Source organism: Populus trichocarpa, chromosome 14, assembly GCF_000002775.5.
Source record: "Populus trichocarpa isolate Nisqually-1 chromosome 14, P.trichocarpa_v4.1, whole genome shotgun sequence".
Lineage (NCBI taxonomy): Eukaryota > Viridiplantae > Streptophyta > Magnoliopsida > Malpighiales > Salicaceae > Populus > Populus trichocarpa.
Window position 1 is genome coordinate 8235714 of NC_037298.2, and position 67588 is coordinate 8303301.

Consider the following 67588-nt stretch of genomic DNA (forward strand, 5'->3'; position numbering starts at 1 on the left):
ACTTTGATATGCACATAAATAGCAAGTGACGTGTTACTTGTCGTGATTAGAAATTGCTAAAAGGCAAGCTGTAATGTTTTAGATAAAGAAAAAAAATGCATTTTCAATTATATTTTGACCCTACAAACCAAAAAAACACCTAAACACATTTTATAAAACATATTCATGATCTCAAACAACTAAAAAATTAACCTGAAAATCCACAATTAACTTGAAATCAAAACTATTTTTATTTTATTTGAGTCCTCCTTAATAACTGGGGGTCTTTGGTTGTTGGAGACTTAGGTCTAGTTTGTTATTGTGATCGAACTGTGTTTTTGAAAAAAAAATTACCTTCAAATTAATTTTTGGGATGTTAATTTTTAGATTGTTTTGATGTATTAATATCAAAAATAAATTTAAAAAATAATCTCTATGCATTATTTTAATGCATTTTCAAATAAAAATAATTTAAAAATAATTTTTATTACACTCTCAAATATACCCTTATCAGTCAGGTTTTTCTTTCTTCTTTGTATTTTTTTAGTTTATTTGATTTTGTTCCTTCAACGCTAGTTACACGCTCTAATTTTATGAAAAACTTTGTTAAAAAATTTAACCATTAAATAAACCTAAGTATAATAATCCCTGTCACTAGCTGTAATAGTCTCGTACTTGGCAAGGACCCCCTCCTTTTTTTTTTGTATGTATAAAAAAAGCTCTCGTGTTACGGCCTACGGGTCAACTAGACTGGAAGCACATTTTCAAATTTATTAGATTGAGGATACAAAGCATGTTCTTCTTGAAAATCATCATAACTCTACTGAGTACTGACTCCAAGGTTTATGGCGAATTCCTCCTATGCTCTCTCTCTCTCTCTCCCCTGTTAACATTTAAGATAGGAATTGGAGGGCTGTCCCATGAAACTTAATTGAAAGATTATGACGATGGAAGTAAAATATAATTTTAATTCCATTCTATAATAGATTTCTAAACAATCAAGGGACGGCTCAACATTGGATCCAATTTTTCTTGCCTTTTGTTTTTTTTTTTTTTGGTATTGATCTTTAAAAACGAAAAAGCTTTTATATCTGGAAAATGAAGGCGTCCACTTGCTAGGTGCGACCTGACATCAAGGCAAGCCACGTGGAGACAGGCGATGAATCATGGTGACGTGGCACGAGAATTGGGGTAGGCGCCAAGCTTGTAGGAACTGTCCTCCACCAGGAGGGATTGGGGGCCTGATGCTGCGGGGTCCAAGGGAAGGAGCCTTTAAGACAAACCCATCTGGCTGCTATGCATATTCATGTGCATTCATTAATCAATGTGAGTGAAGTAAAAAGCAAAGCGAAGCCCCTAAAGAAAAGCATTATTCCCGTGCCTTGCGAGAGAAGAGTCACCTTCTCCTCCTTACAAGTACGCTTCAGCAGCACCACTAATTCCTCCGCTCCTCGCTCTTCAAATAATTGCCAACAAACACCTGCCATCTTTCTAATCCCCTTCAGTTAGTGCGATCCCATTTGCAAACAAGACATATTATTCATTTTTAATTTTTGATAAATTAAAACCATCTAAAAATATAAAATATTTAATTTTTATAAAATATAATTTGAACTGGGTTTCCAAACCACCACGGTGAACTATTTATAATTTTTTCAAATAAAATATAATTCTATTTTTTTTTGTTTTTATGCGACGAAAGTGATTTAAGTAATTCAAGATATTTCGAAGGTGTAAAACCAAAAACAATAATGTTTGGTGGCGAGAAAAATGTAAGTGGCTTCCTCATATTCAATTAAACATGGCTGAAAATCATCATAAATATTGATGGATTGATGTCGCGGAGAGGGGAATTGCCTAATAAGTGCAGCAACGAACTAGTGCTCTGATCATTATTTTTGCATTACAAAAACAAGAAACGAACCAAATACAGAGTATTGAGAGTGCTAATATGAACATAGAGGACAGAGTGAAATAAAGATTGGAAGAGCCAGGATGCTCCGGCATGGTCGATCTTGCCGATTGCTCTGTAACTACTGCAAGTGACGACATTCTCAGGCATTAGTTAAAAGAATCCGTTGGTAAGTCTGCAATACGGTACCGCTGTAGAAACTGTGAAGTGGTACCTATTTGGTCCATTTTTGGTAGGTATATAATAAATTCATTGAACGAAAAAAAACAATAAAAAAAGAGCTCTCCCTGAGGTTTCTTCAGGACAAGAGGGCAAATGGGTACATCGAAGGAGAACAAAAATAAATAACTGTAGAGATTTTACACCATCTTTACTTGCTTACCTTTTGGGGCAATTTGCTGGCTTCTTATCCTTTCTTTCAACCCCCTGTAGTCGAACCCGAGGACGGAGGACCCGTGATGGGTGACCGTCTATACCCTGTAACAATAATGAACATCACCGTTTACACCCAGTTGACAATTTTTCTTTATAGGATTATGGTGTGAATTATAATTTTACACAGTAATTTTTTAAAAAATATATTAAAATATTTTTATTTTTAATATGATACATCAAAATTATATAAAATCACTATTGGATATTAATTTAATATTTTAATTAAACTAAACACAATCTTAAAACACATTCAAATATAACAACAAACACAATATTTAATAACGATTGTTTTCAAAATTATTTTTTTTTGTTTATAAGCAGAAATATATCGAAAATATTTTTTTAAAAAATATTTTTGTATTATTATATTAAAATGATTTAAAAATAAAAAAATAATTAAAAAAAATAAAAGATAAAATAATTTTGAATAAAAAAAACTGTTAAAGCAAGAGAGGAAGAAGGTGTGGTACGCTGTGATCTCTTTCTATATTGAATTTAAATAAATTCAATGTTTATAATTTTATTAAAAATTAAATCTATGATTTCTTTGATAATATTAAAAAAACAAGTACTATTTAAGCTAAAAATCCATTGAAGTGACATTAATGGTTGACAAATTTTAGATTAAAAATTCGTTATAAAATTGCTTTGTTTTTTTTAAAATATATAGGGTAATGCATATAGTGTTATAGGCCACATAGCCATAATGAAGAGAGAGAGAATCTCTTGGTGGGGTGCCAGCTATGAAGTTGAAGGATCAAAGCTTTCTCTGAGGTCAAAGCTGGCAAAATATTTTTTTCTTTTCCTTGAAGGCCAGGCCAGGGCCTCTCCCTCTCCCTCTCTCTCTCTCTCTCCCTCTCTCTCGTAGCTATAAACCAGCCGAGCTTCTCTATCTTATTTTACAATACGCTTGAAACACAAAAAAGATTTTAAATCCAAAGATCAACCCTCCCTCTCCCTCTCCACTTTGTTCCCATTTTCCCTCTCTCTATTTCATTCCCTTGCTATATATATCTCTTCTCCTTTTTATTTCACAACCAAAAAAAATATATGTGCTTTGAGAGAGAGAGAGAGAGCCTGACTTAGAAAGAGAGAGGGAGTTGTTGATGGTTGATTCTTCTTCTTCAACTAGAAAAACAACAAAAATGACCACCTCTACTTCTCCTTGTCTTAGTGGGAATGAAAAGAAGCACTGGTGGCTTAGCAACCGAAAGGTAATGGTTAAAATCCTGACTCTTGATCAAGAGGATCTCTGTTTGACTTTGTAATTGGCTTTACATTTCATTTATTACGCTTTATTTGATCTCTTTCTCAAATGGGTTCTTCTCATTTGAGGTCTTTTTCCCCCTTCATCATATATATTCCTCATGTGAAAGTTAATGTTGTAATGCGTGTACTTTGGTGTGATAATACAGATTGTGGACAAGTACATTAAGGATGCAAGAAACCTGATTGCAAGCCAAGAAATGAGCGAGATTGCGTCCGCTCTTAACCTTCTAGACGCGGCACTTGCACTCTCTCCTCGCTTTGAAGTGGCTCTAGAGCTCAAAGCACGATCTTTGCTTTATCTTAGGCGATTCAAGGACGTGGCTGATATGCTTCAGGACTACATTCCTAGCCTTAAAATGGCAAACGACGATTCGGGCTCAATTTCTGCTTCTGATAGCTCTTCCCAACAGCTTTCAAGAGAGCGAGTTAACTTGTTGCCTTCTGAGAAAACTGATCCAAGTTTCAAGTGTTTTTCTGTTTCCGACCTGAAGAAGAAAGTGATGGCCGGGCTCTGTAAAAACTGCGATAAAGAAGGGCAATGGAGGTAAATTCCTCGGTTTCTGTTTCGTTTTTAACATTCTAGTGTCCGGTTTAACTCTCAATGACGTTATTTATTGTCTAGATCGGTGAATATGTTTCTATTTGGTTTGAGTAAATGCACAGGCTTCCCTATCTTTTTTTTTCTTCTAGGACACGGAGGTGGTAGCCATAATTGAATTTGTTTTAACTTTTAACCTCCTTAACAAAGGTGTTTTCTTTTTCTCGGAACTTGACTGATTCTCCCAAAGGAAATGTTATCTTTTGTCATAAAGGCTAATCTAATGAATAGCACACGGCTTGCCATGTTTTAACATGATTTGGCCATCTTTTGAGGTCAAAAGTAGAAAAAAAACCACGATGGCTAGCTGTGCATTTGCCTAAATCATTATAGTATTTTATCCTATTCTATTTTATTAGGTTGTAATCGATTGCAATTAATTAGTATTTTCTTTTATAATTGCCTGATTAAAAAACCGGAGTTGAATTATAACTCGAGGTCTTGATTAGTTTGGTAAAACACTCCAAAATCTACCAGTCAAACAGGTTAATAACTTGAAAATGAAAAAAAATTACTAACTCGATCATTATCCAATATTGTTACAGGTACTTGGTTTTAGGTCAGGCTTGTTGCCATCTAGGTCTAATGGAGGATGCCATGGTGCTACTCCAGACCGGAAAACGCCTGACAACTGCTGCATTCCGCCGTGAAAGCATTTCCTGGTCAGAGGACAGCTTCTCTTTCTCCAACTTCCCAGTCTCTAGTGATATATCCACATCGACAGCCCCACCTACCCCACCGAGAAATTTAACCGAATCCGAAAGCATCCCACAACTCCTTGCCCACATCAAGCTCCTTCTTCGCCGCCGCACAGCCGCTTTGGCAGCCCTGAACGCTGGCCTTTACTCTGAGGCCATCCGCCACTTCACCAAGATCGTGGAAGGCCGACGTGGGGCTCCACAGGGATTCCTTGCTGAATGCTATATGCATAGAGCTTTTGCATATAAAGCATCAGGAAGAATTGCAGAGTCCATTGCTGATTGCAACAAGACTTTAGCTTTAGACCCCACCTGCATTCAGGCACTTGATACAAGAGCTTTTCTTCTAGAAACAATACGCTGCTTGCCTGATTGTTTACATGATCTGGAGCACTTGAAACTATTGTATAATTCAATCCTGCGGGACAGGAAGCTACCAGGTCCTGCTTGGAAGCGGCATAATGTTGGGTACAGGGAGATTCCAGGTAAACTTTGTGCATTGTCTACCAAGATTCAAGAATTGAAGCAGAGAGTTGCTTCTGGGGAGACTGGAAATGTTGATTATTATGCTTTGATTGGATTGAGGCGTGGGTGTTCGAGATCCGAATTAGAGAGAGCTCATTTATTATTGAGTTTGAGGCACAAGCCTGACAAATCTATAAATTTTATTGAGAGGTGCGAGTTTGCAGATGATAGGGATCTTGATTCAGTAAAAGACCGTGCAAAAATGTCTGCCTTGTTGCTCTATAGATTGCTTCAAAAGGGTTATTCTAACGTGATGTCAACAATCATGGATGAAGAGGTTGGAGAGAAGCAAAGAAAGAAAGCTGCAGCTGCTTTGCAAGCAGCTCAAGCAGCAGCAATTCAAGCACAGCAAACAACACAAAATGCCAAAATGCAATCGAACCCATCTGCAGTGGAGATTTCTGGTTCTGATAGGATCAATTGGAATGACAATAAAGTGTCATCTGCATCTGCAGGGAGCACCGCTGCACCTGTCTTTCAAGGGGTGTTTTGCCGCGACCTTGCTGCAGTCGGGAATTTGCTATCACAAGGTGGGTTTAGCCGTCCAATCCCAATGAAATATGAGGCATTGAGCTGCTAAATAATTGGTTGCTATAAACAAGTTTCTTGAGATGTTACCGGTAGTGGAAATCTCTGGTTCGTTTTGTACAAACAGACATAAATTTAGGCTGCCGGAAAATTTTGCCCCCCTTGTATTATTTCTTAATTTCGCTTCTACTACTACTACTACTTGTACAGAATTTCCAGTACCGAATTTTCTATTTATGGATCTATATGCTTTACTGCTTAGGTTAAGTTTGGAATTGCATTAGTACTGGTGTTTTCTCATTCACTCTTGTTTCAACTCTTTTGGATGCGGATAAGATGGGTTTTGGTGCCCACGTGTAGCCTTGGATGCTGAGAAGCTGGCTTTGGCTTCTCTCTGGTGTCTGATCTGTTGCATTTAATTTTCCCTTGTTAGTTTATCCATAAACTGACACATCTGACATTGCACTAGATTTCATTAACTTGCTAATGCCACATAAGGTTTTCCTTTATCCATTGGGTTGGTGAAAAAAAACCCTGTAACCAAGGAGTGTGTGCTATAATCCTATTGGTTTTGGAGCACCCTTTGTGAGTTTTATGGCATTGAATGAATCCTATTATAAAGTCATGGCCCTATCCTGATGGTGTAAACTGCAGCAGAAAAGGGACCATGTCAAGTATCTCCCAACGGAAAAGGGGTTGTCAGGTTTTTTTCAGGGCTGGCTGATGCAACAAAAGAGAGGGGTCATCAACACTCAAGGTAAGAAAAATAAGTTGGCTTGGAAAGGATATGTCAATTCAACGTACACTGTGCATAATTCCTGCTTTGGGCTCTGGTTTCCACACATTTGTATCAAAAGTGTCCAAACAATGACCGGCTGAAGCGAGATGTGGAGCGATGATGGTGATTCGCCTTTTATGTCTCTGCGAGGTGTGGACTTTTAAGATGGTTGCTGTCAGTTAAATTTAGGGCATGGTTGGCTAATCTCTTTTCAATTATGAAAAATATCAAATTAATAATTTTTATGTTTCAATTATATGATATAAATAAACCTTGGATCATGTCAAGAGTAACTTGTTGATTTGTTGAAATGGTTTGAGATTAATGTTACATGAAAAGGTGGCATCATTATGTTCGGATTCCGATTTCATCCAAAGAAATACAGTAATTTCTCGCCATACCAGCACAATAATTTTTTTTTTACTAAACTAGCAGATGGGGGTAGAAAACTCCCAAGGAAATACTGGGTTAAAACATTTCTCGTAGCTGTTACTGCCATTCAAGTACTTGCTACTACTATAGGTTGTTTTTACTGTGGGAAATATTTAAGATTAAGAAAACAGATTAGCAATATTATTATTTGAACTGACAACTAAATAATCAAATATCTTTCTAATCTCGTTCATACCTAAGATGAGTGAAGTTTACGATTAAGAAAGACTGTCTGCTCTAAATTTGAACGACGATTACCCTAAATTATTGACGAAAAAATATTTCTAATTAGCTTCATATATAGTGCATGCATGGTCTTTCCATGCAAATCATGACCAAGAAAAAGAGAGGAATAAAATTAAACATGATGTTAGCTGGATGACCATATTAATTTAATGTCTGCCTTGTTAACCATGAACACAAATGGCAGAAGTCGGCACATTATATCTGTGATATTCCCTCTGTTCACTTTTAAGCAGAAGAAAAAAAGAGCTCCCAAACCTACCAAAGCACTCAAATAGTCAAAAGTGCTCTCTCTGTCTTTCCTTGCAAGTGATCTGAGAGCTTCTTTTATCCTTATAAATTGGCTTTTCCCCTTCGTCCTTCCACGCTACTCAACAACTTTAATCTTTCCACCCTTACAACCCCTCGTCCAAAATGATCGCTATGATTTCGAGCACTGCAATATGTAATTAATTAGTCAAAATCCGCGATTTAAATCCAGCACTACTGGCTAATATTTCTCTCTCACTCATTAACTCTTAATGAAGTCTCAATTATTTCATGCATGGTATTGCATGGGATGTGTAGAACTTGCTCTGAACCTACAGTAGTACTACTATGATGTATCCGATGAATTTTATGGCACTGCTTCTTCTATCTGTAATTAAAATGGATGATAGCAAAAAGGGTGTGATTATTCAGTATCAGTACAGCTCCTTCGCGTGCCTTACACATAAACAACTGCTCGTTAATTATAAATTAGAGACAATGCCATGGATACAAATTGTGGCTAGAACGTACTATGAAGGTAGCTAGGGCAGCCTAGGCAGGGAAATGGCCATCAATTGGCAGTTTTTTTAAAAAATTTGAATTTATAATTCTTTCTAAACCATTAAAGTATACAATCTAACAATATCTAAAAATCATCACATCTCTTCGACAAGCCTGGAGAGCACTCGCAGACAGGATTGTACCACCCTAACTCATTCAACTTAAAAACATGTATGTAACATCTATGTAGAGGTCAGCATTAAAATTACATGCGCTTGAGCTTGTAGATGAGCCTAGAATGCTCATGGATGAGCCTATCTTCCTAACTTCATGTTCCCATTTAGTATAAGTGATCTCATCTTTCACTAAGGCTGTTCATAGACGCTCGACCTCCTAATCTCCTTAAGCTTAGCACGACATGAATCAAGCGTATTGATAGTCAGGACATGTGCTATCTCATTGACATCTTTACAAGATACAAATATTGCTCCCCGAGCCTGTTGTAATAAAAAATAAATCTAACAAATTTTCACTAGCACTCATCATTTATAATAAAGCAATCATCATTTAATAAGTATTATATATTAAGAAATATTGAGTAGCATTCTATTCTACCTCGAGAGGCTTGTAATTCATTAAAAAAAAGAAACTTTTGGTAAACCATGCTGTTTTTTTTTTAATTAAAAAATCCTTGTAATTCTCGGATGCTCCTCTGACATGTTCTCTGCAATATTCAATTTTTGTTTCTATTATGCAAAATATACTCCTTTCAAACATTATTTATTTTCTTATGGCGAAAGAAAGGGGTTCTGCACGAATCCTCACAGGCCGCCCATTCGATCATTTTTTTAATGTATTTTAATGATTAAATAATTAAAGTCGTCAGAGACCGTGGTGCGTCTCTCTAGTCTCTAGCATGAGATGTTTTTTTAAACCCTAACCCCCCTCAAGCTGTACACATTAGTACAAATTAAATTCATGATATTCTGTATAAAGACTACAGCACCCTCTGATGTCGGGTGTATCTGGGGGCAGAGGAGGGGAATGTCTTGAGGGTAAAAGGGAGAGTATGAAGAGTGAGTGGGTTGAATATGGGATTAGCCTGGAAAAAGAAGGGCTTAGTTAGAATAAACACGTGATGTTTGAATGTTGGGAACATTGGAAAGAGGAGAGGTCGTGGCCAGATATGATGATGTCAGGGGCACCATGTGATGCTATCATGTGCAATGATCTCCCCTCTTTTCTTTTTCTTTTTTTCCCTGTCAGAATGGGAAAACAAGGCTTCTTTGTTTATAGATATTTAATTAGAGTGTTGCTTTTTAAATTTGAATTTTTATTTTATTTTAAATTAAACTTTTTATTAATTTTTGAATTGTTTTAATGCTTTAAAAGTAAAAATATTTTAATATATTTTCAAGCAAAAAACAATTTATATTATATTCTTGAATATAAAAACTACAAAATTTATATTAAAATTGAATGGATTTGTCTCCAGTCAGGCTCTCTGACTCGTGTATATATATATAACTTTTACTTGTAATTTTTTTGTTTTGTTTGATTGAAATATTTGGTAATATATTTTATTATATTAAATAAATCTTAAAGTCTCAATAACTTTATTTTTTTTTGATTTTTTATAATAATCTTATTTTCATTGGATTTAAAGAAAATAGTCCTCAAACTTTTTTTTTTTTTAAGTTATCTAAACGAGCGCTAACTAGTGATAGCCATGATATGGGCTTCATAAAACAAGCAAAGTACCCACATTTTATGAATATGCGTTCATGTAGCAACTTTTTTATTTTTATTTTTAATATGGATGTTTGGGCCAACTTGCATGTACCTTGACTGATTCAACGAGCCTTGAAGTTAATGATCATATAAGCTTCCAATACCTATCATATATAATAACTTTTTCAATACATAGGACGGCGGCACGATGCATGAAATAATAGATTATTTTACTTTACAGTGTTATTTAAAATTATGTTAATAATAACTTTTTAAAATGATTTTTACTTTAAAGTAAAAATATTTTTTTTATTTTTTAAAATTTATTTTTTATATTAACATATTAAAATGATATAAAAACACTAAAAAATTAATTTAAAACATAAAAAATTATTTTAAAAAAATGCTTTTTAACCGGACTGTGAAGAAATATTAATTTTTCTAGTTATATTAATTTAGTAACGTTTTTCTTTTCTTTCCATTATTATTTTTAGTGTGGTATTAAATGTCTGATCATCTGCAACAAATTCTAGTCTAATCATGATTTCAGGTTATAGAATCAATCAACTACCATACAACACATTGTGTAATGAAACTAGCGTTTGACCTCCACTACAAAAACACCTTTATTATCGATAGAGTGTGTTTGAAGCCAAGTATAAAACTTTTGTTTGATTTTATTTTTTTAATACTATTTTTCTCTTTGTAGCGTGGGGTTCCAAAAATTAGCAAAGCTTGAAGCCACAGCAAAGGTTTATGGCTAAATATTACTCTGCTTTTCAAAGGACATGTCCCCAATTATGCGCAGACGATAACTGCTTGAAGGCCCAAATCCCAATCCCCCCCCGCTGTCAAGGTGCAGTGTCTTCTAATTCTCGGTTTTACCTTTTCCCACTTTTTTAAGAAGAATTTTGCAAGGGATTTAACTCTCCAAGCATTATAGCATAATAGGCCCGGCAAACTTCCCTAGATGGGCCAGATATGTGGCTAAATTTAGATTACAGTAAGACCCAAGCCCATCAAAATAATGCTTGAGAGTTGATTCGTGGAGTTCAAAGATTGACATGGAAAAGAACTTGAACAAAAAAGGGGGCAGAGCTTGAAACAGACCTCCTGTCATGGTGAAATCGAGAAAGAAGAACGTGCAACCCTCAAGTTCATGTACGAAGACTGTCACTTGGCAGTTCAACAAGATGAGAAAAACTCAGAAATCAAAATGCACATCAATTGAAAGAGAAGATACAAGATCATGGTGATGCGTCCATCAATAGCGAATGATGCGTATCTCCGCGCAGCTTGTAATGTCCTGCCCCACTCCTATACCAATTACAGGATCAATCTTGTAGAAGATATCCTGATCACCAACAGGATTACTCATGAAATTTCTAAACGAATATAAAATAAAACATGTCTTGCGACCTACAAAGAATCAATTTCTGAATAAATACATCATGTCTTGAACAGAAGTTCGATATGTCCTATAATCACCTTGCCATTCTAAGAAGGTTGTTATACAAATCTACTACATAGACATGAGAATAATATAGTAAATTCTACACGTTTGGTCGCAGCAAACTATGTTAAATGCAGACATCTTCTATGTTAAAAAACAATTGGCCTTTAGTGAAGTGCCTTTTTCATCCTTTTCTTCCTAGGGCTGGTTCTCTTACTGCTTCCGCTACACTTCGGACAAAACCAATCCTCCTCTGGTATGCTTTCAAGTGGAGGATCGCAGCAGTCTATATGCATCCCAACCCCACATCCAACAGAACCACTTTCATCGCTGCATATCAGCATAACTTCCCCTCTTTCTCTAGAACCACAAACTTCACAGGCTATATCATCACCACTATCACAATCCTCAACAATCTCTTCCGCCTTGCTCAAAAGGTTGGAAAATGACTTCTCTGCCCAGTCATTGGTATTGTACAGTACATGTCTCTCAAGAGAGTACCCAGGCTTGCAGACATACTCCACCAGGTAATCAGCAACAATGCAGGGTATCTTATGTCTTAAGAACTCTTGAACCCACATGTCTACACGTGTTATGCCAGGGCTGACAATAGCATAGTCAACTCCAGATGTAAGAAAGCGGGTGTAAGGAGGAGAGGTTGCTAAGATGGTACCATCCCCCGCCTTCACTACTCGTTTCAGAGTATCCTGTTTGTTGAGCAGGAAGATGCAAACCGTGTCAAATCATGGATATTAGATGATTGATCAATTAAAAATTATAAACAGCCGATCAGTATCGTTCAGGGAAATCCAAGACCCTAAGAAAGAAAGCTTATGCAGCATGTGTTGGAAAAAGAGCAGTTAAACATATCTAAGAAGAAAACATACCAAAGGTGGTGTAATGCATTCTCCATAAATGATAATATGCATTCCATAGAAGGCTCCATGACCTGTTCTCTCCCTTAACAGCCGCCACTTCCTTGGAGCTTCTAAATTAATTGTTCCATCTTCGCTAAGGCTATTCTTGTGCCATTCATAAGATTCCTCTGCCAAGAACCTCCCTGCCTGACTACAAGCATTTAGATAATCCGACCTAAGAATCCACCTGCATTAAATGGATATCTATCAGTTTGGACAGATGGCTCATAGAATTATAGATAGTCCATAACAAAACTCATTCAGCGACTTTTCATCTTAACAGGAAAAAAAATATATGCATATATAAAAAAATTTCTCAGAAGAAAAAAGAGGAATTACATAGTTTAGCACCAGCAAAATGAAAAATGGATCGCATTGCGATGTCAGAAATAAGAATCTTGATAGAGGTTTTCTTAAATATTAGTTTCAAAACTCAAACTTCAGACATTAAGCACAATGAACTGCACCTTCCAGATGCTGCAGCAGCAAAAAACTTCTCTGTCCTGCGAATTGGGTCTGGAGCTATGAAGTGTGTTGCCTGATATGACCATTGATGAGAATCTCTGCAGAATTTTCCTTTCAAACGCCTAATAACTTGCTGATGCTCCTTTCTTTGCATCCTATTCCCACTCAATATAAACCATAGCGGTTCAGTTTTCAGTTGCTTTGTAACTTCTCTTCCTGGTGTAGAACCAGGATTACTTTTACTAACCTTTTGATTAAACTTCGTTGGTGTTTTACTTGCATTAGCAGCTGTTTCCCCAACATGCTTATCATCTAGACTTGCATATTGATCTCCATCAACAGCAGGCTTATTCTCCTTTTCAGCTTCCACGGGGTTCTTGGACTTTTTCCTAGATACAATTTTACTTTTAGCTTGACCTGCAGGACATGGCTCAGTGCTTTCCTTTTCTGCAGCATTCTCCTCAATGTTCTTTCCATTAAGATTCTCTTCCTCGTCCAGAACTTTCTTAGACTCAGCTTTTTTAACAACCGAGGTAACAGTCTTGGTCTTCGTCTTACCAGAAGGCTGTTTCTTGCCTCTGCTTCCTTTTCCTTTTACAAAACCTTCTTTCAAGGCTGATCCGTCTCTCTCTTGTATTTCAATTGCATTATTTCCTTCTGCTGGACCATCACTCATGTTAGCTGCAGAATTATCTGCTTCCAATTTCATTCCTGTCTTATTATCTGCTTTATTTGACAAATCAATCACATCAATCTGCTCGTCATTGTGCAAAATTTCACATTCATCTTCCTCCTCTGGAGCCTCAGTTTCATCATCCGCGAAACCAATCTTATCCACAGCATTATCTCCCAACTTATCCCCCAATTTTGTGGCACGTTCTGTCTCCATCACTTGTGCTTCTGCAGCATTGACAGTTGCAGGGGATATCTCTAGCTCAGTGGCATCAGTGGAACTCCTGTTCTCCACTCTCCCTTTTCCCTTAGCCATACCAACTGTAGGATCATTTTGAGCATCAGTTACATTTAAGTATATGGAACCTTTCTGGCTCACATTACTTGTCAGTTTTGGTCTAGAACCCAAAGTCTTCTTGGCAATCATCTTCTTCCTAGCTGGCTTGGTAATGGAGTTATCATTTCCTGCCTGAGGCACGTTCAAATTAGAAAGCATGTCAGATTTATCTGTCTCTAATCCCTTATTATGTGTAAACGGACCCCCTCCATCCTGTTGCCAATTTTGTGGTTCCCCTGCTTCTGCAATCACCTGTTCAGATCTTTCGACAACAAAACCTCCACTGTCATGCCCGCTGACCAAGATGTCCTTTGTCAAGTCCCTGAAGGATGGTTGTGGTGTATTCTTATTTGTGTTCTCATTTTCTCCAGTTTTCAAGATCATATTTTCAAGGAAAGCATGATCTTCTGTGAACGGGTTCCTTCTAAATTTTGATGACTTGGCTGTTGAAAAATTGGTATGTGGGTTCTGCTGAGCATTCATACCAATCATATCATGCACAGAGTGGCCATCATTGCTGAGGGGAGAGCGGTTATTAATCCTAGACGGACCATCCACCAAAGGTGTTGGTTCTAAACCTTGACTTGTGTAAGTAGCTGATGGACTCCCTGTGACATATGCCTGGGCATCATGATTCATCTTCTGTGATTTAGAGCTAGAACACGAAACATCTGTCTTTTGCTTCTTACTTCCTGGTGCTTCTTCATAAAGTAATTCAATTCCTTTTCGAGGAATTTCAGCACAAGAAGGGCTTGTTGTGTCCTTTGCATATTCTGCTTTGGCAGAAGACATATTGATGGATTCACCTAAGAGAACTTTAGGAGAGCCTCTGATATTTCCCGAGTTCCCAGAGAAGATTGATGATGGGGATATTTGTGGAGTTCTCCTTGTGTAACTTGTAGTGCTATATTTCGCATCAGAGTGAGAAGGCCTTTCAACACTTCTAGAAATAAACTCCAAGTCTTTACTCGTTCTTGTAGAAAGAGGAGTTCTCCCTTGTGTACCAGGTAAGTCATTGGAAGTGGCACCTTTGAAGCCACCAACATCCAGATGGCCAGGCACCTCAGAAACGCAAATATTATCAAAGCCTGAAGCATGATCATCTCTGCTCCTTTTGCCAGGAGTTACTAAGATATCTTTAGCATTGACAACGCTTGATAGACCTTCAGGCTCACTCAAATTATGTGATATTTTCTGCACTTCCCCAGTTTTGGGCATTTCACAAGCCTTAAACGTTCCAGCTTTTAAATTCTGAGGACTCTTATCCGCATTTTCATAACTTGGTTGCTTCACACTGGTGCCTTGAGCTTCATCCTCAGAGTCTTTTGCCTCAGCTTCCAGCATTTCCAACTCATAGCCACTATTCAAATAGAGCAATAGTTAAGCAGGATGTACACTAGATCCAAGTGTTTGTATATGAAACGATAGTTAAGCGAACAATCAAAGATTAGAAAACCTCAGCTTCCTAATGAATGCATCATATATCTATTTCTTGCTTTCTTTGGGAAACGGAAAGGTAATAGATCTATTTGTTTCTACTAATGCAATTCATTGAGATGCTTATTTTGTGCAAACATATAATGAGTGAAAGATCTCAACCGATGAACAGCCAGCCATTCAATATTGAAAACAATATAGTCACAAGGTACAAGCATTGATATGTGATAAGCAACTCCAAACTCAACATCTTGGGACGTAGGGAGCACACAAAGCTCAAGTAACAGTGTCCATAAAATGAAACAAAGAATCATGCCATCACTTTCTACTCACAATTCTGAAGTTAAGAAATATCTGATCAAAGAAACAAAGTACCTCAGACAATCTCAATGCGTCATTCATGTCACTCCTTAATAGAATTCAAACTCCATAAGATGGGCTCAAACAATACAAGGTTTCTTCTCTCTCGATATGCAGTTATGCACCAGTTATTGTTAAGGAGTAAATAGTGATGTTGAATTTATCACGTCGAATGCTACTAACCCAACAAGTTAGAATGTCTCACCTCTTGCTATAATTGTCTTCTGGAAGAAGCTCCCAATTTCTTAAGCTGCAGAAGGATATTCATTCCATATGTGAGATACTTATCTATTTCAAAGTGTAAAGAACAAAAAAACCAGCTCAGAGGTCTATCCTTGAGAAAACATATATATATATATATAAATAACACTCACCTTTCTTCCAACCAACGATGATTAACAAGCTTTATCTTCTTCATTTTATTGGCAAGCAGATACTTCTCACCTAGACAAAGTGAGAGCATCTAATTAAAAATCTAGTCTAGCTAGGCACTCGCACTATACCAGAACAAGGTTTGAAAAGCTCCATAGGAGCAAAAGATAAAATAACAGCAAGTAGTAGTAAGATTATGTTCTCCACACAAATGCAAGCACACAACTATTGAAGAGAGAAATTCCATAAAGCTAAGTTTAACCAAAATTTCGTTGGCAAAATATTTTCATTTTGACAGTTTAATGATTTTGCCATCTAATGTACCTTTGTAGAGGTAATATCTTTCGTCTGCTATAGGAAGATGATAATGTGCACATCTGGCTAGTCCATGATGACTGCATATTCAACTCACCTAAGCCTCAGTCCAAAACTATTGTGCCTTTAAAACATACGTCCAACAACCAGCAGCTAAAACATGCTATATGCTATGCAATGAGTGCAGCAAGCTTGTCATGCTTGGTTTGCTTTCGGTATTAAACAAAAGCAGATTAAAACAAGTAAAAGAGGAACTGCTTATACACGTGCAACAAGAACCGTAGTCCAAGTTCATTCATAATGGTGTTCACTGTGTGAAGATCAAAAACCACACCTTCAAATTTGTAGCAGATGAGATGAGTAACTTTGTTAGCCACCAGTGGCTTAGAAAACTGTGCCCCCATCAGACCAACCATAGTCTGAGAACAAAAAACAGAAAACCCGTAAAGATTTCATTTCATTCCCAAATGCTCATGAAAGCTAACAAAATGAGCTCAACCATAGTCTGAGAACGAAAAACAGAAAACCCGTAAAGATTTCATTTCATTCCCAAATGCTCATGAAAGCTAACAAAATGAGAAACGCATACCATAATGTCATCTCGATCTTGGCGTTGGTACCCAGTCAAGCACATAATTAAATTCTTGGCACCCGGAATTCCATTCAAATCTCTAAGCGGTCGATACATAATCTATTGTACAAAAAGTTAATCATTAATATCACAGGTGAAAAAAAAAAGTAATAAGAAAATCGAAGACATACAGCTTTAATTTTGGGGGCCTTGATTAAAAACAAAATTATAGAAAAAAAAAAACTCACAGAAGTGGCATCAACAGGCATCCCAATATCAAAACTATGATCAACCCATAATCCTGTCACAACTGTCTTTCCATCATTTCTTGCACCAACACATACAGGATCATCCTACGACACATTTAAACAAAATAAAAATAAATAAAGAAATACATTTTTTTAAAAAATGAAATAAAAAAAAGAGTGAAAATTTTCTTGGCTAGATAAAAATTCTAGTAACTAATTTAGCAGTTAAAAAAAATTCGAAAATAACAATTATTAAGGACTCACATAAACTATTTTATCGACAATGACGTGAGTGCAATTCTCGCTATACTGAACAGCATCGATGCCGCCGCCGCCAACAAGCTTTGATTTAACCTGCACCACATTTCAAATATTAAAATTTACTCTCTTCTATTTTCCACTTAATCAATTAAAAGAAGTAACCATAATTTCAGAGAGAGAGAGAGAGAGAGAGAGGAAGAACCTTGGATTTGTTGACGGGATCAAAACCAACGAGAACGAAACGAACTCCGAGAAACGTTTTGGAAGGGGAATCGGTTTCCAGCATTGAATCGAGTTGAATTCAATTCGATTCGATTTTTATTTAATAAAATTAGGGGAAATGAAGATTTTATTATATAAGGAGAGAGGAAAGAAGAGTGTGGTCTTATAAGACTAGGAAGTGACTCTCAAGTCAAAAGAGAAGAGAGGAAGATAGAGATAAAGATAGAGACAGGTTTCTGCACTGTGCGAATTGTAGGCAAAGCTTGTGGAGGAAGAAGAGTGGAGAAATATTATCAAGTGGGGGGCTGTTTTAGGGAGGGAATTTTAGATTTCATTTTTTTGTTTAATTCTGGTGCCCTGGCGGGAGCGGGGGAATTTGTGGGAGCCTCCACGTGAGAGAACACGTGTTCCATCGCCCTGAGCCCCTGGCCGAGATTGGACCGTCTAGAGTATGGGGTAACTGGTTTTATCAATTTTATTAAAAGAAATCTTAAAATATATAGATAGAAGGGTGGTGGTAATTCCATTGTAATTTGGATATAAACCAGTGCCCGGTGTCCGTGACTCGGTCATGTCAAATTAATTTTAACGTTAAAAAAGAGAGTAGATGAGCGTTGTTAAGTATTCTTTTTTAATTATGAGAGATTTTAAATATAAATTGTAAACTTGACTCCTATATTTAATAAAATTATTTGATAATTATATACACTAATATATATTAAAAATAGCCATTGATGATTATAAAAAACTAAAATCAGTAAATTAAGAAATAAATATAAATAAATATAATATAATCATGTTATTATTAACCAAAAAAATAAAAGGTGTCGGTAAATAATTATAGTCACATTCATTATATACTTTTTACTATAATAATTTTTTTTTAGTTTTTATTAAATTCACCTAACAATAACCCAATTTTTATTTTATTTTTTAATTTCATTGTTTGATATTAGATTATTTTATAAATAGTATTTTGTGATATTTTTTTGTTGGGTTATATATTAATATCGTGGGTTTAGTTTTTTTATTCTTCTTGATTTAACTTTCAACATTAGATTTGTTGAAAGTGAGGTTTTATATTTTTTTATATTTTCTTTCTATGAATTTATCTTGATCTCACTATCCAAGTCAAGGTTTACCAAATTAACCCAGGTTGAATTGAATTGTTTTTTATGTTATTTTTAATTGATTTTTTTTATATTTCATCATTTAAATCTAGATTGTTGGAAATTAGATTTTGTAATTTTTTTTATTTACTTCCTATAAGGTTGTTTAAATCTTATGATCCAAGTTGCGGGTTGGCATGTCTACTCAAGTTGATTATGTTTTTTTTTTTTGTCTTTCTTTTTTTAAAAAAAATTAAGCTTTGTAAATGCTTTTAATCTTTTTTTTACATGGTTATTACAATCTCATAACCTGGTTCATGTTTTTGACAGATTGACCCGACTTGACTTGATTCATTTAACAAGATCTTTTTTTATATAGATATCAATTATCCGAGTATTGTTTATTATTTAATGTAAAATGAAATAATATTTATATATATTATAAATATTATGTGTATATTATATTGAAAATAATATATATATATATATATATATATATATATATATATATATATCAAATTTCAGATAAAATTTAATAACATCTATACCACACTCAATATCCAATGACCATCGAATAAACTACCTATAAAAAAAACCCATTCATACGATTCGAATGGATATATATTTGGTTAGTAATAAATTGCCATCCCTAGTGTATGATAAATAGGTGGACCTATACAAACTGTTTACCTGATAAAAACTCCTCATTCTTATCGTCTCTCCTTTTCTCCTTTCTGGCTCCACACTTGGTCAGCAGCTGGTGTCTCAGACCCAAAAATCTCTCCCTATTAATCTTGTTTTTCTCGGGAGGGTTTCTTTTAAGATCTTTGAAAATCCCATTCTGTTGAGGTATATTTTCTTCATTAAATAATAATTAATAAATTTAATATTGTGTTATCCTAGTTTGATATTTGGGGTTTATGTGTAGTGTTTGATTGAGGCTGTTCTAAGTTTAAAATAAATTTAATTAGCCTGATTCATATTTCTGCGAATGGATAGATGGGTCACTCTTTTCTACCTCAACTATTGTTGCTCAGGTTCGATCTTTGTTTTCTAATTTTTCTAATAGGGTTGCAATGCAATATTGTTTTAAGCCTTGCTTCTTAAAAAGCCCTTTAAGTGTTCGATCATATGCTTAAACCAGTTCACGAGGGGAGATTCTGCAGCTGGAGGTGAAGTTTGCTTATTTTCACTGGTTCTACAAGTTTTTAAAGCAATCACTAAGATTTCACTATTCAAAAATGGAACAAAAAAAAGGCCACTACAACTGGGTTTTGAGCATTGCAAGCTGGTTCCCAGTGAAATTGTTGTCGATGTGTTTTATTCTTAAAGCGAGTGATACTAGCGGTTGTCCCAATCACTGCCACTAGCATTCCTCTTTCAACAATGTTAAATTAGGTTATGTTATGTTAGACGGCGACATGTCTCTCGTGTGCCTATGCCTTATTGTTTTTGCATATTTGCAGCATAAATCTGATTGGTCATTGAAGATAAACTGTGAGACATTTGATAGGAAATTACTTGGAATAGAAGATGAACAACTCCTCTACAGGATCCTCATCGAAATCGAAAGCTGGGTCTTCTTCACAGCCTTCGGAAACTTCATTTAAGCGAAAGCGGGGGATGTTTCAGAAAGACTGTAAGCGAGTGAAATGACTTCCTTTATGCAAGTTTTCTCATGGATTTTTTGTTAATTTTCTACTTTTTTTTCTCTCACAGTGCAGCACATGATGTATGGTTTTGGCGATGATCCAAATGTAAGTGTTGCTATCTTATCACCATGATATAGTTTTCATTGATGGAATGAGGTTTTCTCCAGGTAACAACAGAGCGATAACTGTTTGGTATTGTTATGCATTTTGCTAAAATTGTTTAGTGATGATCTACTGGCTATATAACTTGCAATGCACTCTCCTGAATCTAACGTGAAAAGTTTGTAAAAGTACTTTCCATCCTCTCTCAAATTACCATATGGTAGCGCACAACATTTTGGAAGAAAAGTGTTTTAAACCAACCTGGACCTTTGAAGGCAATATACTCAAACGTATGAGTTGCAGCATAATCAATCTGTCACCTTAAAGGAGTGGGGGATCTGGTTAAAATAACTTTCTTAGAGGCCTTTTCTAATTGCTTGATAGGCTCATGAATCCATTGCATTAAATAGTAATAACTTAAAATTACCATTTTCAAGAGATTGTTTATTATGAGCAGACCTTTTGCGTACTTGCTGCAAGTAGATAGCAGTCTCATCAATAATAGTGGGATAACTGCTGAGGAACTCTCTTGTCATTGATATCAAACATCTCTGAGTAAAAATCAGTTAGTTTGGTCTGCAATTGAATATACTTACATATCTTCTGCTGCCTAAGCAGCCTCTCCCAGAGACAGTGGCACTTGTGGAGGATATTGTTGTGGAATATGTTACGGATATGGTAAGCATCTGTTTAGGTTAGTAATTTTGTCCCCCTTTAGCAAGATGCTATCGTAATATCATGTCCATATGCAACTTCTTTTTTTGCAGGCACATAAAGCCCAAGAAATCGGATCAAAGAGGGGAAAGCTTTCAGTTGAGGATTTTTTGTTTCTAATTCGCAAGGTACTTTCAGCAAAGAATTTTGCACCTGTCATGTTTTAGGAAAGTCTGTGAATCATATTTTTCATTGTTCTTTTGCCTGTCAAGAGTTAACTGGGCGCAAGTTGTTAACTGGTGCACACCAAGAGTTACCTAGTTCCATGTCACCAAAATAAAAAGGGGAAACCATGCTATATATATATATATATATGTATATAGCAGGATGGGCAATGGCGGAGGAGAACACCTCCCATAATTAAACCCTGCAGGACTTAGTGGATTTTAACTGTTATAACACATCTATATAATAGCACAACATACTGGTGATTTATCACTGCTTGTATGTAGTAGAATTTGAACTCTGCTATTCCTATTAACACCTGGCTTTCAAGAGCAACTTTATTGATCTCTCGGACAGCCATCTCTACCATGCTTTTCCTGCCTTATATGTCCTACAAACTTCATATGCAGTCATAATAGTTCTAGCTTTAATATGTTTGTACTTAGACCAAACCAAATCTTTGACCTGCAGGATCCTCCGAAGCTCAACCGTTGTACGGAGTTGCTGTCTATGCAAGAGGAGCTAAAGCAAGCAAGGAAGGCTTTTGAGGTAGATGAAGAGAAGCTAGCGTCAACGGAGTGACATGGGATAGGAATAGTTGACGGGTAGCTGTTTGTAGATAGTGGAACTGGATAAATCAATCTGAGTTTAAAAAGTTTCTCCGAGCAAAGGTGGTGCAGACCCATTTGAAAGGATGGAATCCATCATTTCATGTTGTAACCATTGTCAAAGCATATGCGGGAAGGATTGCTGCAAACTTCAGGAATGCCTTCCCAAGTTTTAATAGTTGACACACGGAAGTGGACTTTGAGTTGTAAATTAGCCTTACGGCCGCATTCTTAATTATGGATCAAGAATCTTAACTATTGATCCATGCAGATGGTTATGCAAGTGCGTAGAACTGTGCTCCGCCCAGTTACTTAGGACAGAAAAACAGCATCTTGGATGCTCTAGAGTTTTAGTTTGTTCATTTCCCAGCGTATATGAATCTCCTTGAGTCTAGTATTCTTGGTTGGCATAGCCCATTATATTATCTTATATATGCGTTGAAGATTGAATGTCATTTGGTTGATTTATATATGCCCACTTTAAAATCAAATTCACAATATATTCAGCAACAAGTAACTCCACGGGTTAAGAACTAGATGGTGGTAGCGTCAATCTTCTCCAATTCATTTGTGTGAATCACCAACACGCGTACAGGGCTACAGGCAAATGAAGTGGTTGCCGAAGAGTAGCTAAAACAGCGCCTGCTAATTTCATTTCCTAAGGCACTTCTCATATGCATGGTGAAAAAGGTCCACTGTTTCAGTGTTTTGTATGAGGCTGCTCAACAAGGGGTGCGAAGTTCGAAGAACCCGCAGGGGAATAAATGGCTTTCTGGTTTTCCATATATAATGCCTTGTTAGTATGTTACAATTTCGACCCTAGCCAAGATCGCCATGGCCTTCAACTTCTGGCATGTCATAAATATATTCCTGTTCTCGGTGCTAGAATTCTTGCAAGGCGGTGAGAGCATAACAAGAACGAGAGCTTTGCCTTCATGCACTAGTCAGAAACTACGTCCTAAACTTTAAATATCACTCGTTCCTTTCCACACGGAAAAAACTAAAAAAGGGACTGTTAAATCCTCTGCATTAATTATTACCCATTCCTTGCTCATTCTGGCTACGATTTGATTCGGAAAAATGCTCACTCCCTGTTGTTTTCTTTCTCTGGGCACAGAAAAAAAGTCATCTACGCTTCCATAAATCCATTTCGAGCCTTAAATTCATTTTAATTCGTATTTCAACGTCTAAAATTCAAAGATTATTTTATACTCGATTAATTTTTTGTTCATAATAACATTATTTGACAGAATCAAGGCTTAGGAAATACACGATTCAACTCCGGTCATAAACCAACTCCTAGGCCTCGTTTATTTATTGTAAAATAAATTTTTTTTTAAATGATCGAGTTAGAAATTTTTTTTCATTGTTTGTCTATGTTATAGAAAATAAATTGAAAAATAACTTATTGATACTTATGTTTTTTCAAGTTTATTAAAAGATAGGGATGAAATCTTATAGATAAAAAAAATTAGAGGATAAAAATAAAAAAAAATCTAATTTTATAAATTATTTCAAATATAATAAAGAATAATTAAAATAATAAAGAATAAATTTCACAAATAACAAAATTAAAAGTGGAATGATTAGATGGTGTATTGAAGTTGGAAATAAGTTTATTGGTATTTTTGATATATTTTTAGATATTTTCAAGTTAAAATAAGTTTTAAAAATTAGATTTTAGGGTTCCAAAACTTTAACCTCAATTTTTCCATTGCCATAAGTTCGTTAAAAAAAAAACGAATTGGATGACGCATTGTCTTCTCTTCCAAAAAAAAATAATAAACCAATTGTGCTGGCATGGGCTATTCATTCTTGGCGAGGAGCGCGCGCCTGGCCTGCCATGCCCAAGAGCATCTTGCTCTTTTTTAAAACTTTTCATTAATATTTTTATTTAATTCTTAATCAATATCTTCTTTCTTATTTTATTTAATTTTTTATTTTCAATTAAAAATTTGATATGTGCGTTTCATAAAATAAATTTAGCATTATATGCATAAATAATAAATTTTAAAAAAGTTGTTAATGCTAACTAAAAAATAAAACAACGTAATATATATTTAATCTCATGGGAATATCTTCAATTTTTTTATATCTAATTATATGGAAATAAATTTTATTTTTTTTATTAGACTAACACTTTAAATTCTATTGAAACAAAATAGTTGATTTGCAATTGTATTCGTATTGTCAATTGTATATCGGAACTATATGGTTTTTCCAATTATTCTAGCGGTTCGTATTTGTGCTAAATCTGTGTTTTGTCAACTTATATTTAAAGGGGTAGAATTTATCATTTGATTTGCAAGAATAGTTGAGTACTGTCAGCAAAAGATGCCTCCAGCAAATTTACCTTTTTCAAGAGTCTCTGTTGAACCTCAGTAACAAATCATTAAACAAACAGGAGACAAGTTGTAGCTCTGATACATTCCTCAAGACCAACTTCAGGATGGCCTTGAAGCATGGAACATAACACGGGCTAAGGACTCCATTGATAGCAGAATGCCATTCTTAGCAGTGCAGAATGAATTGTGTAAAATCGTAAATCACTCGCAATTAGCAAAATCAGGCAAATGAAGCAGTCATTTCCAATAAAAGTGGAACACATGAACACCTATAGCAATTAATTCCTCTTTAATTTTAGCTTCTATTGCACAATTCATTAAGAAGCAGGGGGGATTTTAGCTTAGATGGGCAAAATCTTACTAATTTGTATGCTACTCCGCAACAAGGGGTTAAAAACAAAACCCTTGGCAAGCTTTCAGATTTTCTATATAATGCCATGTTACAATTTGAAGAATTCAGGACGTGAAAGAAATTAATTTCAACACCCTAGCCAAGAACTTCCTTGATCCTTTTCTTCTGGTCTTCAGTTAGTGATGTGGGGAAAAGAACCTCAAACGTGACATAAAGATCACCGTTCTTGGTGCTGAAATGCAAAGGCATTCCCTCCCCCTTGAACCTTCTTACTTCTTTGGGTTTGGTGATTCCCTGAACACAATTTACATGTCATTGTCGCTTCATAACCTTAACCTTCTCGCGTACGGAATCAAATAAATAAACACTGAAAAAAGCCCTAGAGAATAAGTGAAACTTACCTTCGAGCTAATGTCCACCAAATGCTCATCAAGATGCTCAATGTTCTTCTCAAAACCAACAAGCGCTTGAACCTGGTGAAAAATAAAGGTTAAAAAAAAATCAACTCCGCATTGAAAGCAGAACTTGTGTCTCATAACCTTTAAAGCGAATGAGAAAAAGGGCGGAAAATTTACCAGTGTTATGGTGACAGTTGTATGCAAGTCATTGCCTTCTCTTCTGAAGATGTCATGGGGTGCTGTGCGAATTCGGAACTGCCAAAAGCATGACGAATTATTTATTTTTTGTTTTTCTCGCAAAAACAATAATAGCAGTAGTAATAAAACCGTATCACAAGTGTAGTTAAAACTAACCTTCAAATCTCCAGGTTCTCCATCAATTATAGGCTCACCATCTTCATAGAAAACCACCTCCTGTGACATGCACAGTAACATTATGCTAAAAATGCAAGACAATACTACAAATAAGGATGCCACACAACCATACCAAATAATAAATGCTATCTCTGCTGTAAATATTTTTGGCAAAACCAAAAGGCTACACGATTTATAATATAAATTCCATAGGGTCAAATCCAAACATCTGATACTAGATTTTAATAATTAAGAAAAAATATGGCAAGGAACATAATTGCAGATCTAACAACGAAAATTGTAGTTTGCCAACCAAATCATGAGTATAATTTTCCATAGATTTTGAAATTGCATAGCATATGACATGTAGATAAACAGTTCCAGGCACTATGATAAATCTGCAGATTGTTCACACGTGAAGTGCATTTTCATATGGCAAGTAGGACAATGGCACATGGTCCCACCATTCCATGTTTGATCACATTCCAAACAACAGTTGAGAGTTCTAATTGCTTATCATTGTCATCCAAATAGGCAAAGCATTTAAGGAAGTTAAAAAACTGCAGATGCGAAAGCACACAAACAAGAAGCCTTTTTTAAAATCTAACTAAAACAGAATATGAAAAGCCAAAACAAAGGACCGATTAAAGGCTCATTGCATGCAGCTTGTAGCTAAGACTTCCATTAGTATTTTCAAGTGAAGGACCCTTTACTATCACCATATACACAGCTTTCATAAGTGATAGGCAAAAAGCATTTGCAAAAGGAAAGAGAAGAAGTCAATGACAACTTTCATATGGATGCGGCAAAGGAAACAAAAAAGTACATCTAAAAGTAATCTTCAAAAATCTTAAACATAATGGTGCAAAGAGCTTACTTGTCCATCTTGCATGCCTTTCTCAATATCAACTGTGAGAAAATATCCCTCCCTTTCATATTTGACATTTTGACATTGCTCACAGACCTGGAAAAAAAAATAGAAAATGTAATAAAGCTAAAGAGTAACCTTATAGTACTGGAGTTGGCACAAATATGGACATTTGAACTTACAAGGGGTCAACATACTCTCACTACTACATTACTTATAAATAATTGAGAGCAAGATTCACTGGAACTTCCACAACAGGATTGTTAAGCGATATTATACCTGCTCTGTCATCTGCTGAAACATCCCTGGACCAATTTGCTTGTGGTAAACTTCATTTCTGCAGTTACAGCGTCTTTTGCCAGGGGCTGGCTTTATAACATTTTTTTCCCTCCAGACCTGACGAGTAAAAAAACAGTCAGGCTCAATAGCAAACCAACCAAAATCTTATTTCAATAAATCCCTATTTTCTTCAAATGTTATTGAACATGGAATGTTGGGTACCATGTACATATGTACACATGCATGTTTGACCCATTATATCATATTTTACCTGCTAGCTTCTGAGAAAAACACAGGACACCAACAAGATTATACAACTGCCACAACTTAAAGTTAATTTTGGCTCCTCCTAACTATGTTTGTACAACAACATTCCCATGTCACAAATTCATTACGAGAAGTGCTAGCATCAGCCGGGACTGTCGCACTTAAACTGTGCATACAATATAGACTACTCACATCAGCATGTTAAACTAGCCATATGTGTATTGCAGGAAAGGTCCATATGTGTATTGCAGGAAAGGTCCAGAACATGCATCAATCACCACTAATGCTAACAATCCCCGTACACTAAAAAAACAAACAAACAAAAAAACAACTAAGTTTGGCAGCATGATTTGTAATGTAAGAAAGACTGGTGTTTTTCTTCTGCCACTACATTTTATTCTGTTTTACCAAACATTTTATTATGATAGTTATTAGCTCAACTCAACGCAACTAAGCCTTATCCCATTGAAATAACATTGCATCACATACGGTTTACAGGAATCCAAAAGGAAGTGTTCATCCTGCACCAACTGAATTCAATTTCTACAACAAGAATGGTCAGTTACAGATTTGAATTTAAATGTCCTCACCTTCAGCGAACCACCCATATACAGGTCTTCCAGTGTTGCATCCAATTCTACAATTACATCATCACCCCTAGCGATTTTCTCTTCCTCTTCCATCGAACCTCCACCAAAAAATCTTAAAGAACCATTTGGTCAGCAACATGAGGTTTTGAAATTAGGATTTAAAAGGGGAAAAAATGATGGTTAGGCACATACAAATGTTCAGCACAACCAAATTCTTACATTAGCAGAAATGTTGTTATCCACTAAAGGTCAAGTGAAATGCAATTTATGTATGCATAGCAGACCCACTAACTTCAAAGAAAAACATTCAGTACTAATACTCTCCACTTGTGCGCGAGTCTGACGGTAGCCCTTGGATCTGGGACAGCAATAGCTGATCAGCAAAGCTAAATAGCAGTCTATGCAGGCATTAAGGGGGAGCGAGCAAGGGAGAGCATGCTACAAATTTGGGGTGTATTAAGACTAGACCAAAACGGAATCATTAAATCTAAGGATAACAGAGATCCTAACTCCATAACAAAAATAAAATGCAACAAAATGTCTATTGAGTTGGTTTAAGCTGCACGAAATGCATAAGCTTCATACTTTTTCTAATTTGAATACTGCTTAAGAATAAACATTGAAGAAGAAATGAACAAGCAGAAATTGCATAATAAAAAAAAAATAAGAAAAAAGGAGAACATACTGGCTAAAAATGTCTTGAAAATTCATTCCTCCTCCACCACCTCTGCCTCCACTAGCCATATGCTGCTTAAGTCCCTCCTCTCCATACCTATCGTAAATATTCCTCTTCTCACTATCCGATAACACCTCATACGCTGAGTATTTCGTTTACCCACCCAAAAATCAATCAATTAATCGAAAAGCATAAAACATTAGCTCGCAAATTAATTAAAACAAGAAGAAGAAATACACCATTGTTAATCTCGGCAAAACGCAAATTAGCCTCTTCATTTCCCTGATTCTTATCAGGATGATACTTCAAAGCTAGCTTTCTATACGCTTTTTTGATCTGCTCGTCTGATGCACCTTTAGGCACTTGCAGAACTTCGTAATAGCTCTTCCTGCATCACCATTATTTATTAGCTAAATTAACTCTGTAAAATAATATTTAAGCGTCAAGGAGTGAAAGATTGAGAGAGGCGCACCCTGCAATGGCGATGATAGCGTAGTATGATAGAGCCACGCATAATAACAATAAGATCTTTGATCTTCGATGCTGATGCTCCATTGTTTAGATTACAAAATATCAGGAGGAGAGAATTGGTGGATCTCTCCGAAACTAATGAGCTCTAGGGTTTGTAATTGCCAGGCCTGTTAATGATTTATTCCAATGCTGAATGACTAGTCGTCTCTGAAACTCTCTCTCTCAAATTGTTAAAAGGAAGATCTCTTGCTATAACGTTTGTGTTCCAAACTTCCAGGGAGAGTCTGAAACCCAGGCTGTCTAGAGTGGATGGAAGTATAACCAAAAACACAAGGCAGCGATGACTTGAAATTTTTCGTTTTTTTGGAACAAAACGTTGACTTGACTTTGCGACGTGTTCTTTCTTCAAGCTAACCAATGAGAGGGGACTCTAAGTTATTCCGATCAATCATGTTCTGCCACGTAATTATTTTGCTTTTCGTTCTGTTCCTGTGGTCATGGTGCAGCAACAGCAGGTACAACAAACGCTTGGTGAGAGCTGATTGAAGGTTTAATTATAAACGACGTCGCAATTCTAGTTAAGAAATGCGTCACGGAAGTGGTGCCCAGATCCATAATGGCTTCAAGCCTTGGCCTGTTAACTATTGGACTAACCGTTATGGAACGAAAAGATAAGAGAGAAAAAAAATGCAAGAATAAAACATATTGGCGTCGCTGAACTTGCTGCCCTGTCTATTATTTATAGGTTTAGGTTCATTTGTTTGGTGTACAATATTTAGAAAAAATTTTATGTTTTTTTTTCACAAAACATTTTAAAAAAAAAATTAGTTAATGAAAAATATTTTACTGTTAATTTTTAAACTTAATTTATTTGCTTGAAAATATTTTTAACTCATGAAATTCTAAAAAATATTTTATAAATAATAATCCACTTACACTATCATTTCACTATTTCAATTTCCATCACTATCTTCTCATTCTCTATTACCTCTTTTTTTCACCACAACCTCACCATCAATACAAATTTAATGAATTATAATAAATAATAGATAATAAAGTGGAATTATCTATTATTTATTTTAGAGCTATAAAGAGATTGTATTAATTTACACGTGTAATTTAAAAATTTAATAAATTATAAAAAATAGATAATAAGATGGAATTATCTCAAAAATTTTGAGAGCCCTAGAGAGGTCGAATTAATTTACATGTGTAATTTTAACGTGGTTTTCAAAAATTTTGCATTTGTAGTTTCCAAAATTAACATATTTTAAGTTTGGTTAGGTGTTACGTGTTCAACCATGCAAATACTTTGAGAATCATGCTAAGACTACCACAGATAAATTTATATGATTTTTTTGGGCTTCAATAAATAATTGGATCACTCCAAATTATTATTATTTTCAGTTTTACTAATGTTTAATATTTAAAAAAAAATACTCCTTGGTCTTAAAATTAAATTATTTTCAAGAATAAATTAAATATTCATTAGCATATATAATTTTTTTTAACTCATGATAACAAAAAATAAATTATTTTTTAATAGATTTGTCGTCAATAATAATGGTTAAATAAAATAGATAAAAATAAAAATATGATAATTCAAAATAAAATTGATTAAATAAAAAATATATACCTCATTTTACCACAACTCCCCTAACTTACAGGGAAAATATCAATGAATTATTATCTATCCATTTAAGTCCAGAGGCATGAACCCATGAACCACTCTCTGCCAATGTCACAGATCTAATATTTATAAGTTGTCAGTTCATGAAAAAGGCAGTGACAATTTATAGTCATCATTGAATAAACACAACGAGTAATTAATAATGTCCTTTTGTGTATTGATCCAACGAGTAATTAATAATGAATCTCCTTTTTGTTTTTAATTATGATTATTTACTATATTTTTCAATCATTAAATAAATAACCAAAACTATTGTTTTGTTTTCCAATAGATTGTTATACAAACAAGATATGATGACCGGTAATTGTTAGTTATTATCAATTAGTATAAGACAAGAATGGAGCCCATCTTGGATGTCGTGCAGGCTCAAGAACAAAAACTAAATCGTTTGGAGCATACAATAAAAACAATATCATATAGTTTGGAACATCTAGTTCAGCCAAGCCAATGAGAGACACAAACATGAATTATAAAGGGGATAGGAATATGTCTAGAGACGTCCTGAAAAAATCTTGAAAAAATCTCATACAAACACTATAATAAAAACCATAAAGGAGAGCATTTGATCTTTTAGATTTGAAACTTACACATAGTCACATTACTTAATTCTTAATTTTTATTAAATAAATAAAGATGATGAGATTCAAATTCATGACTGATTGGTCATTAAAATTTTGATATCATGTTAAAAAATCATCTCAACCTAATAGTTTAAACTGTTAGGTAAAGTTTCAAGATATGATTTATATTATTTTCCAACAATAATATTCTCTTACAAACATAACTATAATGGTAATTTTTTATATAATAAGTATCTTTTTTCTCAATTTTATCTATCAAAATCTTTCCAACATGTTCGTTTACAAGACTTTGGGATACATTTTTAAAAAATTGCCTGAAAGCAGCCCTAAGTGCACCTGCTATCTCCCCCTCTCCAGCAATGCATATCCTAAGCCTTACCTTGCACAAACTTTCTTGGCCCTTGCTCCGGGGCACTAACATTGACTAATAACAAATATGTTATATATAATTTTACATTCATGAAATTAATTAAAATAAATATAAATTAACCCGAACATTCATGTTAATAAAAAAAATATATCATACAAAAAATAACTCAATTTAAAAAAAAACAGATATTTATTATTATTTTTCTCTCTCCGTCATAGGACATGCCTAGCCTCGACATGCTCAAGCATGCCTGACTAACATTATTCACATGTCCAGCAGATACTCACTCTCTTGTTCCACATCTTTTCTCTTTACATACATCTGACCCTTTCAATATTTACTAATTTAATCATTGGAGACCCCTCCCCTGTTCCAGTAAAAAAAATTGTTTTCAGGTGAAAATCCACTGAAAAATATCAAAACAAGTCGCTTTAGACTAGAAGACAACTGAGAAAAGTCTAAAAGTTTTTCACGAATTCATCAAGACTAAAAAATTGAAACAGGGTATTGGTGGACTTCTAATCAAGGGTCACGGTGGACTAGCTATTGGCGGTTCTACGGATGCAACGCGGGGCATCAACGTGGAGATGCATGCCTCGTCACGAGGCTCTAGACGGTGGAGATGCCACGACTGTGTTGTTGTTTTTTGTCTCGTGGCACAAATAAATACCACAGATCTACGTTCATCACTAGCCCCACGCACGCTGTCCCACTTCTAGAAAGGGCCGCTATAAATTTTACATTTCACACTCAAGTAGACAATCCACACAGTCACACTTTGCTCTCCAGGCTATAATCCAAAGTTTTACTTTTTTTTTCCGGCTAGTTCAAAAGTACTTTACTGTCTGGCAAGTACCTGCATCGGTTTCTCACTGGAGACAAATGGGAAGGGCACCTTGTTGTGAAAAGGTGGGCTTGAAGAAAGGGAGATGGACTGCAGAAGAGGATGAGAAATTGACAAAGTATATTCAAGCTAACGGAGAAGGTTCTTGGCGGTCATTGCCCAAGAATGCAGGTACTTGTTTCTTTCTTTCCTTGTTTTTTTTTTTTTTGTAAAGACACTCATTACGGGTTGCTCATAGAGCATGTTATTGACTTTTTTATTTTTATTTTTTGCATTTTGAAGGGTTGCTTAGGTGTGGAAAGAGTTGCAGATTGAGATGGATTAACTACTTGGCAGCTGACTTGAAGAGGGGAAACATATCTGCTGAGGAGGAAGAGATCATCATAAATTTACATGCTTCTTTGGGCAATAGGTAAGTGCATCGGAGCAGCATTTTCATCCGTAGGGTGGTTACTCCTACCCCTCCCTGTTTCCTTTTCAGTCCCTCCTCTCCTGACATTTTTGAATTATTCCTTCATAATATTGTTTGAGTAAATTAATTGGTAAAGAACTGAAATGGCGACCGCTAAGATAACATCATTTTTTCAACAATCACGATTATGTGATTGCATGTGAAGTGGAGTAACTCTAAAATTGTTTGGCTGAAAACAAAAGAAAAAAACTTCATCGGGAAAAAGTCATATATTTCCGGCTACAGAGAAATGGCTGCGCTGGCCTTGATGTAGCGAACTAGAAAAACCATGTTCTAGATCCCTAATTAGGAGACTCGAATCACCACAGCCTTTCTACGAATTTTTTTTTTTTGAAGTTTTCGACTCCGTGAAATATGTTTCCACGATGTTTATTTTACTCAAGGATTTAAGATTTTTTTATATATACGTTTAATTACTGTTTCATAGTTCTTTGAGTGTTACAGTCATGACCATAGCTTTATTTCCATTGGTTAAAAAAATTCAAGATCAAAATTCGCCAACATGAACGACTGGGTGGGATATAACTTGGTGTTATCTTAAAAATTATAATTTCTTTCGACGGTAGGAGGTTTTCTAAAACCTTTCTCCGTGTTAATTAAAATATTTAATTTTTCATGATCGATCTTAAAGAAACACCTTTATATTAATCTTTTAAGGATATTCAAATTAAAACCGAAACGAATGAAGGAGTGAACTTAACTAAGAGAGAACAACGGATCGGAGACTTCACTGTAGGCTACAAAATTAGTTACTGGTGCTTAGTTCGGATTCAAAGGGGTGATTTCATTAACCTCATCTGCCCAATCCAATCACATGTTCGTTGTTAATTTTGTCCCTAGAAGTGTACGGAAATCTCAGTTTTCTCCTTGGTAATGAACAAGGGCTCGGGGGTGGTCTGGATGGATAATAAATTACCTCTCGGCTCCCAATACCCCAAAGGAAAGGAAGTACTGAGTCGCCGACTATAACTAGCTTTGTGGGGAGGGTTTGTTATGGCTTTTTAATTAATTAAACTTCAATTCTCTTCTGGTTTAACTTGTTCTGCGCTTACTGACTAGCCGGTGTTCTTTACGGGTCATAGTCTCATAGTTGTCTCTAGTTGGTTAGGAACCTTCCAGCTGGGGCGTGATGTGAAAAAATCACTATGTTTTAGGTATATTTCGAGAAATTGATATATATATATATTGATCTGCTAACTGGTTCATATTACCGGTCAATCGAGTCATGGAGATGACTTGCTTTTAGGTTTATTAGGAGGAGATGGCCAGCGTAACTAGGGACGTTTCTTATCTTCTCTGGTTACAATATGGATTTGAGTTCCCAGCTATAACTTTTGGATGTTCCCTTATCACACAGTTCGATACTTTGATAACGTTGTATTCATTTCATTCCCACCATAAAGATGCAAATGTAAGGATGAGTCGTCACTTTTGGCCATGCATAATTTTTTATCAATTCAATTCTATTTTATTTTTGGCATGGCATGCATTAAAAGTTCATTGTTTTTTGATGGCTCAGGTGGTCTTTGATAGCCAGTCACTTACCAGGAAGAACAGACAATGAGATAAAGAACTACTGGAACTCTCATTTGAGCAGAAGAATTTACAGCTTTAGAAGACCTGTAAATGAAAGACTACCATTGATCATCGAAACAGCCAAGCAGGGCATGTTAGCCAAAAGTGGAGCAGGTAGATTTGCAATAAAGAAAAAAAAAATTAGCCACCCTCAAAAGGATGCCATCAGGGTGCCAACAAAGAGACCACGAAAAGAAAATAATACTGGTGATTTCTCTAATTCAAATATTGAAGGCATCCAATTGCCACAGACACCAGCAGCAGAGAAAAATACCCTGTCAAGTACAATCAATGATACGGTGATTTGGGATCCATGTGCAGAGGACAAGGAGCTAATGGACCTTGTCGTGACAACTCCCTGTCCAGAAACTGGAAGAGTAATGTTGGGTTCAAGTGGGGAGAAAGCAAACCTGGTCATATGCCCTGGTGAAGAGAGAAGAAGACCGAATTCAATTTTTCACCCTAGTGGAGGTGAGAAAGAAAATGATAGCTTCGGACAATTCTGTGAAGGCATCGAAAATGAGATGCTGAGTTTTAATGAGGTGATGGGCAAGGAGTTGCTGGATCCAGATGGCGATTCGAGTTTAAATGATGAGGGACAAAATGGTCTCTTGGTGCACAGTGGGGAGAGGCAGAGTGGGGTTTCGAGTCCTGACAAAACAGTAGACGTTTTTGAGTCCATTGGTGATTTGAGCTCGAATGGAGAGAGTTGTGACTGGCACTCGTTTTCTTCAATAAGCACGTCAGGTTTTGACGATTGTGGCGTTGATTGGAGCTGGGATGATGTGATGGGAGGACACCTTGAGATAGGAGATGAGACCAAAGAAGAGAATATGCTATCTTGGTTGTGGGAGAACGAGAAGGGGGAAGAGGTAGTGAACTATGAGAAGCAAAATGCCATGCTGCTTGGCTTCTTTCTTGATTTGCCTCAATAAATAGCCTCTTCTTGTCGAGTGTTCTACCAAAAAGTTAGTGTTATAGCTAGAAGATAACATCAAGAAGTTTATGGTTGACTTGATTTCCTCCTCCTTTTCGTGTTCGTAGAAATTCAAGATGCGAAAGCAGTATTAGTAAATTAAGCTCATGTTCTATTAGCTATTAGCTAGACTTTAATGCATTTGATTGATAATTAGAAGGTTTCTTTCAATTCTTACGTCAGTTTTTTCATCAACGCCCTCGTTTTAAAAGGTTAGAAGATGAAGAAATAAAATAACACCTATATAAACAAAAAGGCAATCAATAAAAAAATAACTAAGCTATTTGACTCGTGTTCTGCAGCAAGTGTTCTGCAGCAAGTTGTACATTGTTTTTTCAACAAAACAATTAACTATGCAGATTTTTTTGAAATGTTTTATTATATAAAAAATATTAAGAGTAACATCTAATCAAACAAATTAAAAATTGTAAGTATTAATAAATAAAAAAATCATTAACATTAATTAAATATATATTTTAAAAAATCATGAGACGGTTGTAATTAAATGCTACAATTTCTAGAATCCACATGATATATGAGAGTGTTTATAACTTTGAATATTATTATAAACTAAAACTAAAAGATGTGGGGGAAATATTATTTCTTTATACTCATTAACATATTGTGGATTATAATAGTAATTTATAATATAGTTTTTTTTTTTTGTATTTTGACCCCTTTTTTCCTTATATTATTGATTTTTTTTAATTTAATCCTTATATGATTTATTTACGGGGTTTAGAGTCGATAACTTATTTTCATTTGTCTTTTATATGGTTACTGCAGTATCAAAAAAATATCTCAGCATTGGGTTGGTATCAGAAAAATATCTCAACATCATAACATGACCTATTTTTAAAAAAAAGTTTAGTTAAATAAAAAATGATTTTAAAAAAATTAGGGTAATGAACTTTGTAGAGTCAATGACTCGATTTAGCGGGGTATTTTTTTTCTAATTGAACTTGATCATGTGATTTTTTATTTTTATTTTTATTTTTATCATATGGTTAAGAAAATAGTTTCAAGAAAAAAACATATTATTAAATTTTAGAAATTTCATGAGCTTGTTGATGAGTATGACAAGTTTAACTTTTTTTTCTTTTTTTATAAATTCATTTTTTTCGATTTCATCCTTTGATATTGAACTGATTGAGAATCAAATTTCATAATTTGCTTTGTTTTGCTTTTTATGAGGTTATCATAGTCTTAAAAACAAGTCTCATTATTGGTTTGACGCTCGATTTTACGATCATCTATTTTTTTTATCATATAGTTAAATAAAAAATAGTTTAGAAAAAAAAACAAGTTATTAATCCCAATGGAGTCCATTAGCCGGTTTGTGAATTTGACGTGTTGACTCGAGTTATCCAATTCACGGGTTTAATGAGTTTACCCATCAAAACTGATATGTTTTTTTTAGTTTCCGGTCCTTTAATTTTTCTAATTGTTTTTTTTTACTCTTATTCAATATTGAATTGCTTGAGAAAAGAAATTTATAGTTTAATTTTTTTTTTACTTTCAATAAGGTTATCACGATCTCAAATCAACGATTTTTTTAGAGTTGATACTCAATTTTAAAAGTATCTAATGTTATCATAAAATTAAATAAAAATAATTTATAAAAACAATAAAGTTATAGTCCATAACCCAAGTCACAGGGTGACCAAGGTCGATCCAATTTGGTATCGTCTCAATATATAAAAAAAAATTATTGTCTTAAAGTTTTTTCTTAAAAGCTATGTCATATTTTTATCGGTTATTCAAGTTGTCTTTGAACCCATTAAATTAAACAATTCATTTTAGATCAGCTCCCACACGATTTAATTTGAAACTCGAATTAGATAAAGAGTTGTGTTTACATGTTTTAGAATCAAACTACTTGATTGGATTTAGTGATATTGTAAAAAAAAAAAAATCTTCATAATCTTAATATTTTTAAATTTTTTTTAAAAAAAGTTCAATCTATTGCGTATAAATATACTAATTGATTGTAAGCATGGTAAGTTGAAGCCAAAAAAATATCAATCAAGAAATCTGAAAGGAAGATCCTGTACTAAAAGCCTCCAGAGACATGGCCCATCTCTCGACGTTTATTAAATTCATTGAAGCCGAAAAAAATAAGATCAAGGAAGATCCGCATATAACGGTCAGTATACTAAGCCAAGCCACCAGAGGCATGCTCCATCTCTCGACATTTATTGAATTCGTTGGGTACAGATGTCCAGTTCTCATTCCACCAAGCATGCTCGCAGTTGCTGCTCTTGTATTTTTATCTTTATAGCGTGGACCCGTCGAAAGTGTGGTCACTTGCCCCGCCTACATGGCTACGGTGCTTGGCCCAATCATGTTACTGGCAAGGTGTTTCTTTACTGTTTGATAAAAGTTAAATTTTTTTGAATTAAATTTTTTTACATTTTTAATTTTTTCTCGTATGATAATATAAATTTTTTTTTAAAAAATAAAAACAATATTATTTTAATATATTTTTCAGAAAAAATTTTATCAAAAAGTAACCATTGTCATGCCTTTAAACACTCTCTAAATACAAAAACACATAAATTATTACCAATACCAAAACTCTGAGATAACGTTTGATTACTATTTCAGAATAGAAAAACATAGACAATTGAGACAGGAAAGACAAGAAATAAAAAAAAAACAAAGATGAAATTATGTTTAGTAGTGATGTACAAGATAAAAATGACTTTCTTTGTATCTTGTTTAGTTATGGTGGATAAGATAAAATAAAATATAAAAAATCTATTTTATCCACAATATGGATTACTATCAAACTTGTATATTTAAAAAATAATTAGATATTATTTTTAACTTTAATTTATATTGAGTGTTGAAATTAATACTAGTATAATAACTCCAATTATAAAAGTATTACTAACCTGAGAGGTTGACATGGAACTCGGCTTACACGAGGCTTGGATTGATCCAACTTTTGTTAAAAAAATAAAGGAAGGATTAACTCGACTTGACGCGATCAAAAAACCAGGTTGACTTGGGATAAAACACGAGTCAAAAACCTTTTGATTTTTTTGAAAAAAAAAGTGTCAAAACAAATTTGCTTTGATATTTTTTTTTATAAAAAATTGGGTTAACTAGGTTGGTCCTCTCTACCTGTAATCTAAACCTTGCATTGGGTTGACTCTTGAATTGAGTTTTAAAATTATAATAATAATCATTTTTATTATTATGTTCACCTGGGTCATCCCTGGGTTGACCTTCCATATATATGATCGGGTCTTACTCCGGGTTGACCCCCAAGTTCGATTTTAAAATTTGGGATCTCTATCTATGACAATACTTTATGGCAGCCCATATAATAATTTGGCTATTTTAGTGACATTGTATGGGTGGGTTACAAGAATAAAATGGTTATATTTGGACAACATGTCAATAACCACCAAAATTATAGAATAATGATTGAATTTAAGTGGACATTAAATAAAATCCATAAAAATTAAGATAAAAGGTTTTTATAGTGTGGGTAAAAGTTATAGTAGCATAGAAGGTTTAATGTTGTTCATTTTAGCTCTTTAACAGATGTCACACTGCTTTATATAATTTTTTATATTAGCATCCATCCTTTTTTTTTTAAAAAAATTCCTTTTTAGTTCATTATAGGGTGTTTTCATACCCTGAATGACCAACAACTAGACTATCATGTATATATTACAAGATAATGGACTTGAAGGAATACTCATTACTTAAAAACATTTTTTCCTTGTATAATAGAAGCCTATCCTTAAAATGATACCTATGGGAACCAACTGTCTCTTTTTCAATATGTTGAGACACCCGTTGAATTTCTTTATCCACGAAGCAACTTGCCTTTAACTCTTCAACTAAGTTGACCAAAGGAGTTGTAATGGCCCGCAATTCTTTTTTTTTTTTCGACCTTTCTGGATAGGGCATTTGCTATTAGATTTTGATTTCCAGATTTATATTCCACATAGAAGTTATAACCAATGATTTTAGACAACCATTTTTGTTAAGTTGAAGTTCCAATCATCTATTCTAAAAGGAACTTAAGGCTCTATTGATTTATCTTAATTTTAAATGGTAGCCGTAATAGATAGGGCCTCCATTTATGTACAACTAGTACTAGGGCTAAGAATTAATTTTTATAGGTGAAGAGATACAACGTTTTCCTCTTGAGTTTTTTTTTAAAATAAGATATTTATTTTCCCTATTGCATTAAAACAATCCCAACTCTTTTCACTGAGGCATCACACTCAACTAAAAAGGCTAAGTGAAATCTAGTAGTGCAAGAACTAGTGGTCTAGAAATTACTACCTTTAAATTATCAAAAACCAATTCTGCTGACTTATCCTAGAAAAAAACTCCTTTATTTAGAAGTCCAGTTAAGGTTCATGTTATGGTTTTGTGGTTTCTAATAAATCTTTTATAGCACATTGTCAACCCCAAAAACTCTCTAAATGATTTTAAATTAGTGGGTCTTGGGCATTTTAGCATGGATTATTGGTAAGCCCAAAGGGCATTACTAGAAACGAATAATGTCTTTCATGGGTTCTAAAGGCAGTGTTGTAGATGTTTTTAGTCTTTATTATGATCTTGTAAAATCCAAATCTCAAGTCCAGTTTTGAGAAAAAATCTTATCCATATAACTCATCCAGGAGTTCTTCAACCATAAGAATCGGAAACTTGTCTTTAATAAATTTTTTATTTGGAGCCTTATAATCGATACACATCCGCCAAGATCCAATGATGTTTTTACCAATAATACTAGTGAAGAGAAAGGAAATTGATTGGGTTTAAGGATAGCTAGTTGTAATAATTCCTTAACAATCTTTTTTTATTTCAGTCTTTCTTGTAACATGGATACTTGTATGACTTTTGACTAATTGGTGAAGTGTCTTCTTTAAGTATAATTAGATGGTTATGAAACCTTCATGGAGATAACCCTTTAGGTTCTTAAAATATAGCTCCAAATTCTTTAAATAACTTTTTGAATAAATTTATGAATCTCTTCACTTATGGAATTTTCAAAATTTATACTCTATATCTATAAAATCAATCATTCAATTGTTCTTTTAAGTTCCTTTAAAAACTTTGGTCCTCAATTTACCTAACCCTTTCACCCATTATATTCCTAAAACCATGTCATGCTCACCCATTTTTAGGACATAGAACTACTTCTCTTGAATAAAGAGTTTAAAACCTGGACAATACCTCTCACTGGTGATCTTTATACCATTTGTAATCCTAACCTCAACTTATTTATTAGGTGAACACAACTCAAATTCTCTAACAATATTAATTTTTTTTTCAAACAAAAAAGTAGCAACTATTTTGTTTGTTTTTAAAAAAATTAATGGCAGCAAAGAATATAAATTCTTATTTGAGAGTGTGATGACTTTTATTTTTATGTGCTTTTTAAAAGTGATGTTTTTCTAATATTTTTCTATTATTTGTATTGATATAAAAAGTAAAAAATCTAAAAAAATTATTTTAATATATATTTTTTAAAAAATATTTTACATTACAGCATGCAGCAAACATTTATTAATCTAATCCAAAGTTTATTTATTAGCTTCTCGGTTCAACGCGGCATTATCTTTTGAGAAAAAAAAAAAAAACTCGTTTTGTGGGTGGGTTTGAACTTTGAACGTAACTTGAAGCAAAGCCATTTTCAGTATTTCACAGGTTTCACCTCTCATATCCTGCCACGTAATCAAAAAACGTCACAGACTAGAAAAAACAAACACAGCTCATCATTTGAACAAATCAAATCACTCCACCTCAGACAGAACACAATGTAAATAAAGCAGGGCCCTTTCCTCTGACAACTTCTCATTTTACATTATTGCTGTTGTGGTTGTTTATTTTTATTAAAAATATATATTTAATATTAAAAAATATATAAAATATATATAAAAAATTTTAAATAAAAAAATTTAATGGTTGTTTATTTTTATTAAAAAAATATATTTAATATTAAAATATTAAAAAAATATAAAAAAATAATTTTTTTTTAAATTTTAAATTCTAACTATAGATACAAATAGAAATTAATAAGTTATTTGGAGTTGCCATAACTTGCTAATTTTATTTTTTTTAATTTAAAATTATATTTTTATGTTTTTGAATAGTATGTATTAATATAAAAAATATTTTTTTAAAAATAAAAATAATATTATTTTAATATATTTTTAAATAAAAATAATTTTAAAAAACGATACCCGAAACACCTTGAAACTTTACTGCAGGTCGTGGCATATAAATACGACTCTCTCTTCTAATTCATTTTTGATTATTTAGAAAGCAGAGAAAAAAGGTAAAGAAAGAAGAAAATGGAGAAGTATCATCAGATCTGGTTTGCCTTTGGTACCTTGGCTTTGTTAGCTGTATCAGCTTTAGCAGACGATGTCGTCGTATTAACAGAAGATAACTTCGAGAAGGAAGTCGGTCAAGACAGAGGCGCTCTCGTTGAGTTCTACGCTCCTTGGTGACTGCTCTTTACTTACTCTTTTCAATCATCCTAATTTTGATTGAGCTAAGATTAATCGTTTTTTTCTTTTATGCCTATCGTGATTCGTTGATTCATAAATCTGTTTTGATTTCCTAATTTTGATTAATTCGTAGATTTTTTTAATGTGATTAACCGTTAGTTAAACTCAAAATAGTGTATTTAAGATCCATAGATATGAGTTATTAATAAATTTTATCGGGATCATAGAGGACATAATTGTAATTCTGAACGTGACAGGTGTGGGCACTGTAAGAAGCTTGCTCCTGAATATGAGAAGCTCGGAAGTAGCTTTAGGAAGGCAAAGACTGTTTTGATTGGAAAGGTCAGCCTTATTATTATTGCTATTATTTGGTTCGTGTTTTTTATTTTTTTGTAAATTGTTTCCCACGCTCATGCTAATATCCATTATTTTATATATCATTTTCCCTTCATTTCAACCCAAATAAGTATTTTGATCCTTGCTGGAAAATCGAAGCTGCCGTTTTTGTTAGAGATTTATTGACACCTCACCTTACCTCGTTGACGGGTGAATTGTTGATGATGTGGTGCAGGTGGACTGTGATGAGCATAAGGGTGTATGCAGCAAATATGGGGTTTCTGGATACCCAACTCTTCAATGGTTTCCTAAAGGATCGCTCGAACCTAAAAAGTGAGGATATTGTTGAACTCCACCACTATCTGATAGAATGTCCAAATTTATTGCCTTACCTGAAATGCGATTTTTGTGCTATATATATTATAGGTATGAAGGACCACGTACTGCAGAAGCCCTTACCGAGTACGTCAATACTGAAGGAGGTAGTACTTCTGTCTTTCTCTTAAAGTTGTTTCCTGTGGGTCAACCCAGTGAAAAATTCTTTTTACAAGTTTCTTGCTGTTACTTTGACTGGTAAATATGCTCGACCTGCATATACTGTTGTTTTGTTTGAAAAATTAATTCCCCCTTCTCACCTAAGCATGCGTCTGCAAAAACTGGTCTATGTGCTATAACGTTTGTCTTATTGCATTTTAAGGATTTGTTTTCGAAAGCAACTCTTCTGTTAAAAACCGCCAGATGTTCCTGATTGGCTATGTTATTTACAGGGACTAATGTGAAGATAGCTGCAGTGCCATCCAATGTAGCGGTGCTAACTGCTGATAATTTTAATAATATTGTCTTGGATGAAACCAAGGATGTTTTAGTTGAGTTTTATGCACCATGGTGAGCTATGTCCTTCTGTATGTTGACTACTGCTATGTTACCTACACTGGCTTTGTGCTTTTTTTTTTTTTTTTAAATCTCCTTTTATCTCAGTCATATGTTATTGATTTACAAACTCTACTTCTTGCAGGTGTGGCCATTGCAAAAACCTAGCTCCTGTATGTATAGCTCCTTCTTCTTCCCATTTCCTTTATAATTTGTGTGTGTACGAACATGTGATTTGCTAAGCTGCTTATTATTCAGGAAGGTTAGCATTGTTCCCATTTTTGTTGGACACAAGTTATCGCTTAAGTCATTTTTAAGGATGCAAGTTGACAAAAAGAATTCAAAACCATCTCTCTCCTTTCCACCTATCTTCTCTCTCGCCTCTCCCCACTGTGTTACTTGTGTCTATTTCTCTAATTCTTTCTCATATTGAAAGGCTTTCGATTTTCTCTAAGGTTGTATGTGAAAGCTATAATGTAAGATAGACAATCAACAGAAGGATGTGGTGGAGAAAGAGAGATAGATATGAGTGAACACTGTACATCTAGGAGAGAGTCATCTAATGTTTTAGCTTTTAATCATATGACACATATAGCTTTAAAGATTTTTAAATTAGAGGATGATTTACATCCAACCAAAAGTGGGCACAATGTTAACTTGCCCAGATACTAGGCAGGTTTGTAAATCACGAGCGCTTGTGTGTGTCTTCCTGTAACCATTGGTGTGTAACTGTTCTATCTGGGTCTTTCCTGCACAAGTAATGATCTGGAGTTTGCTTGGTTTGTTCCTTCAGACCTATGAAAAGGTAGCTACCGCGTTTAAATCTGAGGAAGATGTTGTGGTTGCCAATCTAGATGCTGACAAACATAAGGATCTAGCTGAAAAGTAAGGGGAAACTTTACCAGTTACCTAATTATTTTGATGAAAAGGGCTCTCAACATTTGGAGCTGTCAATATTAATGGCCTATGCTAAATTCAGGTATGGAGTAAGTGGATTCCCTACATTGAAGTTCTTTCCAAAAGGCAACAAAGCTGGGGAAGATTATGAGGGTGGGAGAGATTTGGATGACTTTGTTGCTTTCATCAATGAAAAGTCTGGATCCAGTCGTGATGGAAAAGGACAACTAACCTCAAAGGTTAGTTACTACATATAAAACGGAAAGTTTAAACCTTTCATTTTTGTTGACTGAGTCATTTGATCATATTATATTTTTATACACGATAGGCTGGTATTGTTGAAAGTTTGGATGCCTTGGTAAAAGAGTTCGTAGCTGCTGGAGATGACGAGAAGAAAGCAGTCTTTTCCCAAATTGAAGAGGAAGTTGAGAAACTCAAGGGTTCCGCAGCAAGGTACTTCATGGCATGAATGCTAGTGTTTAAATTTCATGTTGGCTTGTTTTGATATCTTTACAATATTGCTCAAAGCTGTATGTCTTTTGAAGACTTCTCTATTCTTGTTAAATCTCTATTGAATCAAAGATATAACCTTACAATATTCCATGTTTATAGGTATGGAAAGATTTATTCAAAGGCTGCCAAGAATTGTATGGCTAAAGGTGATTATGCCAAGAATGAGATTGAGCGGCTACAGCGCATGCTTCAAAAGGTAAGATTGATAGATTTTTTCTCTTATTTGAAGCGTGCCATGTGTAATAGGAGCCAGACAGCTGTATTTTGAAATTTTGAGATAGCAATGAGTTGGAACAAGATTCACATATTATTGTGATGTTGTTTAGAATAGATGCGCATCTGATATTGATGTTTGGATGATAGATCATGAGAACTTTAAATGAGTAGAAAATAAGTTGAGTAAGTATGTGAAAGTTGTGATGACTGTTAACTGTTAATTGATCTTATCTTTTTCCATGGTTGATGGTGCAGACAATCAGCCCAGCAAAGGCAGATGAATTCACCCTGAAGAAGAACATTCTATCTACTTTTGCTTGATCTTCTGATCTTTTGTTTCCTCGTCAATATTTTGGAGGCAAACATCATCCAGTTTTTGGGGAATCGTTTTTGCCATCTCCACTGTTTACTTTGACGTTATCCGGGCAAGGCATCTCCTGACATTGAAAATCTGTATCCCATGGACTTCGACTGAGCGAGTTCCCTAAAACGAAATGATTTTGAGAACCTCAACTAGCTAGTGCAGTATATTTATATGCCTTATTTTTCCGTCTGTGCTATTGTTTACAGTGGAAAGACGCTTTTAATTTTTGAATGAAACGTGCATTAGACAAATGAATATCCTCTACTTTTGCTTCATCTTCTGATCTCTTAATGATTGAACGTAGCTTGTTATGTTGAGATACCAAATTGGTATTAGCCCATAATATACATATACATATAAAACTAGGGCTCTTAACTTTGTTAAAACTGAGAGATGAAAACACATGCAACTCTCCCATCCCTCTTCTTTCCCCAGCATTTTTGCCGAGACTGTCTCCCAATCTGGCCCGCTGTAAGTTTATTTATGTCCCCCCTTTGAAGGTTAATATGGTCGGTATTGCCTGTATGGATCGTTCTTATTTGCTATATGAATTGTGACTGTTCTGGAATAATCGGAAGCCCTATCGTATTGTTTGTTTACACCTAAAATTACCCGCAACAAATATAAGTGACCAAACAAGACTAGCCAATTGCCGAGAGATGGACATGAAATGGAAGAAAATGGTTGCGATCATTACCATGAAACGTTATTTCCTATTAGCTTAATTAGAATTATAGTTTACCAAGAAAACACGCTTTAACTTCTGGCAAAGCTTTCTCAGATCAATCAAAACACTTGCTAGCACCATGAGTTATGCTTTGGCCAGGTTTTCCCACTAGCAGATATGTGTACACCAGTGATTATGCAGCAGTGTATAGTTAAATCAGAGACCACCCACTGGGAGAGGAGAGATGCGGAGGGTAGTGAAACAGCCAGCTGTGAAACCACTAGTGCTATTCAGCATAGTACCTCGTATGAACTCAAATGCAAACCATGATGATGTTATTAAAAAAAATGTCATGGCCAGCCACTCACTGATAAGTTACTCTAAGCCACTTCAGTACAGGTGCACAAGATATGGTCAGAGTTGGTTGGTTCTGCAACACTTCCATTAGTACTTAAACTCCAGAACCATCCCCTTTTATATTCATATTCAAAACCCGGCATGCCTTCTCTTCATTAAATCCAGGTTCTGAGATGCTCATTGAAGAACACTCTTCAAGTGCATACTCCCTCTCTTCAACCAAGGACTTCATATACGAGCATGGCCGCTCTTCAGCCTCTATGTTAGATCCAGGCTCGTGTCCTGAATCAAATGGCAATTCAAAAGATGATGAACCAAGTGGTTGTGTTCTCATCTGCACAGAACGCAGGAGTGCAGTCCTCCTCAGGTCAGCTGAGTGGCATATATCACTAGGTGATGACGGGAACCGGCCCTCAGAATCTGAACCTCGTTGACGAGGCTGTGAATAAGTGGCGCTGGTGACAGAGCAGCCATGTGAAAGGAATGAGCTGCTATAAGGAGCAGAAGAGAACCCACCAAGTGGCCTTTGGTACCTACATGGAGAAACTGGACTGCTGGGTAGACTTTCAGATTGAGGTGAGCAAGCATTTGTAGGTGTCTCGCAAAATCTAGAATCATCAAAGTCTTCTGACATTGGTGAATATTGCAAGGACATTTCATCCCTGAAATAATACACGAGGAAACAAAATGAATGAGAACTAAAAATAGAAAATAAAAATAAAAATGATGGTTTTCCTCTTAATCAGCCAGAGCAAAAAATGATGAGAAGCATCCTCATGACAGACCTGAAAGCCAGGATGAAGGGTAATGTCCCTCTTGCAATCATATAGATTGAATAGTGCATACCCGAGCACCTGATCCCTGGGATTTGATTTTGAATGGGCAAATTAGCGCATAATGTGCTGGCAAATCCCTAGGCAAACTTCAACTTTCAATTACCGAAAATTTCCTACTGATATTCACTTAAAGGAAACTCTTTACTCTAAATCACTGTTATAAACCACGGTCAAAGAACATCTCTCGGTATAATGATTTGGGGATATAAAAACCCCAGTCTGAGCCCATCACTGATTATGCCACCATCCATAATTCCAAATGGGTAACTATAATTGAGCTCCAAACTATGAAGCTATAAAATGATAACTTCCCATTTGAGGAAATATGATCGGATTAAGTTCCTGGTATTTTCAGTACAATTCTTTAGACTAATATCCGAGGAGCAGCATAGAAGTTCCAAAACCAAAATAGTAGTATTTACGAGTTAAAAAAAATCACCTGGCAAAAATCATGGTGTCAGACCTGGCAGGAGATTCCATAAGATTGTCCTGGAGTGGGTCTCCAACTGTTAATCCATTCAAACTAGATGCCATTATCTGCACTCAAAAGCGTTAACAATTTTTGAGCTCTTAATAAAATCCAAAAGAAATGAAAAGTATAACAGGAATTAAAGAACAGAAAAAAGGGACAAACCTCACTGAGGTATCGCTTATGAGAATTGAGATTGTCAAGGTAGACCTCATCTTCAGGATCTCTACTTCGCTTCCCGTTTGGTGTTGACGTTGATGTCGATGCTGATGATGAAGCTGGGTTCGAATCCAACCTCATTAGTTACTGCAATTTTTTTAAAACTCTTAATCTCTAATCTCATTTAAGATGGAAATGTTTCATTCTGTTTTACGTTACCGTTGGGGTTAATGATCAAAAAGAGAAATGAGGAAAGTGCAAAGGTTTGGTGAGGAGAGAACGAAAACCAAGAACAACGTATGGACTGTGCTGAGATGGGCTCTGAGGATGTGGGCAACCCAACACGTGAGAGTTTTATAAGATCACTGATGTAGTAGGATACATGTAATTAGAGTCAAATCAGGTCTAGACACCTGTCGATGTTGCCATATTTCTGTTAACAAAGGAAATAAATACAGGACCAAATTAATTTTGCTTTTTTATTATATAGATAACATATAAGAACATTTTCAATGAAAAATGTTATATTAAAAAAATAAATTGATAAAATAATTTTTTAAATAGTGTAAATATAATTTTTTTTATTTGTGTATTTTAATGGTAAAAAGCTATTTAGAAGAATCAATTATATTTTAATATATTTTATATTAAATTAATTTTAATATAATTATACTATGTTGGCCAACTGATATGAAACAAATAAAAATTTTTTTGTTAACATGAAAAACATATTTGCATTTATTTTTGTCTTTTCTACATAGAAATATAGAAATAATACTTTCTATTTTGAATAGTTATTTTAGCTATTCATTTAGGTGATAAGTTAAAATATTTAAAAGTAAATATAAAAATTAAAAATATAATTTTTTTATTTTATTTATATTTTTAGCTGCCTCGTTAAAGATGCTATATGAATTTTGCAGGTCTAACAAGCTATTCAAATATATTTAATAAAATAATTTATGCAATTATCTGTATTTATAAATATATTTTTTAGATCTTCAAAGAATAAAGATTTCATATATTCAACTTATAAATATATATATGACATTCTTAAAAAGAATTTAGCCAAAATTAATATATCCAATCTGCTCGAAAATTAAATGGATTGGATTGATAATTAGTAAAATATAAAAAGTTAAAGTTGATTATAACCATGTACTCAAACCCGACTGACTATACCGTCACTTACCCCAGATTATTAAGGGAAAAAAAAAAAAAACGAAGCGAATAAACAAACCAAAATCTGAAAAGCCACCAGAACCTCTGCTTTCCTAATTCCCGCGCCTCCTGTACTTCACATAGCTCCGCCAAATTCAGGCGAGCCTCATCCTTCCCAAGGTTAAGTTCTCACTTATCACTCCTCAATTGCCATGGCCACTACTAGCATAGCATCAAACACTGAGCTATCGCGTGTTGTTGCAGTTTCCATCAGACCCTCTTCCAATAAACCCCTGGTCACTCATCAATCCATCGGAAGATACTCCTTTAGTCGCTTTTCTAATGGATTTCCTCTTCTATCAGTGAGAGCTACAAGCAATAGTTCGATGTCCAAGGAAAATAGCAGCAAAAGCTGTGACGGGGCTGGTGGAAGACTTACATATAAGGATGCTGGTGTGGATATAGATGCTGGGTCTGAGCTTATTAGGCGAATTGCAAAGATGGCTCCTGGAATTGGTGGATTTGGTGGTCTTTTCCCTCTTGGTATGCTTTTTGTTGGATTTTGTTTTGCTTCATTTCTTGCTCTCCGTTATTGGTTGTGAACACAATTGAATTATTAAAAATCTTTTAAGCTGCACATTGTTTTCATGCTGTCTGCTATAGTTCGAATTATAATTTTTCTCTCTCCTTAATTATGCTAGGCCTATGCGGGTGGGAACTTGGGGAATAGTGTAACGCGCAGTTCTTTTGTCGCTGTGTTTGTTAATGTATTTTGTTTTGTTATTGTGCTTATTAAAGTTCTCGCACACAGGCGATTCGTACCTTGTTGCAGGTACGGATGGTGTAGGGACTAAGCTAAAGCTTGCATTTGAAACCGGAATCCATGAAACCATTGGGATTGATCTGGTCAATTCTGGATAAATCTTGTTATATGCATTTTGCTGCTGTAGATTTGCTTCCTAGCTCACTTCTCCTGCTGCAGGTTGCTATGAGTGTGAACGATATCGTTACTTCCGGTGCAAAGCCCTTATTTTTCCTTGATTACTATGCTACAAGCCGCCTTAATGTTGATCTTGCTGAAAAGGTATATTAATGTGCATGGTTTACTGAGTGTATATATTATTTGAACAGAAAAACTGCAGCTAAATGATATTTTCCTGTTCTTCTTATTTAGGTCATTAAAGGCATAGTTGGTGGTTGTCAACAATCGGACTGCACTCTTTTAGGGGGAGAGGTAGTCTTTTTCTTTCTTTACATTCTACTGGTGAATGTCTACCATTCAGTGCATCGTGTGGTGCTGGATCTGAAGGTTGATGTTGTAATCACCATAGCTTTTATTTTTGCAACGACAAGGTTATTGCAGCCATGTTACCCTGTATGGTGGCAATTACCAATGATGGTGTTGCGGGATTTGGTCTTGAACTATCACAGGTGTCTGCCTCATGTGAAATGGTTGTGCTCTAGAGAGTTCTTGAAATGGTCATGTGCTAGATTTTAAAACGGGTAGACTTTCATGGACGGTTATTGGGATAATTTTTGTTTGAGGATGGGAGAGAAAAATAAGACGCTGTTAGGCTATGAATGCTTGTAGATTAGATGTATGTGTGCATTGCATTATGTGAGAGGGATATGGCATGTTATCTTATAGAAGTAGATAATTACGGAAATTCTCTATCCATCTCACTTAATGATCCTCTTATGGGCATACAACATGGGGAATAGACCCACCCAATGCATGATGTGGTCAAATTTGCTGACATTAAACGTTGTTGTGGTCTCTTATTCCTCCCTTTCTACGCTTGATCATGATTTCACCTAAACTGACAACTCTCTGTTGACCACAATGGTTTTGTTAAATTCCTTCCAGACTGCAGAGATGCCAGATTTCTATGCAGAAGGTGAGTATGACCTTAGCGGGTTTGCTGTTGGCATTGTTAAAAAGGACTCGGTGATTGATGGGAAAAACATTGTGGCTGGGGATGTTCTCATTGGTTTGCCATCAAGTGGAGTCCATTCCAATGGTTTCTCTCTCGTAAGAAGGTTGGTGTTGGTTTGAGGGATTCTTATTTTTTCTCCATGCATTAAAACATCATTGATGCTGGAAGAATTTTTGCAGCCCTATGATGTTTTAGTTCTTTACATTGATTATTCTTATTAATGGATGAATGCTTGTATATCTTTATAGGGTTCTAGCTCAAAGTGGCCTATCTTTGAATGACCAACTTCCTGGTGGAAGTGTTTCATTGGGCGAAGCTCTAATGGCTCCAACTGTTATCTATGTCAAGCAGGTTTCCTTTCAAGTTTTGTTTCCGTTTCACATTATTGCGATTAACACTGTCGATTTGACTAGATTTTTCTTACTAAAAAACCCTTCCTTTTCAAACAGGTGCTTGACTTGATTAGCAAGGGTTGTGTAAAGGGCATAGCTCACATCACTGGAGGTGGTTTTACAGATAACATACCAAGAGTTTTCCCAAAAGGCCTTGGAGCTTCCATATACAAGGAGTCATGGGAAGTCCCAACCCTTTTCAAATGGATCCAAGAGGTAAATTGTGTTTTACTCAGCAATGCTGGATTATGATGTTAGATTGAGCCGTCTTTCAATTGCCATATTGTACTCACCCCAATTGCCATATTGAAGGTTATGTTTGTTATAAATAAAGATAGACAAATGGATCTTGTCATATGGTATTTATTCCCTTCTCTGTTGTTTTCTTATATCAGGCTGGAAGAATAGAAGATGCTGAGATGAGTCGGACTTTTAACATGGGCATTGGGATGGTTCTGGTCGTGACTGAGGAAGCATCCCACAAAATTCTCGAGGAGGGACAACACAAGGCATATCGCATTGGCGAGGTTGTATGTGGTGAAGGAGTGAGATATTGCTAAAATACTACCACATGTTTAAACATATAAGTGCTTGCGGAGATGAGTGATATAGAGAGTTGCGGCCTTTTCTTTATTCCTGTAACATGAGCTGCCAAAATTATTATTTTTTTATGAAAGAGCTGCCAAAGAATCTTAGTGTCAAGACGGTGAGACAATTCTTTACAGAATTCCCTCCCTTTGTAGCCGAAATGTAATTCATGGTTTGATAATCAATTCTTCACTTGACAATGCCTGTAACGTCATATGTGCTTGTTTATTTTCTGAGAAGTTGGTGGGTATTCTCAAAAAATGTGAAAATTCTAGATTACTTTGTCAAGATCGTAAAATTTAGACGAGTTGACCTGTTCATTGGATACTGTTGCAGATAGATGAAGTAGTTGAGTCCAAAGCAATGATGGATTTGTAATGCTACGCTAGGCAGGAATAAAATTTGTATTGCTTTTGTTATTGGAACGATTGTTTTATTACTGAAAGCAAAATTGTGGCAACAATTGAGTTTTCCCCTGCCTTTCATATTCGTTTCTCACTGCCTAGTTCCCCTTCATCTCGCCGCCTTTTATTTTTTTTACTACCAGACTTTGGTTCCATGCCTCTCCTGCCATCAAACTGAATTCTGTGCCACTTGATCTCTTGGCAACAGATCTTTCCAGGCCATTCTTCTGTTTGATGCTTGTACCTCCAGCACATGAGTGGTCTGTCAAGCTCTGCCTAACCCCATGACTAACTGCGTAATCTTCTTGAAGATTTTTGCAAGGTCTCTCAATAGCTGAATCTGAATGCTGTATTCTACTAGCTGCTGTTTTCCTCAAGTTCTTCCCATTAACAACTGATTGCCCCAGTTTGAAATTTTCGTAATTCTCCTTAAACTGGCTCCCTTGCTCAGCTTGCAATATTTGCCGATGATAGTGAGGAAGAATGTGGCTTCCACGATTATTTTGAGAGCAATAAACCCTTTGGGACCCTTGCTGATGAAATGCATTCTCTTTCTCGGGCTTCAGGGGCTTCTTGTTTTTAAAATCTTGCTGCCCATCGCTCAATTCATGTAGATAATAATGAAAGCCAGACTCAGACAAACTAGGAATGACATTTTTAGGTGGATATCTTAGAGGAGGTACGAATGGTACAGGATTCTGGTTCTGCACAGCCAAAGGTATCCGCAAAATTTCACCTCTTTTCAAGTCCGAATTGGCATCTTCCATTTCATGTTTTAGGCACTTGCTAGGGGTAACTGAATGTATCCTGTCGATACCGGGAGCAGCAGAGGCAGGGATTTTTTCCTTACATAGCTTCGGATCATCCAGCTGCCTGTATAATAATTGTGATTGCAATGAATGGTTACCAAGCAACAACCATTGAAGCAGGCAGAAAGAGAATTAAAATATTTAAGCCATTACAATCCCCATATGGCCATATGTTATCTTACAGGTTTCAAAACTAGTTGGCTCAGCACTAATCTCCAAATTAGAGAAAAAATGTAACAAGAAAAGGAATCTTCCGGTCTTTAATTTGGGTTTTCATACTTAATCAACCATAAAAGCATAGAAAATTTGAGCACCAGTAAACAGGAAGAGATCAGTACCTTATGTGAGAAGGTAGTTGAAGATGGAAGTCGAGTTTTCTCCAATCAATTCCTTTTTCCTGGAGAACAACTTCTCTGGGCCTGGCAGAGCCAAAAGGGTTTGGTTTCTGCTTCTGGTTCTCCTGAAACCGAGCTTGTTCTTCCTCTTCTTTCTCAACCTCATCTGCCCACGAAAAAGCTGCAGAGCCGTTTTTTATTTCTCTATCCACCATTTTCTCTCTAAGCGTGTATTTTCTCAACTCCAACGGCTCTTTAGCTGTTTCAAATTCAAAAGTTGGAGGCTTTGCAACTCAATCTCTGCCCCAAGATGTCATTTATGTAAACTACAAGGCCAAGGGGTCATTTATTAGGAATTTCCAGCTAACGCGTAGGTGTTTTTTGGTCAACAGTAAGGGTAACTTTGTAATTTTATTGTGTTCTCTATTTTGAATTTTTGATTGTCAATTTTGAGGGTTTTTTTTTCCTTGAGATCTGAATTCTCTCGTATTAGAAAAAAAAAATAATTATTCATTTGAATTTAATAATTTATAATCAACAAGTATGGTTAAGCATAAAAAGAAAAGGAAATAAAAGATTCAAATCCTACGAATATTTTTTCTTAATTTACCAGTACTTCATTTCTAGATTGACATGACTTGTGAGAAAACCGACATTGAAAACGTTTGTGGTGTTTTAATGGATAAATCTAATGTACTGCTTCAAAAAGAGAGAAGAAATTTTTTATTTCCTTTTGAACCACAGCAGACTAATGTAAAAAAAAAGGATATTCATAAGTTAATGCTGTTTTCACACACAAAAAAAAAGATATGAATAATTGATTTAACTGATTTTAATAAGTTTGATTAATTTAATAACATAATTAAAAAAATATTGGTAATTTGGTAGTAAATAAAACAAAAAAAAATAGTAATAATAAACTATAAAAAATAGTTGTCAATATCATACTTGGGAGGAAAAAAAAATTGTTGGAGACTCAATATTGCTTCTTTATGAACACCACTTCACAACTAGAAAAAACTCACGAGGATGGTTGCTTTGAAAATTTAGAGGGCTGAATATGAAAAAAAAAAGAAAAAAAATAGGTTGTCGACGTCAAACCGGATATTAGTAAGCCATTAGAGGGCCGAACATGAAAATAAAGGAGAAAAAAGAAAAGAAAAGAAAAGAAAAGAAAAGAAAGAAAAGGTTGTCGACATAAAACCGGATGTTAGTAAGCCACACGTGTGCACCTAGGGATGAAGGGGCTGCTAAGACAATTAAAACATTGTTGTGAAAGGCGACGTTTGGATGCCATGAGACACCTTACATGTCATCCACCTGCTGGCACATGCTTTTGCAAGCGCCAACTAGTTTTATTTTTAAATTTTATTTTATATTTATTGAAATACAAAATTCCTTCTCAGTTAAATTGATTATAAATAAAAAAAACCTAAGTGAAAATATAGCCAAAAAAATCCTAAATATCAATTAAAAAAAAGACATGAAAAATGACTTGCGTTAATCTGTCAAACCTATGATTTGGGTCATTAGAACAATATAAACGTATAGAAAGAAAACAAAAAAAATAACTTGATTTAACTCGAATTAACCTATCAAATCCACGACTTTGGTAATGAGACTTAAATAAACACATAGATAGCAAATCAAAACAAATTATAAAGCTTAATTTTTAGTTGTTTATGTCGGACCTAGTGTTGAATGATTAAATTTTTAAAAATTTTAATTAAAAAAATAACATGAAAAATAAGCCAAGTTAATTGGGTTAAGCTATTAAACACTATTTATCGGTCATAAAGCCAAGCCAAGATAACCTAATAAAAATAAAATGAAAAAAAATGATGAAATTGAAAAGAAAAGGTGAATAATAAAAAAAAACTAAGTCAATTGGGTTAACCGACCAAACTTGTAATTCAAGTCATGAGACGGGAAAACCCAATACAAATAAAATCCAAAGCTCCTTATGACTTAGGTCATGATACCGAGATAACCTTTTTGAAAAAAATAAAAAAACAACCCAATTTAACCATGGTTAAAATGCCAAAATCGACGACTTTGATCATAAGACCAAGATATTCCTATGAAAAACAAATCAAAACATGTTATGAAGCTTAATTCCTCACCGATCCAATGTTGAGTAATGAAATTGAAAAAACATTCTATTAAAAATGAGATACAAAAACAACCCGAGTCTACTCGGGTAAACCATTTAAACACTATTCCTAAGTCATGAGATTAAATTAACATAATAAAAAGTAAATAAAACAAATTATGAAATTTAATTCTCAATTAATCTAATATCAAATGATAAAATTAAAAAAAATATATTAAAAAAAAAATTAAATCAACCAGGTTAACCTGCTAAATTTGTGATTTATGTAATGAGAATATAATAATTTATTAAAAAATAAAATTAAAAAAATCATTGATTAAAAAAAAAAAAACACATCACTACTCGAGCGAATAATACTTTTACGAGTAGGAGGATAGTAAAATCTATTCATCTTTTACTTTATATTTAATTAATAATTTTACTAAGAAACGTATGCAAGTGCTGAAATTAAATTAAAATAAACCTTGGTGCCCGTGCCGTGCCAACTGCCAAAACCTTTATTTGGATAATAGAGAGGACTTTTATTTTTTTACCAAAAAATCATGAAAAAACTTTGAACTTAGTTTTCTTGTTCACTTTCCATTTCAGGCACCTCTCCGTTAAAACTTTTTTTTTTTTTTGATTCTTTGATTACTTGGTGCAAGGTTGAGTTTTTTTGACTCTGTGATTTGACCGTTTTGAAAGTGGTTTGAATTATTATTTTTTAAATATTTGTAAATTATTTTAATATATTTTTAAATAAAAAATATTTTTTAAAAGAATCCTTTTACCATTCCCAGATACTCCCAGTCTCCCACTAACTTTCAATTTCTACCTTTTACAAAGAAAAAGAAAAAGAAAAAGAAAAAATCTTTCAAGCTTTTGAACAAACACAAGAAGTCAGCAAAGTTTCAAAGTGAAAAAAAAGCAGAGAGAGAAAATAGAATGTATAAATACGCATTCCTTAGCAAGTCCCTAAGCGCCGTCCGCTCACCCCTCGCAGGTTTGTTGAGATTCGAAAGCATCTCCACGAAAATCAAGCTACGCAACTACAGCTTTCCCGCTCGGACATTAACTCAAACACTTTGTCTACACACAAATACTCAGAATTTATCCAGTTACCACCCAACCCAAAGCCAACAGAGAGAAATGAAGTATGTCCTAGTCACCGGAGGAGTTGTCAGTGGGCTCGGCAAGGGCGTCACCGCTAGCAGCATCGGCGTTGTCCTTAAAGCTTGCGGCCTCCGCGTCACCTCCATCAAAATAGGTTCTCTGTCATAGTTTTTATGCATATTTGTGTTTTGATTTGGGTGCATAATCACTATTAACTTTTGATAATCTGATGTGTTGCAGATCCTTACTTGAATACTGATGCTGGCACCATGTCTCCTTTTGAGCATGGGGAGGTTTTTGTTCTTGACGATGGCGGAGAGGTTTTGTCCCTCTAGTTTTTTTTTCTTTCAGTTCTTGAAAGATGGTGAAATTTGGTATAAGGGCATGATGGATTAATGGATATATTAACAGGTTAATTATTCCTTGGTTTCTGTTGAAAGGTTGATTTAGACTTGGGTAACTACGAGCGTTTTCTGGACGTGACACTAACCAAAGATAATAACATTACCACTGGGAAGATATTTCAGGTGACGGGATGAGTTTAGTATGTACGCAAATTCATTAAGTTCTAAGTTCTATAAGATAATCGGTGACTGATTATTGATATTCTCGCTGTTTGGTGTCTGATCAGTCTGTCATCGAGAAGGAAAGGAGAGGCGATTATCTTGGAAAGACTGTTCAGGTGATGGCTTGCAGCTAGCTAGATATGCTTTTAACATGTTTAAATAACTGCTAACTGAATTGGTGCTATGTTTGAGGAAATTCCAGGTCGTTCCACATATCACTGATGCAATTAAGGATTGGATCGAGTCTGTTTCTGCCATTCCTGTGGATGGAAAGGATGGCCCTGCTGATGTGTGTGTTATAGAATTGGGAGGCACAGTGGGTAAGAGCGATATGTGCAAGAAGGATGCAGCTTTCACTGATAATTTTTTTGGTCTTGCAATTTCATGTGGAAGTAATAATTTATTCCTTTTTGTCCTTCAGGTGACATTGAATCTATGCCATTTATTGAGGCTTTGCGACAGTTGTCATTTTCAGTTGGTGGGTTATGATGTTTTCTGTATATTGGAGGAGCATTGCTCTCTTCCTTAAGTTCCTTTCATTCAAGGACGAAGGATCCTTTTTCTCTAACTGGACTAGCAGTACTTGTGAAGCCATGGTGTGGTGCATATTTTGATATATTTGACCACTCAAAAAGATTGTAGGAAATTTGATGAACGATATATCTGTTATGTCAGAAACTTTACAAACTACAGAAGCAAATTCATTTGAATTGTTCATAGTGTTGTACCTGTCTTAATTGTCTGACTATATGCTGCGTGAACAATTAGATGAATGCTGTAAAAAAATTAGCATTATGGTTCCATTTTGAAGCTACTATACACTCGTATTACAGAGCTTTTCTCCCATGCTCACATATGTTGAGTTAATTCATTCATGAGTTATTGCAATAACCACTCATGTTAATTTCCATATCTCTATGCAGGACAAGATAACTTTTGTCTCGTTCATGTGAGCCTGATACCCGTACTAGGCGTTGTTGGAGAGCAAGTAATACGCCATATAATTTGTTTTAAGTATTTTTTTCCCCTCCATTTTGAATGTATTGAGGCCAAGTTGATCATATTAAACTTGAATGATCATAACAATACCTGTTTTATGTGTGTTTGAAGAAAACTAAGCCTACACAACATAGTGTCCGTGAATTGAGAGCATTAGGCTTGACTCCTCATCTGCTGGCATGTCGCTCTGCTCAGGTACATTCATCCTACCTGACATCTTTATGCTTTCAAGAGGACTATTGACTGGAACAATTTTGGTTGAAGATCTTTGTGGTAGATTTCACTGAAAGTTGTGGTAGATTCCACTGAAAGTTGCTCACAAACTTCATTTCAGAGAAATTATTTGCTTTCTCTTGCTGTTCTTGTTTATGATCTTTACTATTAAACTTTTGGAAGGTTTCTGAAAGTACTAAAGGTCGATAACATTTTTCTTGCGTGGCAGAGCTTCTCTTGATGATTGTATAGTAGCATCTGTTATTGTGTTGCCCAAATAAGTTGGACCCTATCTTTCTAATATATTTACTTTGATTCCAGCAATGGACTTTGCGAATTCCCTGTTTTTTTCTTCTATTGTGACAGATAATTTCCATCAATTTCTTTTTTTTTTTTAGGATGAATTTTGAGGCATAGAGTGACTTTTAGTAATTTACATTGCAGCCTTTATTGGAAAATACGAAGGAGAAACTTTCGCAGTTCTGCCATGTTCCGGTAACTTTTGGTGAACTTTGCACTGTATCGCTTCTAATAACAGCTGTTTTAAATTTGGATATGTCTCCTTGTTTCTCGGCAGGCTGCTAATATTCTCAATATTCATGATGTTCCTAACATTTGGCACGTCCCTCTGTTACTTAGGGTGGGTTTCTCTGGATCTTGAAAATTTCAATTTTTTTTTGGCGTTGATATATATGTTGTAATTTGCTTTGATGGTTTCGCATGCTCTCCTTTCACAGAACCAAAATGCTCATGATGCAATTTTAAAACAGCTAAACTTACTCAGGTTAGTTTAATTCAAGTTTCTCCACATTGAAGGCTTAATTAATGGACCCACAGTACCCATCTTTCTCAACCCTGAACATTTTCATGAATCTACTGGAACGAAAAAACTTAAAAAGTTGATTATATCAAGTTCAAATTGTTTTAGTTGATTATTTCTTTGTTTCTCCCCTTCTACTTACTGGGACTTGGGTCCAAGGGATTGGTTAAGTTGTAATTATACTGAGCGTACTCTGCCAGAAACAAAATGCTTTGTGACTTTTGATCCAGACACCAAGTTCTTGAAGATTTATCATATTAGCTAACTTCTTGTATTTCTCTATTTCAGCATTGCAATGCCTCCTGCTTTACAAGATTGGACCATGATGGCTGAGACTTATGATAATCTCACCAATTCTGTCAGTATTATCATCAACAACTTCTAATTCTCTTTGATTATTTCTTTATTGTTCCTGAGGCGAGAAGATGCAATTGAATGCAGGTGAGGATTGCGATGGTGGGAAAGTATGTTGGCCTAACAGATTCATACCTGTCTGTTGTTAAGGTGCATCACATTTTTGGTTCTTTAGTTTAAGCAAGAAAGAAAAAGTGCAGTAACATATAGTCTGAAACTTTGCATGACCACTCTAAGGCTTAAAGGTTGTGTTAATCTGACAATAAAATGTTTACTAATCACATATCTTCATAGATATGATGTTAGGTGCCAACACAGTGAAGACGTCTTCATATTTGAACATTCACTGGAAGTTATTTTGTTTATAATGGGTTTGCATTGTCTGGATGACTTTTTGCAGGCAATGAATGACACATTAGCACATTCAATGTTTGATGATAGTTAATTTGTTAGAAATTTTATGTGTTTGTTTCTTGGTATGATTCACCAGTTACTGTTATGCTTTGTTTTGCTTGCAGGCCCTTCTACATGCTTGCATCGCATGTTCGTTGAAGCCATCGATTGATTGGATTGCAGCTTCTGATCTTGAAGAAGACAGTGCAGAATCGGTATTGAATCCATGCTATTTGCTAATGGCATTTTGCAGGTTCTGTTTTGTATCTTGGTGAAAAAGTTTCCCCTGGTAAACATTTCTTTATCTTACAGACACCAGAAGCACATGCAGCTGCATGGGAGACTTTAAAGGTAAGACTACAATATCTATCTATTTATTTTCCTTTCTCCATTATTATCTTTCTTTACCAAAAGCCAGCTATCTCTCCTTGAAGCCTTTTTGGCTTTCATCATCCTTCTTGTGTCAAGAACACTGGTAATTCACATATAAAAATTTCTCTGACCATATCATTTTTTATAGTTGTTGTAGCTTAACATTTTTATGTAATAGTTTTTTGTTTTGTTTTTCACCACTTCTGTTTTTGTCTAATATTTTCACTATGACATCTGTGTGACTGCTACAAGATCATTAGCATGATTCGTCTTAAGTTCTACTTTTGAGCATCTGATTTCTGATCTTTGCAGATTTTATTTAGTTATTTTTCAAAATAAAGTAGACTGATAATGACAGCTTGATTTTAGCTTATGCCAAATTCTGGTCCTCAGACTTGATGTCCTTGGTTGAATGATTTTTGTGACTTTTATCATTTATATATCTTGTGTTGAATAAAAACTATTAGGTTTCTATTCATCTCCTTTTTGAACTTTTTTTTTTTTTTTAAATCATGACTTGCAGAATGCATCATGCATCTTAATTCCTGGTGGATTTGGAGATCGTGGGGTGAGAGGAATGATATTGGCTTCCAAGTATGCTAGAGAGAACAATATTCCTTATCTTGGGATTTGCTTAGGCATGCAGATTGCTGTTATTGAGTTTGCTAGATCTGTAAGTGACTTCACTTTGAACTTACTTACTCTCTTATGTTATCATTTTTCTTCATATGATGTATCCAATGACTTTATGTTCCTTCGCCGACAATTATTTTAGGTTTTGGGTTTGGAAAGGGCGGATAGCAATGAGTTCGATACAAATACACCTGATCCTGTTGTAATTTTCATGCCTGAGGTATGCATTTACTGTAACCTTATTGATCTGTATTTACAGTTTTATCATAAATATGTTTCCTTTGTTTGTACTACATTACCATCTGAAACTTTATTGATCTGTATTTACAGTTTTATCATAAATATGTTTCCTTTGTTTGTACTACATTACCATCTGAAACTAAATGCAGGGTTCAAGGACACATATGGGAAGCACAATGAGACTAGGATCACGAAGGACGCTATTCCAGACCCCTGATTGTATTACTGCAAAATTGTATGTGATTTGTTTATTAGTCTCCAGTTTCATAAGTAAATGGAGCCACCCTGTTAGTGAAGAATAAAGTTAATTTCTGATGGATATCATTATGCATAAAACCTGTGTTATGGATACTGGTGCCATATATGAAATTTCATTTAGCCGGATTATATCCATCCATTAGGCACAAGTCCATAGCGCCTCCAGCGTAATATTGTTATATTAGAGCTGGTTAGAGGTGATGGACTGTATGAACGTTTGTATGAACTACCTAAACCTTCCACCATCAGGATAGAAGGAAAAAGAAATCAATAGTATTTTGATGTTTGCGTCTACTTACATACCTATTTTAATCATCTGTAATTGCCAGGTATGGTAATACTCAGTATGTAGAGGAACGACACAGACATAGATATGAGGTAAGTTGCAAGGTTAATAAGAGAAGTGTAAAAATAACTGTACAAAACAGTATGATTATTTTGACATTGCATGATGCAGGTAAACCCAGAGGTTATTGAAGTTCTAGAGGAAAAGGGCTTAAAGTTTGTTGGGAAGGATGAAACAGGAAAACGGATGGAGGTCTTGTTTTCTATCCACTTGGTTTCTTTCTTTTAGTCCCGTGTTTCTGTTGTTATAGCCAATCCGTATCTGATGTGTTCAAGCTTACTGGGTTTGAGTGCTTGTTATGTGCCATTATTTCTGGTCAAGAGAGAGAGAACTAAACCATGTGCTGATTTTGCAAGCTCATTTGTTTTTTCTTGTTCTGCAGATTTTAGAGCTTCCAACTCATCCTTTTTATGTAGGTGTGCAATTTCACCCAGAGTTCAAATCACGGCCTAGAAGGCCCTCTGCTCTTTTCTTAGGTATATATCAGTTGTCAGAACACTTGTGTTTATTATTAATTAAATTGTTCTCATTTAGAGGCTTTGAATATAACCAGTAGGCGTAAAGGGAATCCATATTTGGTGCATGCATATAGAACGGTAAAGGTGCAAAGGCTTTGATTTAGGAGATCATTTATTATTGTATAACTAATTTCCAAATGTTTGAGTGATGCATCAATGGGGGTTGTGTAGGTTATAGAGCTATAGTTATAGCGTGGCTATTTTTCGGCTGTCTAACGTAGAATGTTACCTATTTATTAAAACATATCTGGAAAAGTGTCCTCTAAGGTTCAAATGTTCTTGAATATTTATAGAAAATGTCCAGAATGTGCTTTCAGTAATTTTCATGTTCATTAAACTTTTTTTTTTCTCAACTAGTGTTTTAGCATTTAAACTATGGTGTTTGCGATGTAGGTTTTATATTGGCAGCAACAGGAAAGTTGGAAGCACATCTCAAGAGTCATCAAAATGGAGTTTGATCTGGCTTGAAACTTCCAAGTCATGCTCACAAGGCAGACCATTTTTTTTTTTGAAGAGAATGAAAAAAAAAAAAAAATCTCTTCGTAGCTTATTAAATAGGAGTTCCTTAATGGCTTTGGATTTGCTTGCTCCCTGCGCTGGTTGCAGATAGGCATAGATTGTTGGCAGCACCAGATCTATTTTGATTAATTCAAGTAATACTCCACGCAGTTGCATGCATGTAACCTTATGATTTGTAGATTCAAATATAGTCGGGGCATCAAACAGATGGTTCTGCTCCTTTCTGTACTAGAATAGTATATTAATGGTATTGTATCTCATGCTTTTTCTTAATATTTCTTACGGTCTTCAAATTTCATAATTTCACAGTGCAATAAAAACCCAACACAATGGGTTTAGTACACACGGTGCTGATAGTGCTGGGACTAGTTTGGGGCTGGTAACGATGTTTTTTAACAATATAATTTATTAAGCTATGCGTGTTTCTATTAGTGATACTACAGTAAACTCAACGTGACGAGTCTAGTGTAAGATAATGCAGGGATATTGGGAGCAGCCAATGAGGCCTTGGCTAGTGTAAGATCACCTAAAGTGTAACATGCCTTTGCCGGGCCTGTGCTATATGACATTGATTTCTATGCAGGAAGATTTAGCTAATCGATATGAAGATGCATCTTTCTCGCACAGCACTTCATTCTCCTTCTGTTGCCCAAAGGCCAAAGCTAATTCTGTTTCCTTGGTGTGGGATTTGATACAGGATGGAAGATTAGTTCAGTTCCAATTCATTATGAACAAGAAAGCAGTGGTGGGTATGTTGTAGCTAGCAGGGAGTGTTGTTGTTACTGCGACAAAATAAAATTTTGATGTTAAAAATAAATTTTTTAATAATAAAAAATTATTAATATAATATATTTTAAAATGAAAGCTATTGCAGGGTATGTTGTAGCTAGCATAGACTAGTTTTATTGCATATGAAAAAAGTTTGCTTTCAAAATCTTATTGAACAGTTTTTGTCCTTGTATTCTCTTCGGAAAATCCAAAGATATATATGCTAGTATATCATGAAGCATGGTGGAATAACTTGTGCTGTAGCTGCCCATTTTTCTGCTGCTCAGGAAACTGACCAATATATTTAGGAGTATTAAAATGTTGCCTTATTCTCAGAACTTATAATTACGTCAATTATTAAACCCAAATCCTCTTGAAGCTTGTTTTCTGGATTCCAAGTTTCCAATTGTTAGATAACATTACAGCGGTGACTCTTTTCAATTTTCAACCTGATACTACCATCTCAAAAAGACGAGCTGGGAGACGAGAAGAAGTTTCAGCCTTCAATTGTTCTGATTTCACCTGCTAAAGAAAACTTAAAAATCTTGCATTTGTGGTTTCCAAGGATTAATTTGGCCTGCTGAACTCCGATAACAGATTACCATCGGAATCTCATTGGTGCATGTCAGGCTAATTCGGAGAGTTTGAAAAATTGACTGCCGGCCCTGAGCGCCGTCTGCACTCAACGATTTATTTTCCCCTGGTCAACATATGCCAGTGATGCTTTCGAATTTCGGAGTCATGACAGGAACCTCTTGATCTATTTTTTTTTTCTTTCCAAAAATAAAGGTACCCACAATGATACAAGTATAGATTGCAATATTATTCAAACTCAATGATAGTTTCCGGTATTTACACAATGCCGCAAAGCCTCTTTTACAAAAAGAAAAATACATGAAACTGCCAAAAGCAGCTAACATCAAAGGTAGCCAAAAAAGAACAAATTATTTAGAAGACAGTGAATGCTCGAGATCATCAACTGGTGCCTTTTTTTGGAGTCTCATGATACTGTAGATACGAGATCTGCCTTTGAAGCCTCATTTGCTGACGGAACTTAGCTATGAACTGCTCAGCTCTCATGTCAATCCCTTCTTCCTCTGCTGGGATCTTTTCCTCACAGGTCTCGTACTCTTCTTCATCCTCTCCGCTTTTTAATAAGAAACTCCTCCTCGTCCCATCATAATATTCATAAACTGATCCATCTTGATGAATATCATTTTCACTCATCACCTCATCATGATCAGAATCGTAGTCGAAGTCAACCTGTGGGGTTATGCAAGGTATGTTGAATCTCATGGAGGACGGGCGGTGCATCTTGACGTGGAAAACGGGGGTCTTGTCGAAGGAGAGTTCATATTCCCCATAATGTAGTTGGCCGCGAGGAGAATTGCGTCCCATGCTTTTAAGAAACCTAGGCACAACACGTCCATCCATCATAAAACGTCTCTTGAAAACAGCACCTTTTCTTGCCCACAACAATGCACGCAGGATGTTCCATGCTCTATGAGCAACATCATTAACGTTTTTCTTCGGCATTTTTCTAAATTGTTACAATAGCTTGCAACTAGTTCAGTAGCTTCAACAGAAGTAGAAGCTAGCACTGGAAGTAGCAAAAAGTAGCTGAATTGTGTGTGAAAAGAAATTGAGAAGTTTGTTGGGCAGTGAAGATTTAAACACTAGAAAGAAATGTTTCAGTTTGATACTTTCTGTTGCTGAGGGAGAGTGGTGACGATGGCTTATATATATGTGTGTGTGTGGATTTTCGATACGCGGTGTTGTGCTGAAAGCGAGAGAGGGAGAGAGAAAGTTGTTTCCCTTTCTTTGGAAGCCAAATGAAGCTGGTGTGAATGTTAATTGTGGGCGGTGGAGACTTGCAGGGAACACGGTTGTACGCGGGGTATTCAAGCTGGATTATCCTAACATACAACCACCTTCGTTTGCCCTAACAGTTTTGGGAACTGGGAATTTAAAATATTAATCGAAAAATGGTTACATTTTCTTTCGTTTTTAGCAAATTGGGTGTTTGCAAGCTAATTTTCTCATATTATAATGAAGTTTTCTTGTGATATTTTCTAAAAGTTCTCTTTTTATGAATATTGTAAAAGAATAAAAGAAAGTTATGAAAAATATTATATATCAAACTTAAAAATTAAACTGTTAAATGAAGTTTCAAAATATAATTTATATTATTTTTTAAAATATTTTTTTTAAGTAAAAGTTATTTGATCTTGAAATTTGTACATATAATTTATATTTAATTTTTATCTAAATAAATAAAAATAATAAGATTTAAACTCATGATCGTTTTGGTTATTATCATGTTAAAAAATTATATTAACTTAAAAATTTAAATTATTAATTAAGATTTTAAAATATAATTTATATCAATTAAATTGAGGTAAAGATGAATCAGAAGATGAATGAATATTAAAGGGCCCCATGTAACATGAAATCAGCACATTTTCCGGCTGGGATGTTTTTGTCTTTCTTGTGAATTAAGAAAGGAAATCTCTCGCAAAAAGCTAACGACTTCGTACAAGTAAACGCTTTGCTTATTGTTTTTGTTTCGGAAGAGTAGCGTGGGAGGGAGCTGTTGATTTGTTTTTTTGAATGGGACCTACCCTGCGGTTGAGTTTTCGTTATGCTGAACCGCGTTTTTTTGAGCTGTGCCTAATCATTTGTCATCGCTTTCTAATGTTTTTATATTTATTAATCGACCATGGAATCTATGGTTTAAATGCCCAACTATATTATATTATACTTCTCATACTATAAGACTTGGGGGTTGACGAACGTATAAACAGTGAAAGAGTTTATATATTTTTTTATTTTTTTTATTCCCCTCTCTTTTTTTTATTTTTTTTAATATTTACTTAATTTTAAATTTATCTTCGTAGACTATTTCAGTTTAATCGCTATAAAATTATCGTAGTCTTAGAAAAAAAAATGAACATTTAGTTTATTTTTGGTTTATTGATTTATATTTAATTTTACAAATATTTATTTTTGTTATCATGTATATAATTATTAAGTAAAAAATAATTTTAAAAAATAAAATTTTTAAATTCAATGAAGTTAATCGTCTAACTTTAAATTTAATAAATTAAATCACATAACTTAAATTAATTCAAAACATCAACATCTCAATAATTTTTTTTTTTAGTCTAAAAAAGTTTTTGTGGTCTCTTTACAGCACAGCGAGAGCGTAAAAACTATTTCTTATTGAGTGCATAGCAATAATGAAAGTTTTTTATATTAAAAACAAATCTTGTAATAATCAACCGGACTTCAAAGTTAACGATTTGATCAGGTCAATGAAATTAAGAAACTATGCATGTGGAGAGAATATATGGTGCATGAACTGACTTGGATACCACTCAAATTCATGCCAGTCTTTTGCTTTGTGGGGGGCATTGAATGCGACTAATCCGAGCCAATTTAGCTTAAACAGTCTTATTTCATTGATTGATTGAGCAAAAATACCAGATAATAATTCATGCTACTTATACAACAGATGATCAGCAGTAACTTCTTCTGGGTTTTTATTTGACAATTTGAACTAAATACTGGTTAAATACTAATTAATGGGCGAGGCCCAGGGCTAGACGAAGTGCATTTTTGGAATGATCCTTGATCAAACTGTTGCGTTAAACTATTTTCTAATGTTGTTTTTCATATTAATTGTCCGGAAGCCCAAACATTAGTTGTTGAGATTCTGGCAACAAGCCATCAACGCTGGTGTCCTGTTACCTGTCGTTGAGGGCGCGTTTCATAGTTTAGAACTGCGTTTCGTATGTCAGGCAACTGTATAATGTAGCTACCCACAAGGGGTTTGAAATTTGCACTTCTTTGATAACAGCTATTACAGTTCTGATAGCTGAAGCTGAACTGGTATATATCACATGGAAGCTGTATATTCACAGGGGCTCACGATAATCACCCAGTTGGACTCCTAGAGAGAACAGGCTGGCTGACTGCAACATGGTGGATGGACCATTGTTTCCTTCCTCAAGGCTGATATGGACCCTACGTACGAAAACTAACCCTAAACCTAAAAACAAAAGGAGATTAACTTGACATTTGCAAAGTAAGAGTGACACCTGTTCTATCGATGCGCACGCAATTCCCACAACACTACAGCTTGCGATAGTTCATGCAGCAAAAGAAGCAAACAACTAGCTAGGCATGTTGAGACGGAAGTCCAAGAAATCAAGCTTCCAGCTTTTCTCTATGTGAAGAGAACAAACATCAAACATGCGCAAGTAAACAGCTTAGTATCATAAGCGAAGCAACCCAGCTGGCAGCTAGCTCTCTCCTATTCCTAGACAAAATTATGCAAAGACCTGACATCGATATTAAGACTTTTGAATACAAAGTTAATTAAATATTAAAATAAGTACACTCTAACATGCTTGCTAAAACCCTTAACCCCTCATTTAATACTTTCTGTATCTACAATTTTGACATCTTAGTTTACATGAAAACTCATCATAATATATATTTCTTAAAAATAATTTTTATAAATACATTGTACGTATGAGTAATGATGAAAGTTTCAAATCCAACTAGAGAGATTTAAAACCGGCTTATTATCGAAACCAGGAAGATTAAACATTCACGTGA

General features: G+C 34.9%; 11 protein-coding genes across 19 annotated transcripts; 6 read left to right on the forward strand and 5 right to left on the reverse strand.

The window, feature by feature from the left end:
* The first annotated feature begins 3121 nt into the window (after positions 1-3121).
* Positions 3122-6211, forward strand: LOC7491266 (uncharacterized). Its single transcript, XM_024584504.2, has 3 exons — positions 3122-3540; positions 3742-4139; positions 4739-6211. Exons 1-3 carry the CDS (start codon positions 3433-3435, stop codon positions 5994-5996), a joined length of 1764 nt encoding a protein of 587 aa, XP_024440272.1. The 5' UTR covers positions 3122-3432; the 3' UTR covers positions 5997-6211.
* A 5037-nt stretch (positions 6212-11248) lies between these two features.
* LOC7491267 (BRCT domain-containing protein At4g02110) lies at positions 11249-17831 on the reverse strand. 2 transcript variants are annotated; one of them, XM_052447143.1, is made up of 10 exons: positions 17489-17829; positions 17290-17379; positions 17026-17130; positions 16796-16897; positions 16541-16625; positions 15894-15963; positions 15725-15769; positions 12716-15082; positions 12219-12435; positions 11249-12038 (listed from the first exon to the last, which is right to left on the reverse strand). In XM_052447143.1, the coding sequence occupies exons 1-10, from the start codon at positions 17570-17572 to the stop codon at positions 11499-11501; spliced, it is 3705 nt and encodes a 1234-aa protein (XP_052303103.1). In that variant the 5' UTR covers positions 17573-17829; the 3' UTR covers positions 11249-11498. The 2 variants fall into 2 exon arrangements, 1 of the variants encoding a protein (XP_052303103.1); XR_008057314.1 differs by lacking the exon at positions 11249-12038 and having other exon boundaries at positions 12287-12435; positions 12588-15082; positions 17489-17831.
* Positions 17832-19283: 1452 nt separating this feature from the next.
* On the forward strand, positions 19284-22252 carry LOC7495223 (transcription initiation factor TFIID subunit 13). 6 transcript variants are annotated; one of them, XM_024584369.2, is made up of 7 exons: positions 19285-19466; positions 19546-19654; positions 20084-20256; positions 20337-20374; positions 20990-21049; positions 21139-21213; positions 21722-22252. In XM_024584369.2, exons 3-7 carry the CDS (start codon positions 20151-20153, stop codon positions 21830-21832), a joined length of 390 nt encoding a protein of 129 aa, XP_024440137.1. In that variant the 5' UTR covers positions 19285-19466; positions 19546-19654; positions 20084-20150; the 3' UTR covers positions 21833-22252. The 6 variants fall into 6 exon arrangements, with proteins under 6 accessions (XP_024440139.1, XP_024440137.1, XP_024440138.1 ...); XM_024584370.2 differs by having other exon boundaries at positions 19589-19654; XM_024584368.2 differs by having other exon boundaries at positions 19617-19654.
* Positions 22253-24387: 2135 nt separating this feature from the next.
* LOC7491268 (dnaJ protein ERDJ3B) lies at positions 24388-28838 on the reverse strand. The gene is made up of 10 exons (XM_002320945.4): positions 28460-28838; positions 28227-28375; positions 27997-28129; positions 27312-27423; positions 26455-26571; positions 26185-26271; positions 25308-25367; positions 25131-25208; positions 24957-25028; positions 24388-24849 (listed from the first exon to the last, which is right to left on the reverse strand). Exons 1-10 carry the CDS (start codon positions 28540-28542, stop codon positions 24691-24693), a joined length of 1050 nt encoding a protein of 349 aa, XP_002320981.4. The 5' UTR covers positions 28543-28838; the 3' UTR covers positions 24388-24690.
* Positions 28839-31838: 3000 nt separating this feature from the next.
* LOC7495224 (MYB-like transcription factor ODO1) lies at positions 31839-35119 on the forward strand. The gene is made up of 3 exons (XM_024584897.2): positions 31839-32114; positions 32226-32355; positions 33935-35119. The coding sequence occupies exons 1-3, from the start codon at positions 31982-31984 to the stop codon at positions 34923-34925; spliced, it is 1254 nt and encodes a 417-aa protein (XP_024440665.1). The 5' UTR covers positions 31839-31981; the 3' UTR covers positions 34926-35119.
* A 6118-nt stretch (positions 35120-41237) lies between these two features.
* On the forward strand, positions 41238-44898 carry LOC7491269 (probable protein disulfide-isomerase A6). Its single transcript, XM_002320278.4, has 11 exons — positions 41238-41447; positions 41709-41793; positions 42023-42120; positions 42214-42269; positions 42555-42672; positions 42803-42830; positions 43451-43542; positions 43637-43793; positions 43883-44007; positions 44167-44263; positions 44539-44898. Exons 1-11 carry the CDS (start codon positions 41293-41295, stop codon positions 44602-44604), a joined length of 1077 nt encoding a protein of 358 aa, XP_002320314.1. The 5' UTR covers positions 41238-41292; the 3' UTR covers positions 44605-44898.
* Positions 44899-45584: 686 nt separating this feature from the next.
* On the reverse strand, positions 45585-47479 carry LOC7455971 (uncharacterized). The gene is made up of 3 exons (XM_002320946.4): positions 47142-47479; positions 46947-47044; positions 45585-46333 (listed from the first exon to the last, which is right to left on the reverse strand). Exons 1-3 carry the CDS (start codon positions 47274-47276, stop codon positions 45766-45768), a joined length of 801 nt encoding a protein of 266 aa, XP_002320982.2. The 5' UTR covers positions 47277-47479; the 3' UTR covers positions 45585-45765.
* An 849-nt stretch (positions 47480-48328) lies between these two features.
* Positions 48329-51413, forward strand: LOC7495225 (phosphoribosylformylglycinamidine cyclo-ligase, chloroplastic). Of its 3 annotated transcripts, XM_024584412.2 has the most exons (9): positions 48329-48476; positions 48561-48839; positions 49108-49202; positions 49279-49380; positions 49471-49530; positions 50164-50336; positions 50482-50584; positions 50683-50841; positions 51021-51413. In XM_024584412.2, exons 2-9 carry the CDS (start codon positions 48683-48685, stop codon positions 51183-51185), a joined length of 1014 nt encoding a protein of 337 aa, XP_024440180.1. In that variant the 5' UTR covers positions 48329-48476; positions 48561-48682; the 3' UTR covers positions 51186-51413. The 3 variants fall into 3 exon arrangements, with proteins under 3 accessions (XP_024440180.1, XP_024440179.1, XP_002320315.2); XM_024584411.2 differs by having other exon boundaries at positions 48329-48839; positions 49129-49202; XM_002320279.4 differs by having other exon boundaries at positions 48330-48839.
* A 167-nt stretch (positions 51414-51580) lies between these two features.
* Positions 51581-53089, reverse strand: LOC7491271 (uncharacterized). The gene is made up of 2 exons (XM_002320947.4): positions 52765-53089; positions 51581-52490 (listed from the first exon to the last, which is right to left on the reverse strand). The coding sequence occupies exons 1-2, from the start codon at positions 52974-52976 to the stop codon at positions 51716-51718; spliced, it is 987 nt and encodes a 328-aa protein (XP_002320983.1). The 5' UTR covers positions 52977-53089; the 3' UTR covers positions 51581-51715.
* Positions 53090-55673: 2584 nt separating this feature from the next.
* Positions 55674-62472, forward strand: LOC7495226 (uncharacterized). Its single transcript, XM_002320280.4, has 22 exons — positions 55674-56120; positions 56207-56286; positions 56407-56493; positions 56598-56648; positions 56735-56852; positions 56954-57010; positions 57456-57520; positions 57643-57726; positions 58189-58239; positions 58322-58384; positions 58482-58528; positions 58853-58922; positions 59006-59068; positions 59437-59526; positions 59624-59662; positions 60207-60356; positions 60459-60536; positions 60706-60791; positions 61144-61192; positions 61272-61352; positions 61543-61636; positions 62072-62472. The coding sequence occupies exons 1-22, from the start codon at positions 55799-55801 to the stop codon at positions 62134-62136; spliced, it is 1890 nt and encodes a 629-aa protein (XP_002320316.2). The 5' UTR covers positions 55674-55798; the 3' UTR covers positions 62137-62472.
* A 1292-nt stretch (positions 62473-63764) lies between these two features.
* Positions 63765-64695, reverse strand: LOC7491272 (uncharacterized). The gene has a single exon (XM_002320948.4). The coding sequence runs from the start codon at positions 64499-64501 to the stop codon at positions 63941-63943; it is 561 nt and encodes a 186-aa protein (XP_002320984.1). The 5' UTR covers positions 64502-64695; the 3' UTR covers positions 63765-63940.
* Between the last annotated feature and the right edge of the window lie 2893 nt (positions 64696-67588).

Excerpts from the sequence above, each read along its gene's own strand:
- LOC7491266 (XM_024584504.2), top strand. The coding sequence starts at position 3,433 with ATGGTTGATTCTTCTTCTTCAACTAGAAAAACAACAAAAATGACCACC. Across the intron at positions 3,541-3,741 it reads GGTGGCTTAGCAACCGAAAG|ATTGTGGACAAGTACATTAA; the intron begins GTAATGGTTAAA and ends GTGATAATACAG. Across the intron at positions 4,140-4,738 it reads GATAAAGAAGGGCAATGGAG|GTACTTGGTTTTAGGTCAGG; the intron begins GTAAATTCCTCG and ends ATATTGTTACAG.
- LOC7491267 (XM_052447143.1), bottom strand. The coding sequence starts at position 17,572 with ATGCTGGAAACCGATTCCCCTTCCAAAACGTTTCTCGGAGTTCGTTTC. Across the intron at positions 17,380-17,488 it reads ATCCCGTCAACAAATCCAAG|GTTAAATCAAAGCTTGTTGG; the intron begins GTTCTTCCTCTC and ends AATGTGGTGCAG. Across the intron at positions 12,436-12,715 it reads GCTGCTGCAGCATCTGGAAG|GTGGATTCTTAGGTCGGATT; the intron begins GTGCAGTTCATT and ends CATTTAATGCAG.
- LOC7495223 (XM_024584371.2), top strand. The coding sequence starts at position 20,151 with ATGAACAACTCCTCTACAGGATCCTCATCGAAATCGAAAGCTGGGTCT. Across the intron at positions 20,257-20,336 it reads GGGGATGTTTCAGAAAGACT|TGCAGCACATGATGTATGGT; the intron begins GTAAGCGAGTGA and ends TTTCTCTCACAG. Across the intron at positions 21,214-21,721 it reads TTTTGTTTCTAATTCGCAAG|GATCCTCCGAAGCTCAACCG; the intron begins GTACTTTCAGCA and ends TTTGACCTGCAG.
- LOC7491268 (XM_002320945.4), bottom strand. The coding sequence starts at position 28,542 with ATGGAGCATCAGCATCGAAGATCAAAGATCTTATTGTTATTATGCGTG. Across the intron at positions 26,272-26,454 it reads TTCAGCAGATGACAGAGCAG|GTCTGTGAGCAATGTCAAAA; the intron begins GTATAATATCGC and ends TTTTTTTTCCAG. Across the intron at positions 24,850-24,956 it reads TGGTGGACATTAGCTCGAAG|GGAATCACCAAACCCAAAGA; the intron begins GTAAGTTTCACT and ends AATTGTGTTCAG.
- LOC7495224 (XM_024584897.2), top strand. The coding sequence starts at position 31,982 with ATGGGAAGGGCACCTTGTTGTGAAAAGGTGGGCTTGAAGAAAGGGAGA. Across the intron at positions 32,115-32,225 it reads GTCATTGCCCAAGAATGCAG|GGTTGCTTAGGTGTGGAAAG; the intron begins GTACTTGTTTCT and ends TGCATTTTGAAG. Across the intron at positions 32,356-33,934 it reads CATGCTTCTTTGGGCAATAG|GTGGTCTTTGATAGCCAGTC; the intron begins GTAAGTGCATCG and ends TTGATGGCTCAG.
- LOC7491269 (XM_002320278.4), top strand. The coding sequence starts at position 41,293 with ATGGAGAAGTATCATCAGATCTGGTTTGCCTTTGGTACCTTGGCTTTG. Across the intron at positions 42,673-42,802 it reads GTTGAGTTTTATGCACCATG|GTGTGGCCATTGCAAAAACC; the intron begins GTGAGCTATGTC and ends TACTTCTTGCAG. Across the intron at positions 43,543-43,636 it reads CATAAGGATCTAGCTGAAAA|GTATGGAGTAAGTGGATTCC; the intron begins GTAAGGGGAAAC and ends TGCTAAATTCAG.
- LOC7455971 (XM_002320946.4), bottom strand. The coding sequence starts at position 47,276 with ATGAGGTTGGATTCGAACCCAGCTTCATCATCAGCATCGACATCAACG. Across the intron at positions 47,045-47,141 it reads ATAAGCGATACCTCAGTGAG|ATAATGGCATCTAGTTTGAA; the intron begins GTTTGTCCCTTT and ends TTTTGAGTGCAG. Across the intron at positions 46,334-46,946 it reads GACACCATGATTTTTGCCAG|GGATGAAATGTCCTTGCAAT; the intron begins GTGATTTTTTTT and ends GTATTATTTCAG.
- LOC7495225 (XM_002320279.4), top strand. The coding sequence starts at position 48,509 with ATGGCCACTACTAGCATAGCATCAAACACTGAGCTATCGCGTGTTGTT. Across the intron at positions 49,203-49,278 it reads AAACCATTGGGATTGATCTG|GTTGCTATGAGTGTGAACGA; the intron begins GTCAATTCTGGA and ends CTCCTGCTGCAG. Across the intron at positions 50,585-50,682 it reads CTGTTATCTATGTCAAGCAG|GTGCTTGACTTGATTAGCAA; the intron begins GTTTCCTTTCAA and ends CTTTTCAAACAG.
- LOC7491271 (XM_002320947.4), bottom strand. The coding sequence starts at position 52,976 with ATGGTGGATAGAGAAATAAAAAACGGCTCTGCAGCTTTTTCGTGGGCA. Across the intron at positions 52,491-52,764 it reads CAACTACCTTCTCACATAAG|GCAGCTGGATGATCCGAAGC; the intron begins GTACTGATCTCT and ends ATTATTATACAG.
- LOC7495226 (XM_002320280.4), top strand. The coding sequence starts at position 55,799 with ATGTATAAATACGCATTCCTTAGCAAGTCCCTAAGCGCCGTCCGCTCA. Across the intron at positions 57,011-57,455 it reads ACAGTTGTCATTTTCAGTTG|GACAAGATAACTTTTGTCTC; the intron begins GTGGGTTATGAT and ends ATCTCTATGCAG. Across the intron at positions 58,923-59,005 it reads ATGATAATCTCACCAATTCT|GTGAGGATTGCGATGGTGGG; the intron begins GTCAGTATTATC and ends AATTGAATGCAG.
- LOC7491272 (XM_002320948.4), bottom strand. The coding sequence starts at position 64,501 with ATGCCGAAGAAAAACGTTAATGATGTTGCTCATAGAGCATGGAACATC.